Raw genomic sequence first — 71,062 nt, forward strand, 5'->3', positions numbered from 1 at the left:
ACCCTGCCCTAAGCAGGACAGTGAGACAAGATGATGTTCAAACCTGAGTTGCTCTGTGATTCCAGGAATCTTTCCCTTGGAAACGTTTTGGAAGAAGGAAGAGGTGGAGGAACAAGAAAATAAAAATACAGGCAGAGGAGGAGACCTAAAAGGTGTCAAATAAACAGAGCAGTTCTGTGAAGAATGTTTCTCTACTCAAACTGTTAGCAGGAAATCTATAACCAGCTCCCCAAACTCCCTGTTCTGCTCATTGGCCCCTGGGATTTGCAGCACATTTCTTTACATCAGATTCTGCACTGAAGTTTGCACTGATTGTTACAGCTTCTTCGCAGGAATTGCTTCATGTTTCCTTAGAGAACTGGATGTAAACAGGCACCGGGGAATTTTTAATTAGAGGAAACAGAAAAGGAGAAAAAAAAAGAAAACACAATAAAACTTAATGATGTTTCTCAGTTCTATGGTTAAATTAAGTAGTTTCCAGCGAGGTCCATTGCCATAATTGAAGAGTTGCCTGTAGGGAGCAGGAGAGCAACTGCTGAAAGACTTGACCTGCCTGAAGCTCAAAGCAGAGTGAGAGCTGAGAGGCTCTGAATGAGCCAAGAGTGAGAGGTGAAGAACCTCTGGGGAGCGATGGAAAGTGCAAATGTCCAGACTGGCTTCTGAAGAGATGAGTTCAGACACGGGGAGCTGGGTAAGGACAGGTGGAAACTCCTGGATGTGCAGGGGATTAAATACACGTAGTGATAGACAGAGTCCTGGCACTGCAAGCACAGGGAAAGGCCAACGTTTCATCTCCCACAGTCCGTACACAATCTGAAAATTCATATTTTGGCAGGATAGAAATTCCACAGACATTTTATCGGAAAAATTGAATTATTTCATCTGATGTAAAAAAGATTGTGGGATTTTTTGTTCTTTTTGTTGTTTTTGGTTTGGTTTTCAGTTTTGAGGGGAATTCTCAGGTTTTTGGGCTGAGCTCCATGGTCTCTCTATAAGCACCCAGTGCAAACCTCGAGAGGCCCCGTGTACCTGAGGTGTTTGCCTGGGACTGGCGGGTATCAGACCAGACTGATAGAGCGATGGTGCTTTCCTCATTTACAATTTTTATTCAACACTTGTGCATCTAATTAGCTAAGCTTCAGGACTGTAGGTGAAGAGGCAGATATGTGAAGAGCATTTAGAAGATGTGATAGAAGAATATTCCAGTTGATAACACAGAATCATAGAATTATTTCAGTTGGAAGAGACCCTCAGGACCATTGAGTCCAACCACCACCTAAATCTAGCACTAATCCATGTCCCTAAGAACCTCATCTAAATGCCTTTAAAACACCTACAGAGATGGTGACTCCACCACTGCCCTGGGCAGCCTGTTCCACCACATGACAACGCTTTCCAGGAAATCTTTTATTCCTAATATTCAATCTAAACCTCCTCTGGTGCAATTTGGGGCCATTTCCTCTTGTCTTATCACTTGCTACTTGGGAGAGGAAATCAACACCCTCCATGTTCCAACCTCCTTTCAGGTAGTTGTGGACAGAGATAAGGTCTCCCCTCAGCCTCCTCCAGGCTGAACAGCCCCAGCTCCCTCAACTGCCCCTCAACCACACTTGTGCTCCAGCCCCTCAGCAGTTTTGTTGCCTCCTCTGCACTCCCTCTAGTGCCTCAATGTCCTTCTAATGAAGATGGACCCAAAACTGAACACAGGATTCAAGGTGGGACCTCACCAGAGCAGAGTACAGCGGCACAATCACTTCTGTAGCCCTGCTGGCCATACCATTCTTGATATAAGCCAAGATACTGTTGATGGCCTTTTTGGCCACCTGGGCACAGGCTGGCTCATGTTCAGCCGCTTTCATTCAACATCCCCAGATCCCTTTCCACCAGGCAATTTTCCAGCTGCTCGTCCCTGAGCCTGTAGCGCTGCCTGGGGTTATTGTGACCCACGTGTTGCACCCGGCACTTGATCTTGTTAAAGTTCAGACAATTGACCTCAGCCCAACAATGCAGCTGGTCCAGATCCCTCTGTTGGCCTTCCCACCCTTCAGTTGATCAACACTCCCACCCAACCTGCTGTCATTTGCAAAATTACTGAGGGTGCACTCGATCCCCTCATCCAGATAATTGATAGAGATTAAATAGAACTGAGTTCAATACTGAGCTCTGGAGACACCACTCATGACCTGTCACCAATTGGATTTGGCTCCTATCACCACAACTCCTTGGGCCTGGCTCTCCAGCCAGTTCTTTACCCATCGCAGATACACCATCCAGGCTGTGAGCTGCAGCTTCTCCAGGAGATGCTGTGGGATACGGTGTCAAAGGCTTTACTGAAGTCTAAGGACACAACATCCACAGCCTTTCCCTCATCCACTAATTGGGTCACCTTGTCATAGAAGGAGGTCACGTTGGCCAAACAGGACCTGCCTTTCTTAAACCCATGTTGACTGGACCTGATCACATGGTTCTCTGGTATGTGCTGTGTGATGTTACTCAAGATCATCTGCTCCATGACCTTGCCCATCACCTAGGTTAGACTGGCAAGCCTGTAGTTCCCCAGATCGTCTTTCTGGCCCTTCCTCTAGATGGGTGCCATGTTATTCAACTTCCAGTGAACTGGAACTGCCCCAGTTAGCCATGATTGCTGATAGATAACAGAAAGTGGCTCAGTGATCCCCTCCGCCAGCTCCCTCAGCACCCTTGCGTGTATCCCATCTGGCCCCATAGCCTTGTGGGTGTCCCAGTGGAGCAGCAGGCCACCAACCATTTCCCCTTGTATTATTTGGGAGTCACTCTGCTCCCCATCTTTGTCTTCTGGCTCAGGGGGCTGGGTACCTGGAGCACAACTGTTCTGACTATTAAAGACTGAGGCAAAGAAGGCATTTAGCACCTCAGCCTTTCCCTCATCTTTTGTCACTGTGTTTCCCTCTCCATCCATCAGAGGATGGAGATTCCCCTTAGCCCTCCTCTTGTTGATTATACATTTATAGCAACTTTTCTTGTTACCTTTTACAGCAGTACCCAGGTGTAGCTCCAGTTGGGCTTTGGCCCTTCTAGTTCTCTCCCTCCATAACCTCACAGAATTCTTGTATTCCTCCTGAGTAACCTGCCCCTCCTTCCAAAGTTTACTCCCATGCTGTCCCTGGAGATCCCCTGAGCTCTCCTGGGTGCACACAGTTCCTCTCCAGGAGACATCTGTCATCATTCCTATTGCAGGTGGGGCAGCAACAGGCAGATAAGTCCAAGACCTGTTACAGTCTTCTTGGACATGTGCAAACAAGAAGGAAGCTCTTAGTCCAGTCCTTGGCCCCTAACACACCCCCCTGGGACTCTGAGCCTGTCCCCCTGAATCCATCAAGAACCCCAAAAGAGCAGGAGTCCTCCTGAGGGAGCAGCACCTGGGCTGTATTCCTGACACCAGCTTTGGAAGAGGCGTCCAGTCTTCTGCCCTGCCCTGAGGAGCCCCTGGGTTTATGGTGCTGTTTGCACAGACCAGCTCTGATCAAGTGGTTCCTATGGCCTGCTCCTCTCTGCAGCCTCAGGGATGCCACTGTAGGGACAACAGGACAGTCTCAAGTTACGTGAGACTTTAGGGGCCCCACAAATCCAAGGGCACAGCCATTTGTTTTAAAATTGCCTTTCCCATCCCGCCCCATCCCCAGTTCAAAATTAAAAGAGTGTCTAAACTGGATGTGTCGGTGTGTTCTTGGTCACGTTTGCACATGAAGATTAGAAGGAAAAGAGTGATATCCATATATGACCAGTAGGCAGTGTGCGATGTGGCTGCGGACCAGTATCTGCTCTCCACAAGACCTTCCCTGAGCTTGACATCAATCCTGTGCTCCAGCTCCACTGCAGGTTTGACAAAGCTGGTGTCTCTGTGAGGAGACACCAGCACTGAAATGGCCACGTCCTGCTGTTGCCCTTGGCCATGGCTCTAGGGAAGCAGCAGCCCCGATTTGCAGGCAGCAGGGAGGGAACGACTACCTAGGCGCCCATGAGCAGCCCCAAGACTACCAGGGCTGCTCCTCCATGGGGCAGCATTTGCCTCCTGGACCCTCCTGCATCCTGGGGCTGCTCCCCCTGCGCCAGAGGAGAGTGAAGAGATGGGAACTGAGTAAAAATGTTTTCAACTGCTTTATTTATTGAGTTTATAAAAAACAAAGGAGCGCGTATACATATGTACATGAGGTCTTTGGTTCAAGTAAAGACACATAGGAGGTCAAGAATTTTATTATTACAGACAAGAACCAAAAAACAAAGCCCAGCAAAAGCACTATAGAAAAATATAGATACATATGAAGAAAAGTAGCTGAGCCCTGACCCCTGGGACCTGGTAGATCTTTCTCCAATGTTTTTCAAGGCTTTTCCTGTGGTCAGTGTGAGTGTTTTGTGTTTTGAGGGTGGGTTTTATGTCAAGTGCTGTTGCTTTACCTGCAAGTCTCTGGTTTTCTGTGGAGTTGGAAATGCCTGTGAGTTCCTCACAACTCATCCAGCTTCTTTCATACACCTGGCAATGGTCACCAATCACCTCAATATCCCAGTCCCACACTTGCTTGAATCCTCTATTTGGATCCATACCCATCACTCCAGGAAGTTCATGGATCCACCAGGTTCATGGATGATTCCTGAGGACCATCCAAGTGTGGGCAGTGTAAGAGAGGAGCAGAGCAGGGTCAGCTCGTGGGCCATGACTGAGCACAGCCACCCCAGCAGCAGCCGTTCCCCATCTCAGAGATGCAGGGAGAACCATTAACAAAACCTCTACGCTGGACTTCCGGAGGGCAGATTTTTGCCTATTCAGAAGTCTAGTTCAGAGCATACCCTGGGAAACAATGCTTAAAAACAAGGGGGCCCAGGAGGGTTGGACATGCTTCAAGCAGGTGGTTTTGAGTGCACAGGAACAGGCTGTACCAGTGTGCCGAAAGGCTAGCCTGCGGGGAAGACAACCGGCTTGGCTAAACAGGGAGATTCTGAATTAAATCAGAAATAAAAAGAGACTTTACCGACTGTGGAAAAAGGGCTGGCTACTTATGAAGAATTTATGGAAATAGCTAGATCATGCAGAAAAAAAAATCAGGGAAACAAAAGTGCAATTTGAAGTTAATTTGGCCAATTCCGTCAGGGATAATAAAAAGTCCTTCTTGAAATATGTTAATAACAAAAGGAGGGGCAAGGAAAACCTCCATTCTCTGTTGGACTCTGAGGGAAATATAGTTAACAAAGATGAGGAGAAAGCTGAGGTACTTGATGCCTACTTTGCCTCAGTTTTTACCAGTAAGACAGGTGGCCCTCAGGACAACTCATCTCTGGAGGTGGTTGGCAGAGATAGAAAGCCAAATAGGCCCCTTGTATTCCAGGAGGAAATAGTTGGTGATTCACTGAGCCATCTGGATCCTCACAAGTCTATGGGACCAGATGGGATCCATCCTAGGGTGATGAGGGAGCTAGCAGAAGAACTCGCCAAGCCGCTCTCCATCATCTTCCAACAGTCCTGGCTCACTGGGGAGGTCCCATATGATTGGAAATCGGCCAATGTTACCCCAGTCCACAAAAAGGGCTGCAGAGCTGACCCTGGCAGCTCCAGGCCTGTCAGCCTGACCTCGGTGCCTGGCAGGGTTATGGAGCAGATCATCCTGAATGGAATCACACAGCACCTTCAGGATGGACAAGGGATCAGCCCCAGCCAGCATGGGTTTAGGAGGGGCAGGTCCTGTCTGACCAACCTGATCTCCTTTTATGATCAGGTGACTCACCTGGTGGATGAGGGGAAAGCCGTGGATGTGGTCTATCTGGACTTCAGCAAGGCCTTTGACACTGTCTCCCATAATATACTCCTGCAAAAGCTGGTAGCCCATGGCTTGGACAAGTGTACTCTACGCTGGGTTAAGAACTGGCTGGAGGGCCGGGCCCAGAGAGTGCTGGTGAATGGGGCTGCATCCAGCTGGCGGCCAGTCACTAGTGGTGTCCCCCAGGGGTCAGGGTTGGGTCCAGTCCTGTTTAACATCTTTATTGACGATTTAGATGAGGGGATTGAGACCATCATCAGCAAATTTGCTGATGACACCAAGTTGGGAGGGAGTGTGGACCTGCTGGAAGGCAGGAGGGCTCTGCAGAGGGATCTGGATAGACTGGAAAAATGGGCTGATTCCAATGGGATGAAGTTCAATAAGGCCAAGTGCTGGGTCCTGCACTTTGGTCACAACAACCCCCTGCAGCGCTCCAGGCTGGGCGCAGAGTGGCTGGAGAGCAGTCAGGCAGAAAGGGACCTGGGGGACTAATGGACAGGAAGCTCAACAGGAGCCAACAGTGTGTCCAGGTGGCCAAGAAGGCCAACGGTATCCTGTCCTGTATCCAAAATAGCGTGGTCAGCAGGACAAGGGCAGTGACCCTTCCCCTGTGCTCTGCATTGGGGAGGCCACACCTGGAGTGTTGTGGTCAGTTCTGGGCCCCTCAGCTCAGGAAAGAGATTGAAGTGCTGGAGCGGGTCCAGAGAAGAGCAACAAGACTGGGGAAGGGATTGAACACAAGACCCATGGGGAGAGGCTGAGGGAGCTGGGCTTGTATAGCCTGGAGAAGAGGAGGCTTAGAGCTGAGCTCAGCACTCTCTAGAACTACCTGAAGGGAAGTTCTAGCCAGGTGGGGATTGGGCTCTTCTCCCAGGCAGTCAGCAATAGGACAAGGGGGCATGGGCTTCAACTCTGCCAGGGGAAATTTAGGCTAGAGATTAGGAAGCAATTCTTTGCAGAGAGAGTGGTCAGGCATTGGAATGGCTGCCCAGGGAGGTGCTGGACTCACCGGCCATGGAGGGTTTTAAGCTGAGATTGGACATGGCACTTAGTGCCATGATCTAGTCAATGGACTGGAGTTGGACCAAGGGTTGGACTCGATGATCTCTGAGGTCTTTTCCAACCCAGTCCATTCTGTGATTCTGTGAAGGTGTTATGCTTCAAGATTCTATTTTTTGGACACTTTTCCCAACCATTTAACTTATACAGCAGCCAACACTGATTTCAATATTTAACAAGATCTTCCTTCCTCATAATTCCGAGTGCTCTCCTATGTTTTAAAACACCTCCCAATACAGGGGTTTTAGGAACAACTGAAAATAATCATTCCTGACCCCATCTTGCAAGTAAAACCCTTGAGAAGGGGGAGGAAGGCACAGGGCTGCTGGCAGCGCGAGTGGGAAAAGCGGGAAGAAGGTTTTACGGCGCACTTAAACACAACTATTAAAACAATTAACTCACATTCCTGACCTGCTGCTTGATTTTCAGAGAGGGAATACACAGGAGCACATAAGATGTACTGTAAAACTCGCAAGTAACATGTTGATAGCAAACATTAGCATTCTACTGCTAATCTCAACACCAGTGCTTCCTTAGCTTCTAAGTTTTCAACCTGCTTATTGATGGCCTCTCGAAGATGGTCAATAAATTGCATGTAGTTCTCATTGGGACCCTGATTAATAGTTGTAAATGATTTGGCTGCTGTGTTGGTTTCAGACACCTCTCTCATAGCTTGATATGCGAGGTCTGCTGCCTGCCTCAGGATTTCAGAAGCTAATTGCACCTCTAATTGTGATGTGCCAATTAGTGTCTCTTCCAAGAGTTGGGGGATACCCACCCATTTCAATGAATCCCCATCATTCCATCCTAAGTGATCTATAGCTGTTACATTGCATAGGTCTAATTTCGCTTGAGTCTTTCGTGGTTTTTATCTGATCTCGGGGCAACTCGTACACATATTCCTTTAACTTTTCAAGAAAATGCTGCAAACCCTCGTCCTCATCCTCATCAGCAGATAACACGGACTTGAGCGGCGCTGGAGAATCATTAGTAACCGGGGGGTTTGGAACACTGCACATTCTCAGCAATACTTTCTAGCATCATAATTATTCGTATAAACCTGAGTTCCCAGGCGCGTCCCCTTTCCCGACACGATCAGCGTGACCGCATTGCCGACTGCTGGATTCACTCGCTGTTAACTCATCTGTCACACAGTTCTGTTGTCCAGTTCTTATCCAGTGACTCCTTCTGCTCTCTCGTGGAAGTTGGAGGGTTAAAAGGCGGTACAGGCAGATACAAATTGGTACAAGGACTGATAGTACACTTGTTTACGACTTTAGCATCCTCAGCTTTCGCAGGTTCTTTAGGCAAGTTGTCTGACTCCAGTTCTTTGGACTTGCTGTTCTCATCAGGGTTGGGTAATTGAGTAGGAGGACACCGCTCGGCATTTTTCCTCCCCCCGCCCCAGACTGCTGAGCCAACGGGGGCCCGAAGGCACAGCAGCACATGGAATAGGGAGGGTATCAAAGACACGAACCGGGTAAACTCCACAGCGACTTTCAGGATCCTTATCAGGCTGCAGCGCTACAAAATCTCCAGCAGCAGCAGACCGTTCAGCCTTAAACCTTTTATAAGCTTCCATGTAGTTACTAATGGTTTAGCTTCTTTATCTCTATTGCTGAACTTATCCCATCATTTCTGCCCTTTATCGTCCCAAAGTTAACATTTAAAAGCCTTCTCGGTTTCTCCTGGGTAGCCGTTAATTCTACACCAAAATAACACTCTACATATGTTACTTTCTTCATATTGAAGTCCTCTCACAGACAGAATATCAGGAGGAGCTTCACTCTTCCCTCCTCCTGCCCCAGCCGCTCACCTTTTCCGGTGATCCATCGACGAATTTATCCCTGGGGCGTCCGTACGCCTCCGTCCGGTCTTCAGTCCGGCTGAACCGCCTCCGGCTGTGCCGCTCCAGCCTTTCCCCGATTGCACTGAGACGCCATTCAGAGCATCATGCCGGGGTCACCGTTTGATGGAACGATAAAGGACTCGGCATTCCGATTCAATGTGAACCACGCAAAGTCATTTATTACAGAAACAAGCCTCCTTATACGTGCAACTGTTCTCTGATCACGGGTCCACGCTCCAAGCACACATTCACTGATTGGAAATCATCGATGCTCACGAGCTGTCCATGCGCTGGAGTCTCACTGATGACAGGTCCATCAATCCACGTCACGCTGAGGCCTTGTTATTACAGAACTGCCTCTCTCCCACAGAAGGTCCTGTCTTCAGCATTTGAGTTGGCCTTGAAATTCCTGGCTGGTTCAGTAACCAATCTCCATCTAACAGAAATCCCTGCGCAGGTGCCCAGGGCTGAGCTGGCCTGTGCCTCCCCAGGCGCAGGGTCACAGTGGGGCCCTTTGTGACCTCACACTGTGACACCCACTGCCCTGCCGTGCTCAGCGCAGCTGCGGCCCCAGCCCACACTGTCCGACAGGACAGTGACAGGACAGGGTGCGAGCACGGAGCTGGCGAGAGCCCCGAGCGTAGCCCACGTCTGTCAGAGAACCAGAGAGTCTTCTTGGTTGGAAGTGACCCTTACGATCATCGAGTCCAACCACAGCCCAGCTCTAGCTGCCCCCGGCAGACTTGGAGCAAGAGGCTCCTGAGCTCACGTCTTTCCCCGACGAGGAGCACACGGGCGCATCCCACACCCTTCACCGCTGCCTCTGGCAGAGCTGCAATACCGAGGCATTTTGACAAAGCGTCCGCCTTCCCCATCCCTAGTCCTTCCCTTTGTCTGAAAAATGGCAGGAAGACCCCCCATCCGCCGTAGGCTGGCCTGGCAGGAGAGACCCCCCAGCCGCCCCAGGGTGGCCTGGCAGGAGGAGGTTGGGGCTCCCCAGGAGGTCACATCTCCACCGCAGCCCAACCAGCTGGATGTGGCGCAGCCACCGCAGATCGGTGAGTGAGGGGCCCTGGTTGTTGGCCAGGGTGGGGCCCAGCGATCGCTCCCGCTCGACACCAGGGTCACGGTTCCCCACATGCTGGCAGGGGGTTCCATGGGTGGGGATTATGCTGCCTGAAGCCCAGGGCTGCTCGGAGCTGGGAGCCGGCCCCAGCACAGCCTCTGCGGGCAGAGGGGACCCAGCTCCTGCTGCAGGGCACGGGCAGCGAGAGGCAGCTGGGCGGGCAGGAGGCAGCCGTGCTGCGGGACGGGGACCTTTCCTGCCCGTCTGAAGCGAGTTCCTCACCCGCTGCGCTGGGCGCTTTCCCCGTCCTGCCTGGCTCCAGCATCGCAGCCCGTCTGCCGGGCACCCTGCAGCCCTGACACGCACGGGGAGACTGTGCCGGGGCAGCGGGCACTGGGATGGACATGGGGCAGAGCTCCTTCTGCTCTGTCCTGCCTGCAAACCCTCTCTGCAGCCCTCCCTGCTCTCCTCCTTTATTAGATGCCGATGCGTTACCTGTGAACGCATTTCTAAGCGGATACATGGACTCCATCGTGTCCTTTCTCGGCAGCCCAGAAAAGGTAACCGCAGCCGCTTTAAAGGCGGCTGTGCCGGCGTCTGCTGACAGGGGCTCTGCTGCGGGTGCTGGAGGGTGCTGGCTGGGCAGAGCTGCTGCTCCCAGGTCTCTAATGGGCACTGCACCCCCATGCTGCGGTGCCGCTGGCCGCATGTCCCCATCTCACGCTCCCTGTTGGCCTCTCTGCTCCCTGGCTGCCAGGAGGAGAGCCACAAGATCGGGTTTCTCATGGACATCCGTGACCTGTGCGACACCAGCAGGCGCCAGCGCTCCCCAAGGGGCCTAGATGTCTTCTGCCAGAGATACGAGCTGGCAGAGAATATCGAGGTGAGGGGATACCCGGCGGCTCTGGGGAAGGGGTCGAGGACTCCGGCACCGGCACCCTGTGAGGACAGCGCTGGGCAGGGCCGGGGGCTGGTGGCGCTGGGCGCTGGCAGCTGCAGGTCCCATCCTGGCTGTGCTCTGCAGGTGCTGCTGGAAGAGGAGCCCAGGGACCAACTGCGCACGGCGCTGCGGCAGATCGCCATGCGTGCCATTGCCGAACTGAGGTACCTGCCCATCTCTCCCAGGGACGCCTGCACGAGGCCTCGAGGCGCTGCTCCAGGTACCAGCGTGCGGCTGGCTGCTCTCTCTCTTTGCAGCGCAGTGGAGAGGGTGCTGGAGGGCAAGGAGACAAGGCTGCTCCAAGCCTGCTTCTCCAGTGTCTTCTCGCTTCCACCAGAAGTGGAGGACATGGACCGTTACCTCTACTTAGAAGTAAGTGCTGCGTGAGCTACAGGAGCCCCCGGTCCCTCTGTCTGCTCCCCAACCACCCCGTGCCGTGATATAACCAGAGATCCAAGGCAGGGCAGGGTCTCAGCTCTGCTGTCCCACCCTCATCCCTTCGTCCCCTGCCTGTGGGCCCGGCCACGTCCAGTTTCGCAGGTTGCTCTGCCCAGAGCAGGTTATTTGCCCCTGGGTCTCTCCCAGGCACAGCGCAGCAGCGCGGGAGTCGTCCCTCGGTGCTTGGAGTTCACATCAGTCCCCTGGGAGTGAGAGGGGTGGCAGAAAACACGACCACAACCCGTTGTGTTCTTGCAGACCATGCGGTCCATGGACAACATGCTGCAGGCGTTGCTCCTCAACTCTCGTGCCTCCAGAGTCAGCGACCTGCTGCAGAATATCTTCCAGGTCTGGGTGTGCGAAGTTTGGGCTTCGCAAGGGCTGTTCCTCACCCTGGGGATGGGGTGTCCACTCTGGAGGTGACAGTCCCACCCCGTGCCGTGCAGAGAGCGCTGCCGGGAGGGTGCCCACCTCCCCGGGGAATGAGGGGCTGCCCTCCAGGCTCTTCCGCAGCACAGTGGCCGCAGAGGGTGGCATCTGCCTTCCTGCCTGGCCACAGGGCTGGCCTGGGGCATGTGCCCCAAGCCTGCCAGGGACCCCAGGGCAAGAGCCTCGCTACAGGCTTTGGTCGAGTCCTGGGGAACCCTTAATGGAGCGGGCCAGTCCAGCCCAGGAGTTGAGCGGTGCTGCTTCTGCTGGAGCGGTGGCTGCTCCCAGGGCTCACCAGCAGCTTCTCTCTCCCCAGATGCTCTTGACTCTGAGCAGCTCCGAGAGAGAACATGTGCGGCAGAGGGCCGTGGGGAGGATTGAGGGGCTGAGCTTCGTGTTGGCTGAGAATCCCACACTGGGGGTAAGGAGCCAGGCACCCTCCGGCCAGATCGTCTGCCCATCCCTGCACCCCAGAGCAGCCTGCAGCTCTCCCCACGTGGGGCTGTTGCCCACCCAGCTGCTTTGGGAGCTGTGACCGGCACGGCCCTGGACAGTCCTGCCTGCCCATGGAGCCCTGGACACGCACTTGGCTTCAGGGCTCTGGCACCATCTGCCTCTCCTCAACCCTCCTGCTGTTCTGTCTCCCTCGCCCAGGCCTGGTGCCACTCTAGGACAGACATACACGGCCCTGTCAGCTATAGAGACATCCAGATCCCAGAGCTGGGACAGCTGCTGGGGCATCTCCTCCTTTTCCAACATTCCTGGGGAGAGGAAAGAACTCTGGCTCGAGATGCAGTGCAGCACCTCACTGTCTTCTTGGCTGGACAAAACAGTAAGAGAAGTTGTGCTGGGCTCGATCCCTCTACACACAGACATCTCCCGATGGGTCTGCTCCTGTTCCTCACCTCCTTTGTCCTTTCCAGCTGCTTCCCGTAGCATCCCAGCTGCCATTTTGCTGCAGCAGCTGAGCGCTCTCCCAAAGTCTGGGATCTGTTCTCTGCTGCTCTCCTTCCTCCCTCCTTTCGGGATCCTGAAGCCCGCTGTTCTGTGGTTCCCAGACCCAAACATACAGCTGATTGCCATGACCCAAAGCCATGGTTTTCCTGCCAGTGAAGAGCAGGTCTATCTCTGAGTCCTCCTGGCTAGAGCTTCCAGTGCTTGGAGCAAGAAGCTGTTCCTGATGCCCTCCAGAATTCTCCTTGACCACTTATGCCCTGCCATTGTGAGGGCAGATCTCGGGGTGCTTTGGGAAGCTTGCTGACAAAGCTGCTGTGCTTTGCTGAGTTCTCTCTGTTTCCCCGCTGTTTAGACAGGAGGAATCAAGCACAACAGCCCCACTTGGAAGATCCCGACAGCTCCTCTGAGGACTGGCTAAAACCCGACATCATGGTAAAGAGCTCCTGCTGGCACTCTTGTTGGTGGCACCAGCAGGGGACTCGTGTGAGCAAAGGCCTCCACAACCAGGGGCCTGGCATGTCCCTGCTGAGAGGGTTCCTGCTGTCCCCGAGCAGGGACGATGCGAGGGCTGCTCTCCAGTGTCCCAGCAGCAGCCCCAGTCCTGCTGGCCACCAGCAAGCCCTGGTTCACGGCAGGGCCAGCACCCTGTGCCCAGGACCCCAACCCTTCCCCCTCTCCCCGGGCCTCTCTTCTCATCTTCCCATGCAGTCACTGCCCCCCTGCTGCCAGCTTTGCTGCGGGCACTGCCGCAGCACCGCCGGGCGTCTCTGCAGGGCTGCTGGCACTGCCCGCCTACGCAGCAGCACCGGGGCACTCGGTGTGACTTGGCTTCGCTGCCTCCCTTCCTCCCTTAGCTCTTTGAAGAATACCTCCAGCCTCCCGAGAGGACAGACATGGTCCTGGTGTTCATCGAGGTGATGAGCGACTCCAGCACCTTTGACAAGGAGGTGGCCAGAAACATGCTGGGCATGGTCAAGAGAAACTGTGATTTCTGGCTGGTGGATGTAAGTGGCCTTTGGCTGGATTGTCCTGCCCTTCGGCCCTGTCAGGCCTTGTTCCTCCCTCCATCCATCTCTTCCTCTCAAATCCCAGTAAAGTGAAGCCACCTGAAGGCGGCAGAGAGGGATGGGAAGGACAGCTGAGGAAATGGCTGCACTCCAGTGGCAGCACCATCCTCACCTGTGTCCCCTCCAGGTGCCAAAGATCACGAGCAGCATCTATAAAACCCTGGAGCGCATCAACACGGCACCAGCCCGGCAGAGTGTGGAGTCCCTGATTGTCCCCTTGGCTGACAAGTGCCCTGGGGAGGTGGTGTCGACGCTGCTGACAATCGCACCACCAGGAGACAGGTACAGGCCCCAAAAGCCATGAGGGCTTGTTCCCTGTGGGGAGAGGGGCCCAGAGATGCTCTGGCTGCCAGCGCCAAGGGATCCTGCAGGACACCCCCGAGGAGCAGGACCCTCCATCCCACCACGCTTTCCAGCGCTGGGGGTCAGCCAGGCCCGCAGCAGCCACAGCTGAGCAAGCCAGCCCAGAGCCCCCCACTGCGCTCCTGCCAGCCCCACGGGAGCACCAGCTCAGCCTCTGCTGCTGCCCAGGGCATCCCAAGCGTCCTGCAGCGCGGAGCCGGACACGCTGCTGTGGCCCAGGCTGCCCTGCTGACAGAGCGCTCTCTTGAAGCACTGCCCTGGCACTGTGGGAGGTGATGTTCTCCGTGCCCCACACCCTGCAGAACGTGTTGAAGGAGCTGCTCATCCAACTCCAGGACCGGCACTATAGGGTCTTATATACACACTGGGTGGACACCGCCATCCTTCGCTTGGCTGTGAGTTACTGGAAGAAGCTCCTGGTGCCCCAGGAGCTGCACAGTGCCAGGAGCCCCAGCAGCTCTGCCACTCTGAGCAGCTCTGCTCACTGCTGGCTTGCTTTCAGATACTGGCCAGCAGTGACCTGCAAGATGAGGAGTTTGCTCCAGTGTACCTAGTCATGAGGTTTCTGAGGCAACGAAGCCTGGGGGCTGCCTGGAGAGCTCTCCAGGCATCGACCTGGTCCCAAGACGGAAACTCTCTTCTTCATATAGGCCAGAAAAATGAAGGTCATGCTGCCAGACCTGATGTGGGTCCTGCAGTACGGCAATAAGGCCATCAAGATCAAGGCTCTGGTGGTCTTCAGAAACGTGATGGCTCAGCTGGAGAGGAAGAAGGCCAGTCCCACCGCTGTGCAGCTGGCAGAATTTCTCCTGCCCTTCTTTGATGACGTAAGGCTGATGTATAAGGCTGATGTGTAAGGCTGATGTATAAGCCTGAGCCCCGCGGGTGGGCACTGGACAATGACAGCTGCCCTTCAGCCCAGCCACTCAAAGCAGGGGCTTCTCCTCTGCTTTCTCCCCGGGCTCTTGTGGGATGGTTTCTGTGTTCTGCAGCCCAGCCCAGCTTCTCCCTGCCCGCTGCTCCCACAGCTCCTCCCCACCATGGCTGCTGAGGCTGCTGGGGGTGCTGGCTGGCTGGGAGAGCACTTTGAGGCACAGGCACTGCCTGAGCAAGTCTCACGAGTGGCCTTTCATGGACCCAGGGCCGCAGATCTGGCCACAACTGCAGTGTGCACAATGCCGCCCTGGAGCATCTCCCCTCCCATCAGCCATGCAGGAGCTTCTGCTCCCCGTGGGCAGAGAGCTGCTGGTGCTCAGGTCCTACTGTGCTGCTCCCTCCCAGGAGCTGAGCCAGCTGAGAGAGAGCTCCATCAGCCTCTTCAGAGACCTGATGAAGATGGTGGTGCGGAACGACAAGAGGGAGATGAAGAACACGGTGCGACGTGGCCTGCTCCCTCTCTTCTTCCGCATGAGTGACCAAGTGCAGAGCGTGGCCAAGGTACAGATTTCAAAGCCGAGCAGCGATGCAGGGAAGAGACCCCTGGGTGTTTGGGCCAGGGCATGTCCCCGCTCCCTGAGGGCAGAATCGCCCCAGGAACAAAGCCCAGAGCAGGGGGACACCAGGTCTCCTGCCCCAACCGTGGTGCCATCTCCCCGCTTCTGCTGTTCCGTAGGTCGCCAGGGAAGCCCTCCTCGGTGCAGCAGAGCTGCTCAGGTGGAAACAGCTCCAACACCTGGTGCAGACACAGCAGACATGGAGGATTGGAGAGTGCTTGGTGAGGACAACCCCCAAGGCCCAGGGCCCAGGCTGGATGGGGCTGCCCCACATGTCTGTGCTGTGGGCTCTGCAGATGTGCCTCCCCTGTCCTGCTGCAGCCCCGAGCTGCATCCTTGTTCCCTGTGCTCAAGAACAGAGCCCCCAGGGCTCTTCCCTCTGCCCCGCAGCCAGCGGGAGGGAGGGCTCTCAGCACCCCTGGGACCCCTCGGCCGGTGTCTCTCTCTCAGCCCCACGGGGCTCCTGGCTGGAACACGGGAATGGCCGGAGGGGAAGGGGAGCGTGGGTTCATGGGAGGAGAGACTGATCCAGCCAAGTGGGGAGGGACAGTGACGTGCTCACACCCTTGTGCTCTCTCCAGCTGGAGCGGGACAGGAGCAGAGCTCAAGAGCTCTTGAGTCAGAGCCTGCCGTACCTGAGGGACGCTCAGGCCAGCTTGCGAGAGGCGGCCGTGAGGTTCATCGGTGAGTCACAGCCCCCGGGTCCCTCTTTCGGCAGCCTGGCCCCAGTCCCCGCCGCTGCCCTGGCACAAGGAGCAGCCCTGTGGCTGCCAGAGCCCCGGCTGCCCCGGGCAGGGCCTTGGCCTCCCCTCCCAGCCCTGCCCACGCAGGTGGCCTTGGTGGCCGTCTTGCCCGGTGCCACCATCTCGGCTCCTGCTCTCCCCTGGGCTCAGCCCTGGTGAGGGGAGGGAGCAGGGGCTGACCGAACTCTGTGCCCAGGGCTGGCTGCGCGGCCCCTGAGGGACCGAAGGGAGGAGGAGGAGCTGGCTGAGATCTGCAGCGGTGAGTAGGGAGCATGGTCGGGAGGGGATGCCCGGGGGTCTCTGCAGACGTGGGAGCTCATCTGGGTTCTGCTTCTTTCCCTTGCAGCCCTTCAGCCCTTGGAGTGGGACAGCGAACCCTCCATCTGCTCCCTGGCAGCCCAGACCATCCGCATCCTGGGCAACCCAAGGGAGCAGCCACGATCGCGATGGACCCTGCGAGGCCTGTGCTGCTGGCCCCGCTAAGCCCGGCGGAGGTGCAGCTCTTCTCGGGAGGAGGGCTGGATTTAATAAAGCTGGAGGAGAATGCCAAAGCCCTGGTGTCCTTCAGCTGTGCAGCGCCCTGAGCGTGCTGAGCAGACGGTGTCGTTCCTGGGCTCTCCCGCTGCCGCAGGACGTCTGTCCCTCAGCACAGCCCGGTTCCAGGCGCAGTTACGGTGCCGGCGGGCGGGCGCTCGCGGGCCCCAGGCCCTGCCCTGCAGGGGTACGCAGGGGAGGCAGATGGCCGTGCGGCACGGCAGGCACGGGGCAGCAAAGACACGCAGTTTTACAGCAGGGCTGGTCCCAGCGCCCCAGGAGCTGTTTCCCACTGGTTTGCCCTCAGCTCCCGCCATCCCCCGAGGGTTTCCACAGCACCGTCTCAGCGAGACCCTCTGCTCCGGGCTGCCCGGCCTCGTCTCTCACGCTGCCCTCCCCTCCTCGCCAGCAGCTGCCGCCCGGCACTTTCACCCTGTCCTGGAGCCGCTTTCCCAGCGGCACTGCCGGGCTGAGCCGGGGCAGTGCGGGTTCACAGAGTCACAGGACGGTTTGGGTTGGAAGGGACCGTCAAAGCTCATCCAGTGCCCCCCCGCTGTGTGGGAACTGCGGAAGAACCGACGCCCTTACGTTCCTTTAGCTCTAGAGTGGCAGTCTGGGGGGATTTTGAATGCATTAGCTCTGGTGGATACAGGGGCTGAGGTCACAGTTTTACATGGTGACATTAAGAACAAAGATGCTACATCACAGATCTGTGGTTGGGGGGACATCTGAGCCCTGCTCTCCAAGCTGCTGTTCCCCTCACAATCGCAAATCCCAAGCCATTTACTGGAACAGTGTTGGTTGCCCCAGTTCAAGAATACATCCTGGGTATTGATGTCCTAGCAGGGCAGACGGTTGGAACCATCAATGGTCGTTTTGCTTTCGGCTCTCTGCGCACAACCCCCCCGTGACACCGCTGACCGCAGCCCAGGACCTCGGCGCCCCAACCGAGGGTCTCTCCAGCACCCCGGGTGAGGCTTCCACGCGCTGCGGGTGGGAAGGGACTTGCCGGGGGAAGCTGCGCTTGTACCAGTGTCTCCGGAGACTCGGGATGCTCCTGGGGCTGGTTTAGTGCCCCTGTGTGTAAACCTCAGGTGTGAATTGGCCTCCGCGTCCTGCGCAGGGGCTCAGCGGAGCTCTCTGAGCCAGGGCAGTGCCCGCAGGGGGCAGGAGGGGAGAGGCCAGTGGGTTAAAGCCCGTTTGCCCTGGCTTTGCGGTGTCCCCGTCCTGTGCCGCCAGGTCCCCGCTGGGTCTTTCCCCAGGCAGGGACGCCCTTGGAGGCTTCCCCTGCGGGTCCTGCTCAGACTGCGAGGCTCTGGGCTCTGCAGGAGCACGGGGAGGGGTCCCCTTCATGGGGACAGGGCACGGGGGAGGCTTTGGGATGCTTCTCTCGCTGGTGAGCAACACCCTGGACTGTGGCCCTGTTTCTGCGGCACTTTCTGGGATCATTCCCACGCATCCTTCCCCTCTTCTCAGGGGGATGATTACTTAGAAAAGGAGAAGATCTTCTTGGAGTCCCTGAAGAAAGCGCCATACAACACTTCACGTCTGTCAGCATCCCGTCCGTCCTTCTGCCCTTCTCTCTACCACGATTCCTTTGAGGTTACGCGGTTATTTCTGGAGATGCCGAGGAAAGGGCCCTACTGCACTTCACCTGTCCCAGCGTCCCGGCCGTCCTCCCTACCCCGACCAGCATTTCTTAGAGGCTTTCTTAGAGAAATGGGTTTAAAAGCCCAAGTCTCTTTCGCCTTGTGTTCCCTCCCCTGAGAGGCCCCCAGCCTGGGCTGTTTCTTTGCTGTACCTTTTAAGTTGTATTTCATCCTATAATTAAAGTCTATTTTTAAAGCGCAAATGCCTGAGTCTCCGATACAGGGAACCTGGGGTCAAGAACATTTCTGTGACAGTTGTGCCCATGAATCCGCGTGTGGCGCTACTTTGCTGATGGAGCTGGGAGGGAAATACTCGTCCTCTGGAGCCGAAAAGCCACAGGCGGCGGCTGGAGAAACGGCCAGTTTGACCTGGAAGGACGAAGCCAGAACTGAGGGCAGAAATGAGTTGCCCCAGGTCCTTGGGTCTGGAGGCTGTTCCGGGATGTTCTTCTGGTTCTCAAAGGCCATGTCCAGCACACAACGGTCCCCAGGGCGGTGTCCAGGCTGGTTCCTCCCCGTGCGTGCCCTGGGTGATCTGCTCTGTGACCCTGCGGGAGCAGGGGTTGCACTGGGGCTCTGCAGAGGTCCCTTCAGCCCCACCAGGCTGGGATTGGGTGACTCTGTGACCCTGCACTGCGGGTCCCAGCACCCCCAGGATGTTCCACAGCCCACAGGAACTGCAGCTTGTCCTTTTCGGGCCGGTTTCTGAAAACCCCTGGCTCTTGTGCTGGGCTGCACCTCCCGTCCGGGCACCCCGGGCTGACAGCGGGGCCGCTCCGGTCCCTCCCGCGGGCTCTGCCCGCTCGGAGCAGCAAGGCCGGCGGTGGGGAGGGGTTCCCGGAGGGCAGAGCCCGTCCCGCGGGGCTGCGGGGACGTTTCTAGGCAGGCTCCGCGCTCAACAGCCCCGTTGCTACGGCTGCGGGGCCTTCCAGGCCGGACCCCGCGCGGCGCGGCCCCTGTCGCCATGGGAACGGGCCCTTCCGGAGCGGGCGGCGATCGGCACGGCCGGTGAGTCCCGGGCCGGGAGCCCCGGTTCCCCCGGGCGGGCAGCGGGAGCCGCTTGGGGCGTGCGGGGAGAGCGCTCGGGCGGCGGAATTGCTGGCGTGGCCGGCTCGGGGGGGCGGGGGCGGCTCCGGCTCTTCGCGGGCTCTCTCGGCCCCGTCTCTTGCGCTCTGGAGAAAGCGGGAACTCTCTGGAAACGAGGAGACCGACTGAACAGCAGAGGCAGTGCTGCTGTTGGGCGGCATTCTTTATTTCATCAGCGCTGGGCAGCACTGGTAGAGACTTACATCTGGGCAGGAACAAGCCCAGGTTCCAGTCTGAGCTGGGGAAGGACCTGTTGGAGAGCAGTGTAGGGAAAGGGACCTGGGGGTGCTGGGGACAGCAGGGTGACCATGAGCCAGCACTGGCCCTTGTGGCCAGGAAGCCAATGGGACCTCGGGGGTTTGAAGGGGGTGGTCAGTAGGCCAGAGAGGTTCTCCTGCCCCTCTGCTCTGCCCTGGGGAGACCACACCTGGAATATTGTGTCCAGCTGTGGCCCCTCAGCTCCAGCAGGACAGGGAACTGCTGGAGAGAGTCCAGCGCAGCCACCAAGATGCTGGAGGGAGTGGAGCATCTCCCGTGTGAGGAAAGGCTGAGGGAGCTGGGGCTCTGGAGCTGGACAAGAGGACACTGAGGGGGGACTCATTCCTGGGGATCAATATGGAAAGGGGCAGTATCAGGAGGATGCAGCCAGGCTCTTCTGGTGACAACCAGGGACAGGACAAGGGGCAATGGGTGCAAACTGGAACACAGGAGGTTCCACTGAAAGATGAGAAGAAACTTGTTCCTGGTGAGGGTGGCAGAGCCTGGCCCAGGCTGCCCAGGGGGTTGTGGAGTCTCCTTCTGTGCAGACATTCCAACCCCCTGGACACCTTCCTGTGTAACCTCATCTGGGTGTTCCTGCTCCATGGGGGGATTGCACTGGGTGAGCTTTCCAGGGCCCTCAGGATCGCTGGCATTCTGTGATTCTGTGAATCATCCTCCCCTCGTTTTGCAGGTGCTCAGAAAGCATTTACCATGTCCTTGGTTAACGATGGGTGCGTCTGTTGTAAGTGAATCACAGTGTACATGAACTGAGCCGCTTCTCTCCACTCTCCATCCCCAGCTGTGCTCTCAGGCGGGCAGCCCCGCTGGGGCCGATGCCCAGTGAGGATCCTGATGTCGGCAACTTAGGAGCGCTGGAAAAATCCCGCAGTGTCAGTGGGTCCCTGAGGCTGGCGGAGAAGGAGCAGGGAGCCGCGCTGGGGGCAGACGGCCCGGCAGCACAGCAGCCCCAGCCGGGTCCTCGCCCAAGGGGCTGCACCGTGCGGGGTTTGGAGGTCAAGACAGCTGTTGCTGGGGCTGCGTTTTGCCCCAAACTGTGCTCTGGAGAGAGCTGATGAGGGGCTTTGGCACAAGGTTGGCCCTTTTCTGATGGAGAAGTTTGCAGAGTGCAAATGTTTCAGGGAACCGGATGGCAGTTCTGGGAGGAGGGAGGCTGGCCAGGACCTGCCAAGAGACCTGGAGCAGAGTAGAGGAGTGATTCCGTGGAACCATAGGATCATTTGGTTGGAAAAGACCCTCAAGACCATTGAGTCCAACCATAACCCACCCCCAGCACTGCCCCGTGTCCTGAGAACCTCATGTCCGTCTGTCCAGCCCTCCAGGGCTGGTGACTCCAGCACTGCCCTGGGCAGCCTGTTCAATGCCCCACAGCCCTTTGGGGCAGAAATTGTTCCCACATCCAACCTCAACCTCCCCTGGGCAACTTGAGGCCGTTTCATCTTGTCCTAAACCCAGTAGTGTCAGAGGAACCAGAGCAGGAACCAGAGCTGTAGAGCACCTGCAGCAAATAACCCAGTTTGGCTGCAGAGAGCAGAGCTGCTCCTGGGCTGGGAAACCGCTGGGCCTGGGGTGCGATGAGCTGGGGGAGGAGGCGGCAGACGCGTGCAGGTGCCGAGGAAGGCAGAGGTGGTAGATTCGAGTCTCTGCTGGCTTGGAGTTTGCGTTTCTTTCACAGCCACTCTAACGCTCTGCAGGCGTTTTGTGTTTGGGTATTTTGGGTATTGGAATTTATCAGGTATGTGGTTTTTTCTCCCCTGTCTGAAGAGCCAAAGAACAACATCAGCCTGCTGCGTGAGGAGCTGCTGCGGGCAAAGGAAATCAAGGCAAGAAAGAAGACCCCGAGGGAGAACCGCCAGAACCTCCTGTATCCAAACGAGCGTGGTCGGCAGGACAAGGGCAGTGACCCTTCCCCTGTGCTCTGCATTGGGGAGGCCACACCTGGAGTGTTGTGTTCAGTTCTGGGCCCCTCAGCTCAGGAAAGAGATTGAAGTGCTGGAGCGGGTCCAGAGAAGAGCAACAAGACTGGGGAAGGGATTGAACACAAGACCCATGGGGAGAGGCTGAGGGAGCTGGGCTTGTTTAGTCTGGAGAAGAGGAGGCTTAGAGCTGAGCTCAGCACTCTCTAGAACTACCTGAAGGGCAGTTCTAGCCAGGTGGGGATTGGGCTCTTCTCCCAGGCATCAGCAATAGGACAAGGGGCCATGGGCTTCAACTCTGCCAGGGGAAATTTAGGCTGGAGATTAGAAAGCAATTCTTTGCAGAGAGAGTGCTCAGGCATTGGAATGGCTGCCCAGGGAGGTGCTGGACTCACCGGCCATGGAGGGTTTTAAACCTGAGATTGGATCTAGTAAACGGACTGGAGTTGGACCAAGGGCTGGACTGGATGATCTCTGAGGGCTTTTCCAACCCAGTCCATTCTGTGATTCTGTAATGCCGAGCTGGAAAGAGCAGCGTGGCTCCGGACAGGTGTGTGCCCCGCCACCCCCTCCCTGCCCCGCGCTGGGTCCCCCGGTGTCACCTCCAGCGTTTCCCTCTCCTCGCAGCGCTGATCCCCCTCGACGAGCTCAGAGCTGAGCGGGAGCAGAGCAGCGGCCCGTTCCACAAGCAGCGCGTGGCCGAGCACTGCGCGGTGTTTCGTGACTTGTTCCGAGGGGCCACGTTCCCCCCGGGTCACCTTGAGGGTGGCGTACAGCCAGGCAGACGAGCATGCCGTGCCGGTCTGCTATGGGAACATGGTGACTCCGTCAGAGGAGTGGGGGGTGCGGGGCACAGCCTTGGCCCCATGGGAAGCCTCGGTGGTTTCCTCAGACGCTCCCGATGGGCATTGTCTGCCCTGGGGGGTTTTGTTTAGAAGGGTATTTGCTCTGTGATGATCCAAACTTGTTTCTTGGACGTGATAAAGACAGAGCGTTGCAGCAGGATGGCTGTCTGTCAGCAGGCTGATGCTTCTGGAGGCTCTGGGGGCTCTCCGGTGGAGCTGGATGACTTGGTGTCGCGGCCATGCCTGGTCTGTGCTGGGTCCTGGCCGTGCCCGTGCCCGGTTCGTGTTCTTTGCCTTGGAAATCATGACCTGATCTTAATGGAACGTGTTGTTGCAGTGACAGACATTCTGTTTTGTGGCTCATTTAGGCTTCCAGTCCTCCCGCAGTGTCATCCCAGGCAGATAAAGGCTCCCTGCGGACTGTGCTGCTCACAAACCCAGGTGAGTAGCGGGTTCTTTACAAAGAACATGTTTCAACAGGATGGTTTCCCTCTGCTCTTGTTTGCTGCTGTTTCTGTTGGCTGCACGTGCAGAGACGATGCCGTATCATCTGAGTAGGGATGTGTTACATACGCAGGAAAGATTGTAGCCTCCCCAAAGCTCTAGCAGTTGAGAGATGAGACAGGACCGGTGTCGCAGTGTAGTGGAAGCAATTCCCTGACTCCCGTCTTCTGTTTCCCCCCAGACTCCTCTCCCTCAGCAGTCTGCCTGGCAGGTGCGTTAGCTGCCACTGCTCGCTCTGGGAAACTGAGGCACAGTGAAGCAGCTGACCGAGAAGTCCCTTTAATCTTGGAATGACCTCTGTCGAGCTCTCATTTGAAGCTCAGTCCTATAAGAACGAGTTACTCTTCTGCTAGGAAAGGATTGCTGGGTTGTCTTGGGCTGCCCCGTTGGTTCAAAGCGGGTCTGGGGGTTCTCACTTTGGGGTTGGTGCAAACACCGGCCTCAGTTGTGCCAGGGGAGGTTCAGATTGGATAGCAGGAAACATTTCTTCCTGGAAAGGGCTGTAGAGTACTGGAACAGGCTGCCCAGGGCAGTGGTGGAGTCACCATCCCGGGAGGAGTTTAACAGACGTGTAGATGAGGTTCTTGTGGACAGGGGTAGTGCCAGAGCTGCGTTATGGTTGGGCTCGATGATCTTGAGGGTCTCTTCCAACCCAAACGACTCTGTGATCCTGTCAGAAGTCGCCTTTCTCTGTTGCAGAAGGACGTTGAAGGGACGCGCACTCGGAGCACCCGCGCTGGCTGGAGTGAGTACCGCACGGCAGAGCCGCGCTGCTGGGCTCGGGGAAAGCCCCGGCGGAGCGGGCAGAAACTCCTTCAACAGCGCTCGGGAATACGGATTTGCTGAGATTTTCTGTGGTTCTCTGGTGCTCCTGCCAGTGCTGCTTCACGCCCATGTTCTGGGTCCTGCTAAAGACGCAGGAGATCAGGTGTTGCTGCTGTTTGGCTTTCAAAACGCTGAGTGTGAGGTTTTTTCCCAGTGAAAGCAGCCTCTGCTGTCTGTTTGCTTGTCAAACAGGGCGTAGGTTACGTCCCAACGGAGCCCAGAGTGATGTGTGATCCTGGGGGAATCTGCTGGCCCTGGGGGAGGGAAATGAACGGATATATAGTGCAGTAAACTTGTGTGTGTTCAGGACGAACATCCCAGGCAACGACATGCAGTGGGGTAGGGAGATCTGCCGCCACCTGCCCCCCTTCCCCGCCATGGGCACTGGCTGCCATCGCTTCATCTTCTGCCCTTCAAGCCAGAACCGCCCATCGACTCCAGCGAGGATGTTGGCGCAGGCCCTGGTCACTGGGGCTGTTGCTGGGCGGTTCACGCTCTCTTGGCCAGGCTGTTCTTGCGTGTTCTGATGACAAGGTCGTGACTGCTGGAGGAGAGCAAGTTCCTTGGAGTCTGCAGGGTTGCTCAGGGCTGCTCCGAGTTTGTGTGTTGCCTGAAGCCGCAATCCCAGCCCTGCAAGCACTGTGCTGTCCTGTTGCTTTCAACCAGGCCGGTAAGAAAGTGGGTTTTTTCCTGCCTGGAGCAGGAATGTGCAGAGGGCTGGGGAAGCTGGGAGGAGTTTCAATGTGCCTTCCTTTTCCACCTCTGTTTTACAGACTCGGGGGTGCTGTGGGGAAGTAGTTGCCAGCCAGAGTGCTGCAAGAAACGGGAATCACCTCAGCTCTTGTGCTTGTGTCTTGTTTCCAGCCACAGGCTCGAGATGTGAACCTTGCGCACGTGTGACTTGTACAGAAAGCACGAGGATGCCGTGACCCCGGCAGGGCTGCCGTTCCAACAGTGTTTCGATGTTACATTCTATGGAAACGCCGTAGAACAAATTGTGGCTGCTGTTGTTTATCTGCTACAATTTCTGTAGCATTTTTAGACAATTTTCGAAGTCGACTCTCGTCAGGAATCCAGGATCTTGTGCTGACCTGCATGTTGCTCCTTCTGGACGTTGTCCTCGATTAATGCTGACCTGAGGGATTTATCTGCAGCACAACACGGTGTAGATACTAAATCAGGTCTGGAAGCCATCTCAGGAGATGGATTAGCTCATCATTGCACCAAAAATAGAAGGAATGCTACTTCCTTGTTTCCTGTGCTTATGTAATAAGGCACATACGTGGTAGTAACAGAGCCCGTGGCCCCTGTACTTCATGTGCTTATAACAGAGTAAAAATAAATTGTTAAAATGAAGCTGGTTTCAGGTGTTCTGTTCTAATTACTTTTCCCTTTTGACTCTCTGTGTTTTCCGTTGTCACTGGAGCCCAACCCCACTCACTGTCCCGCGACTGGGGACTCCAGACAAGGGGGCACAGCCGCGGGGGCGGCTGCACAGCGGAACTCAGCGGACTTGGGAACCACGCAGCTGGGTGAGGATCAGACGCGCACAAAGCAACTTTGCTTCTTAAATGACGAGGACGATGTGCTTTGGTTTGGAAGACATCAGATTTGGAACGTTAAGGAAGCTGTAGCTCCCTTGGTGTTTCCTTCTCCCCGCAGTCGCATTTCTGGTTCTGTCTGTCCAGTTGTGCTCCTCTCCCGAACCAGGTGCTGATCGTGGGCTCAGGGTGGGGGGGGCAGGGAGGGCGGGGGGGCCGTGGGCTTCAATAAGTTTTGTTTGGGGTTTTTCAATCGCCTCTGTTGACACGTCGTGTAACAACTGATTGCTGCAGTGCTAATGAATGAACAGGATACAGCATCCCAGATACAGCATCCCAGATACAGCATCATAGATACAGCATCCTAGATACAGCATCATAGATACAGCATCCTAGATACAGCATCCTAGATACAGCATCCTAGATACAGCATCCTAGACACAGCATCCCAGATACAGCATCCCAGACACAGCATCCTAGATACAGCATCATAGATACAGCATCCCAGATACAGCATCCCAGATACAGCATCCTAGATACAGCATCCTAGATACAGCATCCCAGATACAGCATCCCAGATACAGCATCCCAGATACATCATCCCAGATACAGCATCATAGATACAGCATCCCAGATACAGCATCCCAGATACAGAATCCTAGATACAGCATCCTAGATACAGCATCCTAGATACAGTATCCCAGATACAGCATCCTAGATACACCACTAGATACAGTAAGTTTTGTTTGGGGTTTTTCAATCGCCTCTGTTGACACGTCGTATAACAACTGATTGCTGCAGTGCTAATGAATGAACAGGAGGATGAGCAACACACTGCAGAAATTGTTTGGGTTTTGGTTTATTGAAAAATTATGATTTAACTCAAAAAGCAATAAGATCTTGCAGTGGTCTTCTAATACCTATTGACAGCTTTTTAATGTACCGGTTTGGAACTTTGAGATGATTTTTGATATGGAGCGGCTGTTCCATTGTGGAATAGTGCAGGAGTAAACTCTTGCATTTCAGCATTCCTGGCAGATCTGCAGCTTGATAAAGACCTCAGGCTGCTTGGTTTAATCAGACCTTGGTAGATCCCACCTTCACTGGTCAAAGCACCGGCTGCCAATGTGTTTTCTGGTGTTGTCACTGCTTTCTGAGCAAAGACGGCAGAGGCAGCAGCTCTGCTGGTGGTGTCTGTTTGATTGAAACATGGGTATCTGCAGAACTTTAACCTGAAAGCTCAGGAAGCTGTGGTCGGTGGTATATCTGTGTAATGTTTGTAGATCCTTCTGCAGATGTTCTTATGCCAGCGAGCACGGAACGTTTGTGAGTGTGACCTGCTGTGCGGTTAGAAGGAAGAAAGATGTGTGAGCTGCAGCAGCAGGAAGGCTGCAGCCGTGTAACCGGGGTGCAAACGGCACGAAACGGGCTGCAGCGGCGGAGCCCTCGGTCCCGGGCCGTCCCGGGCGGGCGCAGCCCGAGCGCTCCCGGCCCCGCTGCCGCTGACCCGCCGGGGCCGGGGCCGCGCTGCGGGCGGACAGCGCCGCTCTGCGGCCGCCGGCGGCTCCGGGCCGGGAGGGGGGGCGGGGCCCGGTGGCGGGCGCGGACGGGATTGGCTCCTGCGCGGGATGGGCGGGGCCACGCTGCAGAAGCGCGCGGGCCGAGGAGCGCGTGCCGGCGGTGCGGCGGCGGGAGCAGCGCGCGAGGAGCGGCGGGGCCGGCGGTGAGCGAGGGGCGGGCGGACAGCGGGGAGACTGGACGGGGCCGCCCCGGTCCCGGCTGAGGGGGGAGGCTGGAGGGGGAGGGACGGGCTGGGTTCGGCAGGAGGAAGGCGAGGGGCAGCCAGCCGCAAGAGCGCGGCCCCGGGCCGGGCCGGGCAAGGGGCGAGGGGGAAACACGCGGGCGGCTGTGAGGGAAGGGAGCCCCGGGCTGAGCGCTGCGCGGGGCTCGGGCGGGGCCGTGGGGCGGAGGGGGGAGCCCGCGGTGCCGCAGGGCAGAGGGAGGAAAGCGAGCGGGAGGGGGCAGCGCCGGGTCGGGAGCGGCGCAGGCGGGGCCGGGGCCGCCGTGGGGGCGCCAGGGGGCGCGAGGGGCGGGGGCGGCGCTGCCGCGGGGAGGGGCCGGGAACGGGGGGAGCGGCGGGAGCGGCGGAGGAGCCTGAGGGCGGGACGGCGCGGAAGGAGCTTGGGCGGGAAAGGCTGAGGGAGCTCAGGGAGGGGGGACATCGGGGAGGCTTTGGCGGGAAAGGCTGAGGGAGCTCAGGGAGGGGTGACATCGGGGAGGCTTTGGCGGGAAAGGCTGAGGGAGCTCAGGGAGGGGGGACATCGGGGAGGCTTTGGCGGGAAAGGCTGAGGGAGCTCAGGGAGGGGTGACATCGGGGAGGCTTTGGCGGGAAAGGCTGAGGGAGCTCAGGGAGGAGATGGCGTCGGGGAGGCTTTGGCGGGAAAGGCTGAGGGAGCTCAGGGAGGAGATGGCGTCGGGGAGGCTGCAGTGGGCAATGCTGAGGTAGCTCAGGACGGGATGGCACTCAGGTGTGGTTTCAAAGGGAAATGCTGAGGTACCTTGAGGAATGGACGCTGGGCTTGTAATAAGTGATGGTCAAAATTGTTAATGTTGAACAAATCGAGTAGGATTCAATTATATTATGCATATTGCTGTAAGCAGTAACTGTGCTTGTGCGAGTTTGATTATGTTTTGTAGAACCTTGTAGTAGTAAAGACAATGCCATAAATAACAGGACTACCGGATGGTGTCATAAATAACAGGACTCCTGGATGGTGCCACAGATAACAGGACTCCCGATGGTGTTACAGATAACAGGACTCCTGGATGGTGCCACAGATAACAGGACTCCCGATGGTGTTACAGATAACAAAGCACTCGGATGTTGCAACAGATAACAAAAGTTCCAGAGACGGAAATTCCCAGCACGTAAACGAACGTATAACGTATATAAGCACATAGGAAAGGTTGATTTGGTGTGCCTGTTGGCGGAACTGAGCTTCCCCCGGTCACCCAGCGCTGTTTTGCCTAATTACCGCTTGCTAAATAAAATCGATTGATTGGCTCAAAATCGATTTATTGGCTCTTATTTATAACAAATTTTGGTGCCGTGACTCGGATTAAGGATCTCTGGGAGGGACTCCTAAACTTCAGGGAGGCGCCCCGTCCCGTTTTCAGACGGCCCTGGAGTGGACGGAGGATCGCCCTGAAACCTTAACCTCCGAACCCTAAATTTAGGTAATTAGGCAAAAGAATTGAACCCCGTAAACCTTTGTGCACGAAGAACCGGACGAAGACCCCGGGGAGGGTAAGTATAGAAAGCAATTCCGTTCGGTTGGGGTGGGTATCCTGGAGTGTGCATGAACGAGACGCCCCCCCCCGGCTTGGGGAGGAAGCGAAGTGAGTGTGGACCCTGTAAGGCAGGGCGGGACTCTCCAGTAGTGCGGTTCTCATTGCCCGCGAGGGCGTGAGCCACGAACGAGGGTGCGTGTGTGTGTGTGAAAGAAGACACTCCGGAAGATGGGACAGAAGAAGGGCAAGCCTTCTGATCCCATGGGGAAGGGACCCACAGAGAGGTTGCCAGATATTCCCCAAGATTCCCCATTGGGCCTTATGCTCAAGAATTGGGAAGGTGCAGCTTGCACGCGAAACAAAGAGAGGGAAAAAATGGTTTATTATTGCATGCATGTCTGGGGAAACCAGCAGATTAGACCAGATCATTTATTTTGGCCAATTTTTGGTTCATTTGAAGATTGGATTTGTCAGGCCCTAAATTTTTATGTAAATGATAAGGAGCCCTTTGATCCTGAGGAGAGCGAATATGCGCGTTGTTGGCTACCTCCTGCGACTCGCGCTGGGATTTTTACCATAAGCGAAAAGAAATCTGGCCGCAAAAAGAGGGCTCCCGAGGAACCTCCACCCCCTCCCCCTCCCTATGATCCCCCGCCAGCAGCGAATCCAAGGCCCTCCTCTCCCCTTATGCCTTCGGCTTCTGAGGAGGATTCCGATTCTTCGGGGTCACTTAGGGGAACCCGAAGACTCACGAGGAGTCAAGCTAGGCAGCAAACGACATCAGGGGCAGGACAGCAAGCATCATCAGAAACAGGGCTATACCCATTACGAGAAATAGCGATGGGAGGTCCACAACCCGGAGTGGGGTTTGTGTCAGTGCCTCTAAATTCGGGGGATGTAAGAGAATTTAAGAAGGAAATGGGGAATTTGTTAGAAGATCCCTTAGGAGTTTCGGAAAGGGTAGATCAGTTTTTAGGACCTAATTTATATACCTGGGATGAACTGCAAGCTATTTTAGGGATACTATTTACCGCAGAAGAGCGGGAAATGATTCGGAGGGCTGGGATGAGAGTTTGGGACCAGCAACACCAACAAGGGCCGGGCGCTGACATTAAGTGGCCCCAGCAGCGTCCTAACTGGGATAATCAAAACCCGGAACACAGGGGCCATATGGGAGATCTCCGCACTATAATCGTCCAAGGGATTAAGGAATCTGTCCCTCGAGGGCAGAACATAAATAAAGCCTTTAAAGAACAACAAAAGAAAGGTGAGACTCCCACAGAATGGTTAGAAAGACTAAGAAAGAGCTTGCAGCTTTATTCTGGGATAGACCCTATGACACCGGTCGGGCAAGCTCTTTTAAAAACACAGTTTGTGGCGAAGTCATGGCCGGATATTAGAAAGAAGTGAGAAAAGTTGGAAGATTGGCAAGAGAAAGGGTTGGACGAGTTGCTAAGGGAAGCACAGAAGGTTTATGTGAGAAGGGAGGAAGAGACCCAGAGGAGACAAGCTAAAATGTTGGTAGCGGCAGTTGGAGAGGGACAGAGGACGGCTCCACAGAAGGGAGGGCCACCACGCATAGGTGGGAACGGGCCACCCCAGGGAAGTCAAGTCGGACCGAAGGATTTGAAGGAAATCGAATGTTTTTACTGTCAGAGGAAGGGACATATGCGAAGGAGCTGTAGGAAATGTATAGAGGATGAGAAAATGTATTATGCTGAGTAGGGGTGTCAGGGGCTCTATCTGCTGGGGACTTCTAAAACAACAGAGCCCTTGATAAAATTGAAATCAGGTCCCCAGCACCAGGAGATGGAATTCCTGGTAGATTCAGGGGCAGAAAGATCTACTGTCCAAACTGTGCCCTGGGGATGCACTCCATCCTTGGAGAAAGTACAAGTAATAGGAGCAAAAGGAGAACCCCTTTCTGTACCCATAATTAAAGGAGTAGAAGTAGAATCCCCATCCCGGATAGGGGTAGGGTCCTTTTTATTAGTATCTGAAGCTGAATATAACCTATTAGGAAGGGATTTAATGGTCGAATTGGGAATTAGTTTGGAGGTAAAAGATCGAGAATTGAAAGTAAAACTGTACGCTTTACCAACCGCAGACGAAGCTAAGATCAATCCTGAAGTATGGTACACTCCCGAGTCGGTTGGAAAATTAGATATTCCACCGATTACAGTGACAATAACGGATCCGGAAGTACCGATACGTGTTAAACAATACCCTATATCACAGGATGGGAGACGCGGGCTGCAACCAGTAATTGATCCATTGTTACAACAAGGGTTACTAGAACCATGCATGTCGCCCCACAATACCCCCACATTACCTGTAAAGAAATCAGATGGGTCCTATCGTCTAGTACAAGACCTCCGTGAAGTAAATAAAAGAACGGTAACTAGATTTCCGGTAGTGACCAACCCTTATAACCTATTAAGCCAAGTGTCCCCAGAATTGACCTGGTATAGTGTAACAGACCTAAAGGATGCCTTCTGGGCCTGTCCTTTGAGAAAACAATGTCGTGACTATTTTGCCTTTGAGTGGGAGAACCCTGATACCCATCGGAAGCAACAACTTAGATGGACGGTTCTTCCACAGGGATTTGCTGAATCTCCAAACCTCTTTGGGCCCTGGAACAAGTCTTGGAGAATTGTGAACTGGAACCTGGAGTAGTTTTAGTACAATATGTAGATGACCTATTAATAGCTGGAAAAAGCCAAGATAGTGTGCGAAGCACCAGCATTAAGTTATTAAATTTCCTGAGTCTAAAGGGTTTAAAGGTATCAAGATCTAAACTGCAATTTACCGAGGAAGAGGTAAAATATTTAGGGCACTGGTTGAGCGAAGGGACTAAGAGACTAGATCCAGATCGAGTAAATGCTATTTTATCCCTCCAGCCTCCCAAGAATAAAAGGCAGGTGCGACAACTTTTAGGTCTTTTCGGCTACTGTAGACAATGGATTGAAAATGACAGAAACAAGGTTAAGTTCTTATATCAGAAGTTAGTGGGGGAAGGGCTGATGAAATGGAGTACAGAAGATGATCAACAATTAGACAACTTAAAAGCTGATTTAGTAAATGCCCCAGTACTGAGTCTGGTGGATGCCCGAAGACCTTTTTACTTATTTGTTAACACGGAGGGTGGAACGGCCTTTGGGGTCCTAACGCAAGAATGGGCAGGTAAAAAGAAACCCGTAGGATATTATTCCAAGTTATTAGATCCAGTTAGTCGCGGTTGGCCTACCTGTTTACAGGCCATAGTTGCTACTGCTCTCCTCGTTGAAGAAGCTGGAAAAATAACTATGGGAGGGGAATTAAAGGTATACACACCTCATAATATACGAGGGGTATTGCAGCAGGAAGCTGACAAATGGATTACGGATGCTAGGTTATCGAAATATGAAGGGATCCTATTGCACTCTCCTAAGTTAGAGCTTGAAACCACTGACTTGCAGAATCCAGCCCAATTTTTGTATGGGGAACCGAGCGAATCTCTTTCCCATGATTGTATCAGGGTAATAGAATATCAAGTCAAAATAAGAGAGGATTTAGAAGAAGAGGAGTTGCTATGTGGAGAGAAACTGTTTGTAGATGGATCATCGCGGGTAGTGGACGGAAAGAGGAAATCAGGATACGCCATAACAGATGGAAATAGCTGGACAACTAAGGAGTCGGGTCCCCTTAACTCAGGATGGTCGGCGCAGCCTTGTGAGCTGTTCGCAGTATTGAGGGCGTTACAGTTGTTAAAAGATAAGAGAGGAACAATATTTACAGATTCTAAATATGCATTTGGGGTGGTTCACACATTTGGAAAAATTTGGGAAGAGAGGGGACTAATGAATTCTCAGGGTAAAGGATTAATACATGAGACCTTAATACAGCAAACTTTGGAGGCATTAAGAGGGCCCAAACAAATTGCGGTAGTTTATGTAAAGGGCCATCGGAAGGGAACCTCCACGCAAATAAGAGGGAATAATTTAGCAGATGAGGAAGCTAAGAAAGCTGCGTTACTGGTAATAAAAGCAGTTGAACAGGACTCTGTACAAACTAGGTATGCTATGAGATTTACAAATCAGGAAAAGGAGAAATTGGGGCAAATGGGAATAGTCGAACGAGAGGGGAAGTGGTGGCTACCGGATGAGAGAGAAATGCTCCCAAAAGGAGTGGCTTGGCGAGTCCTGAGAGAGTTTCATAGACAAACCCATTGGGGAGTGCAGGCTCTGGTAGATCAATTCGCTAACAAATATATGGTTATGGGGGTGTATGATCTAGCAAAAGGAATTGTTGGAGAATGTTTAACATGTCAAAGGATAAATAAACAGCACCTTAGGGAGAGAATCCCTGGGGGAAGACAACTAGCCAAAAAGCCATTCGAAAGGATTCAGGTAGACTTTACGGAGTTACCAAAGGTAGGCAGATATAAATACCTTCTAGTTATGGTAGACCACCTAACTCACTTTGTCGAAGCCTTTCCGGTAGCTCGGGCCACTGCAAGGACAGTAGTAAAAATATTATTAGAGCATATCATACCTAGATATGGGATCATGTCAGTTATCGATTCGGACAGAGGACCCCATTTTACTTCCAAAATAATCAAAGAAATGTTAGAAGCTCTGGGAACCAAGTGGGAGTATCACACTCCTTGGCACCCCCAGAGTTCAGGAAAAGTTGAAAGGATGAACGGAGAAATTAAAAAGCACCTGACCAAATTAATGATAGAAACCAGAATGAACTGGGTGAAGTGCCTCCCCTTAGCCCTCTTGAACATAAGGACACAACCGAGGGCCGATACAGGACTTTCCTCCTTTGAAATGTTATATGGAATGCCCTATGATTTGGAGAAGCCAATCGAACACCCTAAAGTGGAAGAAAAGATGTTACAAGAATATCTTATAGAACTCATGAGAAGGAGGCAAGAACTGTTAAAGCGAGGCCTGGTGGTTCAAAGACCACCTTTAGATGTAGCAATACATAGTATTAAGCCGGGAGATCAAGTACTCGTAAAAACATGGAAGGAATCATCGTTCACCCCTCGCTGGGAGGGACCTTTCCTTGTTTTACTCACCACAGATACCGCAGTCCGCGCCGCAGAAAGAGGATGGACACACGCTAGTCGAGTAAAAGGTCCTATCCTACATACAGACTGGGAAGTCACCGGGGAACCGGATGAGTTGAAGCTGACCTTCAGGAGGAAACAGACACGTGACGTATAGCCGTAGATACTAAGCTTCTTATGGACAACTGTAAGGAATTGCGGAAGTTACATATTGCATGTCCTGTATGCAAACAATGTAATCCTTGGGTATGTCGTGTGTGTAGCGGGTGCGGGATACAGCAGTGGGAAAAGTTTCCTTATGTTGAACGATGGTGTGATGAGTGTTTGGGAAAAACCATAAATACTGTGGAAATACTGTGGAAATTACTGGACGGGAAAATTGGCCTAGATACGGACATTATAGAAGAGACTGGTACAGAACTGTTGCACAGTTAGGAGAGAAAATTATAGTTAAGAACATAGCGTGTAGTAAAAATATTCAGTACTTTCTGTATGACTTTCTGTATGCAATAAAGCAGGGGAGTTCTCACCAACCTTTTAAATGGACCCTCTATCGATGGGAGGACCAAACGATCATACAACAACAGAGCACATCAGGGTCACCTTCTTTTACTGCAACCTTCTGCCAATTAGTTCAGATTGAGCCATGCCTTAACAAAATGGGGTTTTATATGTGCCCCAGCACAGGGCCCTCGTATTGTAATACCCCAGGACACTATTACTGCGCTCACTGGGGTGTGAAACGATTGCCTCAAGCTGGCCAATTCCTCCGGCAAATACTGATAAGTTCTTAAAGGTTGGATGGGGACCTGTAGGATGCATTCCTCCTTCGGGAGTCGTGAACCAAGGCCGCCGACTAAAACTCGGTTATCCTCACAACCGAAACGAGCGGGACAGTGATGGCGAGTATGAATATATATTCCTTAACATAACAAACCCTGAACATAGTGGATGGCTTGTTGGGAAAACCTGGGGAATGCGGTATTATGAACCGGGTGATGATAGGGGAGGCATGTTCTTCATAAAGAAGGAAGAAGTTAAACCGACCCCTCGAGCGATAGGTCCCAATCCAGTAGTAAAATCCCCTCCCCCTCTGGGTAAGGAGACAAGGACAGTAGACAAGGAGAATATAATAGTAAAAGAGGAAACTGTCACTGAAGCCTTGAAATCTCTGAATACTGAAGCCTCGCAATCTTTGAATCCTCTATGGGAAATTATCCGGGCTACTTATCAAACCCTAAACTATACTCAACCCAACTTAACCACTGGTTGCTGGTTGTGTTATAACATTAATCCACCCTTTTATGAAGCTATAGGGGATAATCGTCGGTATACCATAAACAAGGAGTCTGTGCCTATTCAATGTCCTTGGGAAGAGCAGAAAAGAGGGATAACTATGCAACATGGAACTGGGATAGGGACTTGTATAGGTAAAGTACCAAACTCCAAGAGACCACTTTGTGGGAATATCGTACCGAGCCTTAACGAAACCACAGGATATATTATTCCCCCGAATGGAACAAAATGGATATGTTCTAGGACGGGACTTACTCCATGTGTGTCTTTAAAGGTGTTCAACAGTTCCCGAGAGTATTGCATGTTAGTTACCATCATCCCAAGGATATTGGATCATCAAGAAAATGTAATGTATGATATTTGGGATACAGGGCTCCATCGTACCAAACGGGAACCCATGACAGCCATTACTATAGCCACGTTGCTAGGGTTAGGGGCAGCCGGAGCAGGAACAGGGAGAGCTTCACTTGTTCAACAAAATCAAGGATTCAATTCCTTGAAGACTGCGATAGATGAGGACCTAGAGAGAATTGAAAACTCCATAACCGCCTTAGAGAGATCTCTAACCTCGCTATCTGAAGTGGTGTGGCAAAACAGGAGAGGGATGGATCTCCTTTTCTTACAGCAAGGTGGACTATGCGCAGCCTTGAAGGAAGAGTGTTGTTTCTATGCAGATCACACAGGGGTAGTCCGAGACTCGATGGTGAAATTAAGGGAGAGACTGGAACAGAGAAAAAGGGAAAGAGAAGCTGCAAAAGGGTGGTACGAGTCTTGGTTTATTCAGTCCCCGTGGCTAACTACATTGCTATCCACAGTAGCTGGACCCTTGATGATATTATTACTCACTCCAACCTTTGGACCCTGTGTCCTAAATCGACTTATTGGACTAGTTAAAAACCGTGTAGAGCGGGTACACCTTATGCTGCTACAGAAACATGGAACTGATGAAGAAGCTGAAATGACCTTACCAGCCCGAAAAGCGGTAATTCGATTTGATCAACAAATAAATGGGTAAAAAAATAAAAGGGGGGGGAATTGTAATAAGTGATGGTCAAAATTGTTAATGTTGAACAAATCGAGTAGGATTCAATTATATTATGCATATTGTTGTAAGCAGTAACTGCGCTTGTGCAAGTTTGATTATGTTTTGTAGAACCTTGTAGTAGTAGTTAAGCCAATGCCTGGATTGCCTGGATGGTGCCACAGGTAACAGGACTCCCGGATGGTGCCACAGGTAACAGGACTGGATGGTGCCACAGATAACAGGACTCCCGGATGGTGCCACAGATAACAGGACTGGATGGTGCCACAGGTAACAGGACTCCCGGATGGTGCCACAGGTAACAGGACTCCCGGATGGTGCCACAGGTAACAGGACTCCCGGATGGGGCCACAGGTAACAGGACTCCCGGATGGGGCCACAGGTAACAGGACTCCCGGGTGGTGCCACAGGTAACAGGACTGGATGGTGCCACAGGTAACAGGACTCCCGGATGGTGCCATAAATAACAGGACTCCCGGATGGTGCCACAGGTAACAGGACTCCCGGATGGTGCCACAGGTAACAGGACTCCCGGATGGTGCCACAGGTAACAGGACTCCCGGATGGTGCCACAGATAACAGGACTCCCGGATGGTGCCACAGGTAACAGGACTCCCGGATGGTGCCACAGGTAACAGGACTCCCGGATGGTGCCACAGATAACAGGACTCCCGGATGGTGCCACAGGTAACAGGACTCCCGGATGGTGCCACAGGTAACAGGACTCCCGGATGGTGCCACAGGTAACAGGACTCCCGGATGGTGCCACAGGTAACAGGACTCCCGGATGGTGCCACAGGTAACAGGACTCCCGGATGGTGCCACAGATAACAGGACTCCCGGATGGTGCCACAGGTAACAGGACTCCCGGATGGGGCCACAGGTAACAGGACTCCCGGATGGTGCCACAGGTAACAAAGTTCCAGAGACGGAAATTCCCAGCGTGTGAACGAGCGTATAACATATATAAGCACACACGAAAAGTTGAGTGGTGTGCCTGTTGGCGGAACTGAGCTTCCCCCGGTCACCCAGCGCTGCTTTGCCTAATTACCGCTTGCTAAATAAAATCGATTGATTGGCTCAGAATCGATTTATTGGCTCTTATTTATAACAAATGTGATCTGTGTGTGGCGCAGGAGCTTCCCGTCCACTTGCTCCTCCATTCAGTCAGGTGCTGCAAGAGAGGGACAGAGAAAGAAACAGTTAGGACCGGATTAACAACCTCGTCATCCCTGTCCCCAAACCTGCAGGCGGCCTAGGAGGCCTGATCTAAGTTTGGCTCTTCTCCCTCTCTTTGCTGGAATCCTTCACTGCACAAATTTCTGTCATGAACACTCTCTGAACCAACCTGATGTGTTCATAGTTCCCAGCCCAGCGTCCATTCCTCAAGGTACCTCAGCATTCCCCTTTGAAACCACACCTGAGTGCCATCCCGTCCTGAGCTACCTCAGCATTGCCCACTGCAGCCTCCCCGACGCCATCTCCTCCCTGAGCTCCCTCAGCCTTTCCCGCCAAAGCCTCCCCGATGTCCCCCCCTCCCTGAGGTCCCTCAGCCTTTCCCGCCAAAGCCTCCCCGATGTCACCCCCTCCCTGAGCTCCCTCAGCCTTTCCCGCCAAAGCCTCCCCGATGTCACCCCTCCCTGAGCTCCCTCAGCCTTTCCCGCCCAAGCTCCTTCCGCGCCGTCCCGCCCTCAGGCTCCTCCGCCGCTCCCGCCGCTCCCCCCGTTCCCGGCCCCTCCCCGCGGCAGCGCCGCCCCCGCCCCTCGCGCCCCCTGGCGCCCCCACGGCGGCCCCGGCCCCGCCTGCGCCGCTCCCGACCCGGCGCTGCCCCCTCCCGCTCGCTTTCCTCCCTCTGCCCTGCGGCACCGCGGGCTCCCCCCTCCGCCCCACGGCCCCGCCGGAGCCCCGCGCAGCGCTCAGCCCGGGGCTCCCTTCCCTCACAGCCGCCCGCGTGTTTCCCCCTCGCCCCTTGCCCGGCCCGGGGCCGCGCTCTTGCGGCTGGCTGCCCCTCGCCTTCCTCCTGCCCAACCCAGCCCGTCCCTCCCCCTCCAGCCTCCCCCCTCAGCCGGGACCGGGGCGGCCCCGTCCAGTCTCCCCGCTGTCCGCCCGCCCCTCGCTCACCGCCGGCCCCGCCGCTCCTCGCGCGCTGCTCCCGCCGCCGCACCGCCGGCACGCGCTCCTCGGCCCGCGCGCTCCTGCAGCGTGGCCCCGCCCATCCCGCGCAGGAGCCAATCCCGTCCGCGCCCGCCACCGGGCCCCGCCCCCCCTCCCGGCCCGGAGCCGCCGGCGGCCGCAGAGCGGCGCTGTCCGCCCGCAGCGCGGCCCCGGCCCCGGCGGGTCAGCGGCAGCGGGGCCGGGAGCGCTCGGGCTGCGCCCGCCCGGGACGGCCCGGGACCGAGGGCTCCGCCGCTGCAGCCCGTTTCGTGCCGTTTGCACCCCGGCGTACACGGCTGCAGCCTTCCTGCTGCTGCAGCTCACACATCTTTCTTCCTTCTAACCGCACAGCAGGTCACACTCACAAACGTTCCGTGCTCGCTGGCATAAGAACATCTGCAGAAGGATCTACGAACATTACACAGATATACCACCGACCACAGCTTTCTGAGCTTTCAGGTTAAAGTTCCTGCAGATACCCATGTTTCAATCAAACAGACACCACCAGCAGAGCTGCTGCCTCTGCCGTCTTTGCTCAGAAAGCAGTGACAACACCAGAAAACACATTGGCAGCCGGTGCTTTGACCAGTGAAGGTGGGATCTACAAAAGTCTGATTAAACCAAACAGCCTGAGGTCTTTATCAAGCTGCAGATCTGCCAGGAATGCTGAAATGCAAGAGTTTACTCCTGCACTATTCCACAATGGAACAGCCGCTTCATATCAAAAATCATCTCAAAGTTCCAAACCAGTACATTAAAAAGCTGTCACTAGGTATTAGAAGACCACTGCAAGATCTTATTGCTTTTGAGTTAAATCATAATTTTTCAATAAACCAAAACCCAAACAGTTTCTGCAGTGTGTTGCTCATCCTCCTGTTCATTCATTAGCACTGCAGCAATCAGTTGTTATACGACGTGTCAACAGAGGCGATTGAAAAACCCCAAACAAAACTTACTGTATCTAGTGGTGTATCTAGGATGCTGTATCTGGGATGCTGTATCTGGGATGCTGTATCTAGGATGCTGTATCTAGGATGCTGTATCTGGGATGCTGTATCTGGGATGCTGTATCTAGGATGCTGTATCTAGGATGCTGTATCTATGATGCTGTATCTAGGATGCTGTATCTATGATGCTGTATCTGGGATGCTGTATCTAGGTTGCTGTATCTGGGATGCTGTATCTGGGATGCTGTATCTAGGTTGCTGTATCTGGGATGCTGTATCTGGGATGCTGTATCTATGATGCTGTATCTATGATGCTGTATCTATGATGCTGTATCTAGGATGCTGTGTCTGGGATGCTGTATCTAGGATGCTGTATCTAGGATGCTGTATCTAGGATGCTGTATCTATGATGCTGTATCTGGGATGCTGTATCTAGGATGCTGTATCTAGGATGCTGTATCTGGGATGCTGTGTCTAGGATGCTGTATCTATGATGCTGTATCTGGGATGCTGTATCTATGATGCTGTATCTATGATGCTGTATCTGGGATGCTGTATCTAGGATGCTGTGTCTGGGATGCTGTATCTAGGATGCTGTATCTAGGATGCTGTATCTGGGATGCTGTATCTAGGATGCTGTGTCTGGGATGCTGTATCTAGGATGCTGTATCTAGGATGCTGTATCTGGCATGCTGTATCTAGGATGCTGTATCTAGGATGCTGTATCTAGGATGCTGTATCTATGATGCTGTATCTAGGATGCTGTATCTAGGATGCTGTATCTATGATGCTGTATCTAGGATGCTGTATCTGGGATGCTGTATCCTGTTCATTCATTAGCACTGCAGCAATCAGTTGTTACACGACGTGTCAACAGAGGCGATTGAAAAACCCCAAACAAAACTTATTGAAGCCCACGGACCCCCCGCCCTCCCTGCCCCCCCACCCTGAGCCCACGATCAGCACCTGGTGCGGGAGAGGAGCACAACTCAACATGTTGTATCTGTGATGCTGTATCTATTATGCTGTACCTAGGATGGTAGGTACATCACAGCATCACGGTGTGTTTGGGATTGCAAAGGACCTGGAAAGCTCATCCAGTGCAATCCCCCCATGGAGCAGGAACACCCAGATGAGGTTACACAGGAAGGTGTCCAGGCGGGTTGGAATGTCTGCACAGAAGGAGACTCCACAACCCCCTGGGCAGCCTGGGCCAGGCTCTGCCACCCTCACCACGAACAAGTTTCTTCTCCTCTTTCAGTGGAACCTCCTGTGTTCCAGTTTGCACCCATTGCCCCTTGTCCTGTCACTGGTTGTCACCAGAAGAGCCTGGCTCCATCCTCCTGACACTGCCCCTTTCCATCTTGATCCCCAGCAATGAGTCCCCCCTCAGTGTCCTCTTGTCCAGCTCCAGAGCCCCAGCTCCCTCAGCCTTTCCTCACACGGGAGATGCTCCACTCCCTCCAGCATCTTGGTGGCTGCGCTGGACTCTCTCCAGCAGTTCCCTGTCCTGCTGGAACTGAGGGGCCACAGCTGGACACAATATTCCAGGTGTGGTCTCCCCAGGGCAGAGCAGAGGGGCAGGAGAACCTCTCTGACCCACTGACCACCCCCTTCTAACCCCCCCAGGTCCCATTGGCTTCCTGGCCACAAGGGCCAGTGCTGGCTCAGCCCACAGCACCCGCTATTCCCAGCTGGTCTCCCATCCAAGCGCTGACCAGGCCCGACCCTGCTTAGCTTCCCAGATCAGACGGGATGGGGCGTTCTCAGGGTGCTATGGCTCTATATATTATGTATATGTGTATATATATGTTCCCCAAGTATATCCTGATAGTATCTGAACTAAAGGGCAGAGCAGAGGGGCAGGAGAACCTCTCTGACCTACTGACCACCCCCTTCTAACCCCCCCAGGTCCCATTGGCTTCCTGGCCACAAGGGCCAGTGATACATAGATAGATACATAGATACATTGGCCATTAAGAGAGTTAACAGTCCCAAAACACACAGTCCTCCAACAGCATTAGAAGGAATTCCTGGCCAGGCTCTGTCTCCACAGATCAAGAACACACCATGCAGGAGGTTTTGGGGTCGCTCTCCCACATTCTCAATGACACCCCTTGGATTCTTCTGCAAGATGTTAGACCATTGAGTTTCATTTCTATAGTCACCAAGGGCAGCATTAACATTGTGCAGTTGATCCATTCATGTTCTCTTACATTGTTCTAACACCGTTCACAAACCAGGTTGATACAGGCGTCCATGGGCACAGACGCCAGCAGTTCCAGTTGTGGTTCAATATCTGCTTCCAGGAGCCAATTAACCCAAAGCGTCGTGTTGGTGTTATTACAGTTCGTTGCAATGCCTCTACACCAACCGCTGTTGGGAAACAGTCGTCTGTAGGGCTGTAGTTATCAAGGGGGATGCCAACCCAGCACATGTAGAACGGGTTTTTGGAGACGCCATAGCCAAGCATATGGAGTCTTGGTCAGTTGTGTTGGATGAATGAATCCACATGTTGGTCTTTGTGCACCATCCAAACCACAACAGCTGCAACAATCGTTGTCGGGAGGATCACACCGGTTTCACGTCTCGTGCCACCAACCATTGCGACCCTTGGGCTGTGAAGACACAAGCAGAGCCCCTCCCCCAGCTTATCAATGGGTGTGGCCTTTTCCATAGACCGTTGACTAGTGGTTTGGCCATAACTCATGGAGGTTCTTTCGGATTTAGAGTGGTTTTGGGTCACACTTGCAAAGTGTTTCAGCACAGGGGACTATGGGCTGCACCACTTAGATATATATCATCCATTCATTTGACCTAGGAGGGACCCAGGCGACCGGGCCCCATAGATTGCAACGAGGAGGGACCCAGGCGTCCGGGCCCCATAGATTGCACTGAGGAGGGACCCAGGCGTTCGGACCCAATAGATTGCACTGAGGAGGGACCCAGGCGTCCGGGCCCCAGAGATTGCACTGAGGAGGGACCCAGGCGTCCGGGCCGCATAGATTGCAACGAGGAGAGACCCAGGCGTCCGGGCCCCATAGATTGCACTGAGGAGGGACCCAGGCGTCCGGGCCCCATAGATTGCATGGAGGAGGGACCCAGGCGTCCGGGCCCCATAGATTGCACGGAGGAGGGACCCAGGCGTCAGGGCCCCATAGATTTGACTGAGGAGGGACCCAGGCGTCCGGGCCCCATACATTGCACTGAGGAGGGACCCAGGCGTCCGGGCCCCATAGACTGCAACGAGGAGGGACCCAGGCGTCCGGGCCTATAGATTTGAGCCAACTAGGGACCAGGCGTCCGGGCCCCATAGATTTGACCGAGGAGGGACCCAGGTGTCCGGGCCCCATAGATTTGACCGTGTAGGGACCCGGGCGTCCGGGCCCCATAGATTGCACTGAGGAGGGACCCAGGCGTCCGGGCCCCATAGATTTGACCGCAGAGGGACCCAGGAGTCCGGGCCCCATAGATTTGACCGATTAGGGACCCAGGCGTCCGGGCCCCATAGATTGCAGTGATTAGGGACCCAGGCGTCCGGGCCCCATAGATTGCAGTGAGGAGGGACCCAGGTGTCTGGGCCCCATAGATTTGACCGAGGAGGGACCCAGGCGTCTGGGCCCCATAGATTTGACCATGTAGGGACCCGGGCGTCCGGGCCCCATAGATTGCACTGAGGAGGGACCCAGGTGTCCGGGCCCCATAGATTGCACTGACGAGGGACCCAGGCGTCCGGGCCCCATAGATTTGACCGAGTAGGGACCCAGGTGTCCGGGCCCCATAGATTTGACCGAGTAGGGACCCAGGCTTCTGGGCCCCATAGATTTGACTTAAGATGGACCCAGGCGTCCGGGCCCCATATATTGCACTGAGGAGGGACCCAGGTGTCCGGGCCCCATAGATTACACAGAGGGGGGACCCAGAAGTCCGGGCCCCATATATTGCTCTGAGGAGGGACCCAGGCGTCCGGGCCCCATATATTGCTCTGAGGAGGGACCCAGGTGTCCGGGCCCCATAGATTTGACCGATAAGGGACCCAGGCGTCCGGGCCCCATAGATTGCAGTGATTACGGACCCAGGCGTCCGGGCCCCATAGATTGCAGTGAGGAGGGACCCAGGCGTCCGGGCCCCATAGATTTGACCGAGGAGGGACCCAGGCGTCCGGGCCCCATAGATTTGACTTAAGATGGACCCAGGTGTCCGGGCCCCATAGATTGCACTGACAAGGGACCCAGGCGTCCGGGCCCCATAGATTGCACTGAGGAGGGACCCAGGCGTCCGGGCCCCATAGATTGCACTGAGGAGGGACCCAGGAGTCCGGGCCCCATAGATTTGACCGAGTAGGGACCCAGGCGTCCGGGCCCCATAGATTGCACTGAGGAGGGACCCAGGCGTCCGGGCCCCATAGATTGCACTGAGGAGGGACCCCGGCGTACAGACCCAATAGATTGCATTGAGGAGGGACCCAGGCGTCCGGGCCCCATAGATTGCAGTGAGGAGGGACCCAGGTGTTCGGGCCCCATTGATTGTACTGAGGATGGACCCAGGCGTCCGGGGGCCATTGATTGTACTGAGGATGGACCCAGGCGTCCGGGCCCCATAGATTTTACCGCGGAGGGACCCAGGCGTCCGGGCCCCATAGATTTGACAACGGAGGGACCCAGGCGTCCGGGCCTCATAGATTTGACCACGGAGGGACCCAGGCGTCCTGGCCCCATAGATTTGACTTAAGATGGACCCAGGCGTCCGGGCCCCATAAATTGCACTGAGGAGGGACCCAGGCGTCCGGGCCCCATAGATTGCACCAAGGAGGGACCCAGGCGTCCGGGCCCCATAGATTTGACCGAGTAGGGACCCAGGCGTCCGGGCCCATAGATTGCACTGAGGAGGGACCCAGGCGTCCGGGCCCCATATATTTGACCGCGGAGGGACCCAGGCATCCGGGCCCCATAGATTCGACCGTGGAGGGACCCAGGCGTTCGGGCCCCATAGATTTGACCGAGGAGGGACCCAGGCGTCCGGGCCCCATAGATTTGACCGATTAGGGACCCAGGCGTCCGGGCCCCATAGATTTGACTTAAGATGGACCCAGGCGTCCGGGCCCCATAGATTGCACTGAGGAGGGACCCAGGCGTTCGGGCCCCATAGATTTGACCGCAGAGGGACCCAGGCGTCTGGGCCCCATAGATTGCACTGAGGAGGGACCCAGGTGTTCGGGCCCCATGGATTGTAACGAGGAGGGACCCAGGCGTCCGGGCCCCATAGATTGTACTGAGGATGGACCCAGGCGTCCGGGCCCCATAGATTGCAGTGATTAGGGACCCAGGCGTCCGGGCCCCATAGATTTGACTGAGGAGGGACCCAGGCGTCCGGGCCCCATAGATTGCAATGAGGAGGGACCCAGGCGTCCGGGCCCCATAGATTTGACCGCAGAGGGACCCAGGAGTCCGGGCCCCATAGATATGACCGATTAGGGACCCAGGCGTCCGGGCCCCATAGATTTGACTGAGGATGGACCCAGGCGTCCGGGCCCCATAGATTTGACCGAGGAGGGACCCAGGCGTCCGGGCCCCATAGATTTGACCGATTAGGGACCCAGGCGTCCGGGCCCCATAGATTGCAGTGATTAGGGACCCAGGTGTCCGGGCCCCATAGATTGCAGTGAGGAGGGACCCAGGCGTCCGGGCCCCATAGATTTGACCGAGGAGGGACCCAGGCGTCCGGGCCCCATAGATTTGACTTAAGATGGACCCAGGTGTCCGGGCCCCATAGATTGCACTGACAAGGGACCCAGGCGTCCGGGCCCCATAGATTGCACTGAGGATGGACCCAGGCGTCCGGGCCCCATAGATTGCAGTGAGGAGGGACCCAGGTGTTCGGGCCCCATTGATTGTACTGAGGATGGACCCAGGCGTCCGGGGGCCATTGATTGTACTGAGGATGGACCCAGGCGTCCGGGCCCCATAGATTTTACCGAGGAGGGACCCAGGCGTCCGGGTCCCATAGATTTGACCACGGAGGGACCCAGGCGTCCGGGCCCCATAGATTGTACTGAGGAGGGACCCAGGCGTCCGGGCCCCATAGATTGCACTGAGGAGGGACCCAGGCGTCCGGGCCCCATAGATTTGACTTAAGATGGACCCAGGCGTCCGGGCCCCATAGATTTGACTGAGGAGGGACCCCGGAGTCCGGGCCCCATAGATTTGACGGCGGAGGGACCCAGGCGTCCGGGCCCCATAGATTGTACTGAGGATGGACCCAGGCGTCCGGGCCCCATAGATTGCAGTGATTAGTGACCCAGGCGTCCGGGCCCCATAGATTTGACTGAGGAGGGACCCAGGCGTCCGGGCCCCATAGATTGCAATGAGGAGGGACCCAGGTGTCCGGGCCCCATAGATTTGACCGCAGAGGGACCCAGGATTCCGGGCCCCATAGATATGACCGATTAGGGACCCAGGCGTCCGGGCCCCATAGATTGTACTGAGGATGGACCCAGGCGTCCGGGCCCCATAGATTGCAGTGATTAGTGACCCAGGCGTCCGGGCCCCATAGATTTGACTGAGGAGGGACCCAGGCGTCCGGGCCCCATAGATTGCAATGAGGAGGGACCCAGGTGTCCGGGCCCCATAGATTTGACCGCAGAGGGACCCAGGATTCCGGGCCCCATAGATATGACCGATTAGGGACCCAGGCGTCCGGGCCCCATAGATTTGACTGAGGAGGGACCCAGGCGTCCGGGCCCCATAGATTTGACCGAGGAGGGACCCAGGCGTCCGGGCCCCATAGATTTGACCGAGTAGGGACCCAGGCGTCCGGGCCCCATAGATTGCAGTGATTAGGGACCCAGGCGTCCGGGCACCATAGATTGCAGTGAGGAGGGACCCAGGCGTCCGGGCCCCATAGATTGCAGGGATTAGGGACCCAGGCGTCCGGGCCCCATAGATTTGACCGATTAGGGACCCGGGCATCCGGGCCCCATAGATTGCCCTGACGAGGGACCCAGGCGTCCGGGCCCCACAGATTTGACCGCAGAGGGACCCAGGAGTCCGGGCCCCATAGATTTGACCGATTAGGGACCCAGGCGTCCGGGCCCCATAGACTGCAGTGATTAGGGACCCAGGCGTCCGGGCCCCATAGATTGCACTGAGGAGGGACCCAGGCGTCCAGGCCCCATAGATTGCAACGAAGAGGGACCCAGGCGTTCGGGCCCCATAGATTTGGCCAAGGAGGGACCCAGGCGTCCGGGCCCCATAGATTTGACTTAAGATGGACCGTGGCGTCCGGTCCGCATAGATTGGACTGAGGAGGGACCCAGGCGTCCGGGCCCCATAGATTGGACTGAGGAGGGACCCAGGCGTCCGGGCCCCATAGATTTGAGCCAACTAGGGACCAGGCGTCCGGGCCCCATAGATTGCAACGAGGAGGGACCCAGGTGTCCGGGCCCCATAGATTTGACCGAGTAGGGACCCAGGCGTCCGGGCCCCATAGATTGCACTGAGGGGGGACCCAGGCGTCCGGGCCCCATAGGTTTGACCGAGTAGGGACCCAGGCGTCCGGGCCCCATAGATTGCACTGAGGAGGGACCCAGGTGTTCGGGCCCCATAGATTGTAACGAGGAGGGACCCAGGCGTCCGGGCCCCATAGATTGTACTGAGGATGGACCCAGGCGTCCGGGCCCCATAGATTTGACTGAGGGGGGACCCAGGCGTCCGGGCCCCATAAATTGCACTGAGGAGGGACCCAGGCGTCCGGGCCCCATAGATTGCACTGAGGAGGGACCCAGGCGTCCGGGCCCCATAGATTTGACCGAGTAGGGACCCAGGAGTCCGGGCCCCATAGATTTGACCGATTAGGGACCCAGGCGTCCGGGCCCCATAGATTTGACTGAAGACGGACCCAGGCGTCCGGGCCCCATAGATTTGACCGCGGAGGGACCCAGGCGTCCGGGCCCCATAGATTTGACCGCGGAGGGACCCAGGCGTCCGGGCCCCATAGATTGCACTGAGGAGGGACCCAGGCGACCGGGCCCCATAGATTTGACCGCGGAGGGACCCAGGACTCCGGGCCCCATAGATTTGACCGATTAGGGACCCAGGCGTCCGGGCCCCATAGATTTGACTGAGGAGGGACCCAGGCGTCCGGGCCCCATAGATTGCAGTGATTAGGGACCCAGGCGTCCGGGCCCCATAGATTTGACTGAGGAGGGACCCAGGCGTCCGGGCCCCATAGATTGCAATGAGGAGGGACCCAGGTGTCCGGGCCCCATAGATTTGACCGCAGAGGGACCCAGGACTCCGGGCCCCATAGATTTGACCGATTAGGGACCCAGGCGTCCGGGCCCCATAGATTTGACTGAGGAGGGACCCAGGCGTCCGGGCCCCATAGATTTGACCGAGGAGGGACCCAGGCGTCCGGGCCCCATAGATTTGACCGAGTAGGGACCCAGGCGTCCGGGCCCCATAGATTGCAGTGAGGAGGACCCAGGCGTCCGGGCCCCATAGATTGCAGTGATTAGGGACACAGGCGTCCGGGCCCCATAGATTTGACCGAAGAGGGACCCAGGCGTCCGGGTCCCATAGATTGGACTGAGGAGGGACCCAGGCGTCCGGGCCTCATAGATTGCATTGAGGAGGGACCCAGGCGTCCGGGCCCCATAGATTGCACTGAGGAGGGACCCAGGCGTCCGGGCCCCATAGATTGCACTGAGGAGGGACCCAGGCGTCCGGGCCCCATAGATTTGACTTAAGATGGACCCAGGCGTCCGGGCCCCATAAATTGCACTGAGGAGGGACCCCGGAGTCCGGGCCCCATAGATTTGACGGCGGAGGGACCCAGGCGTCCGGGCCCCATAGATTGTACTGAGGATGGACCCAGGCATCCGGGCCCCATAGATTGCAGTGATTAGTGACCCAGGCGTCCGGGCCCCATAGATTTGACTGAGGAGGGACCCAGGCGTCCGGGCCCCATAGATTGCAATGAGGAGGGACCCAGGTGTCCGGGCCCCATAGATTTGACCGCAGAGGGACCCAGGATTCCGGGCCCCATAGATATGACCGATTAGGGACCCAGGCGTCCGGGCCCCATAGATTTGACTGAGGAGGGACCCAGGCGTCCGGGCCCCATAGATTTGACCGAGTAGGGACCCAGGCGTCCGGGCCCCATAGATTGCAGTGATTAGGGACCCAGGCGTCCGGGCACCATAGATTGCAGTGAGGAGGGACCCAGGTGTCCGGGCCCCATAGATTGCAGGGATTAGGGACCCAGGCGTCCGGGCCCCATAGATTTGACCGATTAGGGACCCGGGCATCCGGGCCCCATAGATTGCCCTGACGAGGGACCCAGGCGTCCGGGCCCCACAGATTTGACCGCAGAGGGACCCAGGAGTCCGGGCCCCATAGATTTGACCGATTAGGGACCCAGGCGTCCGGGCCCCATAGACTGCAGTGATTAGGGACCCAGGCGTCCGGGCCCCATAGATTGCACTGAGGAGGGACCCAGGCGTCCAGGCCCCATAGATTGCAACGAAGAGGGACCCAGGCGTTCGGGCCCCATAGATTTGGCCAAGGAGGGACCCAGGCGTCCGGGCCCCATAGATTTGACTTAAGATGGACCGTGGCGTCCGGTCCGCATAGATTGGACTGAGGAGGGACCCAGGCGTCCGGGCCCCATAGATTGGACTGAGGAGGGACCCAGGCGTCCGGGCCCCATAGATTTGAGCCAACTAGGGACCAGGCGTCCGGGCCCCATAGATTGCAACGAGGAGGGACCCAGGTGTCCGGGCCCCATAGATTTGACCGAGTAGGGACCCAGGCGTCCGGGCCCCATAGATTGCACTGAGGGGGGACCCAGGCGTCCGGGCCCCATAGGTTTGACCGAGTAGGGACCCAGGCGTCCGGGCCCCATAGATTGCACTGAGGAGGGACCCAGGTGTTCGGGCCCCATAGATTTGACCGAGTAGGGACCCAGGAGTCCGGGCCCCATAGATTTGACCGATTAGGGACCCAGGCGTCCGGGCCCCATAGATTTGACTGAAGACGGACCCAGGCGTCCGGGCCCCATAGATTTGACCGCGGAGGGACCCAGGCGTCCGGGCCCCATAGATTTGACCGCGGAGGGACCCAGGCGTCCGGGCCCCATAGATTGCACTGAGGAGGGACCCAGGCGACCGGGCCCCATAGATTTGACCGCGGAGGGACCCAGGACTCCGGGCCCCATAGATTTGACCGATTAGGGACCCAGGCGTCCGGGCCCCATAGATTTGACTGAGGAGGGACCCAGGCGTCCGGGCCCCATAGATTGCAGTGATTAGGGACCCAGGCGTCCGGGCCCCATAGATTTGACTGAGGAGGGACCCAGGCGTCCGGGCCCCATAGATTGCAATGAGGAGGGACCCAGGTGTCCGGGCCCCATAGATTTGACCGCAGAGGGACCCAGGACTCCGGGCCCCATAGATTTGACCGATTAGGGACCCAGGCGTCCGGGCCCCATAGATTTGACTGAGGAGGGACCCAGGCGTCCGGGCCCCATAGATTTGACCGAGGAGGGACCCAGGCGTCCGGGCCCCATAGATTTGACCGAGTAGGGACCCAGGCGTCCGGGCCCCATAGATTGCAGTGAGGAGGACCCAGGCGTCCGGGCCCCATAGATTGCAGTGATTAGGGACACAGGCGTCCGGGCCCCATAGATTTGACCGAAGAGGGACCCAGGCGTCCGGGTCCCATAGATTGGACTGAGGAGGGACCCAGGCGTCCGGGCCTCATAGATTGCATTGAGGAGGGACCCAGGCGTCCGGGCCCCATAGATTGCACTGAGGAGGGACCCAGGCGTCCGGGCCCCATAGATTGCACTGAGGAGGGACCCAGGCGTCCGGGCCCCATAGATTTGACTTAAGATGGACCCAGGCGTCCGGGCCCCATAAATTGCACTGAGGAGGGACCCCGGAGTCCGGGCCCCATAGATTTGACGGCGGAGGGACCCAGGCGTCCGGGCCCCATAGATTGTACTGAGGATGGACCCAGGCATCCGGGCCCCATAGATTGCAGTGATTAGTGACCCAGGCGTCCGGGCCCCATAGATTTGACTGAGGAGGGACCCAGGCGTCCGGGCCCCATAGATTGCAATGAGGAGGGACCCAGGTGTCCGGGCCCCATAGATTTGACCGCAGAGGGACCCAGGATTCCGGGCCCCATAGATATGACCGATTAGGGACCCAGGCGTCCGGGCCCCATAGATTTGACTGAGGAGGGACCCAGGCGTCCGGGCCCCATAGATTTGACCGAGTAGGGACCCAGGCGTCCGGGCCCCATAGATTGCAGTGATTAGGGACCCAGGCGTCCGGGCACCATAGATTGCAGTGAGGAGGGACCCAGGTGTCCGGGCCCCATAGATTGCAGGGATTAGGGACCCAGGCGTCCGGGCCCCATAGATTTGACCGATTAGGGACCCGGGCATCCGGGCCCCATAGATTGCCCTGACGAGGGACCCAGGCGTCCGGGCCCCACAGATTTGACCGCAGAGGGACCCAGGAGTCCAAGCCCCATAGATTTGACCGATTAGGGACCCAGGCGTCCGGGCCCCATAGACTGCAGTGATTAGGGACCCAGGCGTCCGGGCCCCATAGATTGCACTGAGGAGGGACCCAGGCGTCCAGGCCCCATAGATTGCAACGAAGAGGGACCCAGGCGTTCGGGCCCCATAGATTTGGCCAAGGAGGGACCCAGGCGTCCGGGCCCCATAGATTTGACTGAGGAGGGACCCAGGCGTCCGGGCCCCATAGATTGGACTGAGGAGGGACCCAGGCGTCCGGGCCCCATAGATTTGAGCCAACTAGGGACCAGGCGTCCGGGCCCCATAGATTGCAACGAGGAGGGACCCAGGTGTCCGGGCCCCATAGATTTGACCGAGTAGGGACCCAGGCGTCCGGGCCCCATAGATTGCACTGAGGGGGGACCCAGGCGTCCGGGCCCCATAGGTTTGACCGAGTAGGGACCCAGGCGTCCGGGCCCCATAGATTGCACTGAGGAGGGACCCAGGTGTTCGGGCCCCATAGATTGTAACGAGGAGGGACCCAGGCGTCCGGGCCCCATAGATTGTACTGAGGATGGACCCAGGCGTCCGGGCCCCATAGATTTGACTGAGGGGGGACCCAGGCGTCCGGGCCCCATAAATTGCACTGAGGAGGGACCCAGGCGTCCGGGCCCCATAGATTGCACTGAGGAGAGACCCAGGCGTCCGGGCCCCATAGATTGCACTGAGGAGGGACCCAGGTGTCCGGGCCCCATAGATTTGACCGCAGAGGGACCCAGGACTACGGGCCCCATAGATTTGACCGATTAGGGACCCAGGCGTCCGGGCCCCATAGATTTGACTGAGGAGGGACCCAGGCGTCCGGGCCCCATAGATTTGACCGAGGAGGGACCCAGGCGTCCGGGCCCCATAGATTTGACCGAGTAGGGACCCAGGCGTCCGGGCCCCATAGATTGCAGTGAGGAGGACCCAGGCGTCCGGGCCCCATAGATTGCAGTGATTAGGGACACAGGCGTCCGGGCCCCATAGATTTGACCGAAGAGGGACCCAGGCGTCCGGGTCCCATAGATTGGACTGAGGAGGGACCCAGGCGTCCGGGCCTCATAGATTGCATTGAGGAGGGACCCAGGCGTCCGGGCCCCATAGATTGCACTGAGGAGGGACCCAGGCGTCCGGGCCCCATAGATTTGACCGAGTAGGGACCCAGGCGTTCGGGCCCCATAGATTGCACTGACGAGGGACCCAGGCGTCCGGGCCCCATAGATTTGACCGAGGAGGGACCCAGGCGTCCGGGCCCCATAGATTTGACCGAGTAGGGACCCGGGCGTCCGGGCCCCATAGATTGCAACGAGGAGGGACCCAGGCGTCCGGGCCCCATAGATTTGACCGATTAGGGACCCAGGCGTCCGGGCCCCATAGATTTGACCGATTAGGGACCCAGGCGTCCGGGCCCCATAGATTTGACTGAGGAGGGACCCAGGCGTCCGGGCCCCATAGATTTGACCGAGGAGGGACCCAGGCGTCCGGGCCCCATAGATTTGACCAAGGAGGGACCCAGGCGTCCGGGCCCCATAGATTTGACCGATTAGGGGCCCAGGCGTCCGGGCCCCATAGACTGCAGTGATTAGGGACCCAGGCGTCCGGGCCCCATAGATTGCACTGAGGAGGGACCCAGGCGTCCGGGCCCCATAGATTGCAACGAAGAGGGACCCAGGCGTCCGGGCCCCATAGATTTGACCAGGAGGGACCCAGGCGTCCGGGCCCCATAGATTGCACTGAGGAGGGACCCAGGCGTCCGGGCCCCATAGATTGCACTGAGGAGGGACCCAGGCGTCCAGGCCCCATAGATTTGACCGCGGAGGGACCCAGGCGTCCGGGCCCCATAGATTTGACCGCGGAGGGACCCATGAGTCCGGGCCCCATAGATTTGACCGCGGAGGGACCCAGGCGTCCGGGCCCCATAGATTTGACCGAGTAGGGACCCAGGCGTCCGGGCCCCATAGACTGCAGTGATTAGGGACCCAGGCGTCCGGGCCCCATAGATTGCACTGAGGAGGGACCCAGGCGTCCGGGCCCCATAGATCGCAACGAAGAGGGACCCAGGCGTTCGGGCCCCATAGATTTGGCCAAGGAGGGACCCAGGCATCCGGGCCCCATAGATTGCAACGAATATGGACCCAGGAGTCCGGGCCCCATAGATTTGACCGCGGAGGGACCCAGGCGTCCGGGCCCCATAGATTGCACTGAGGAGGGATCCAGACGTCCGGGCCCCATAGATTGCACTGAGGACGGACCCAGGTGTTCGGGCCCCATAGATTGCACTGAGGAGGGACCCAGGCGTCCGGGCCCCATAGATTGCACTGAGGAGGGACCCAGGTGTTCGGGCCCCATAGACTGCACTGAGGAGGGACCCAGGCGTCCGGGCCCCATAGATTTGACCGCGGAGGGACCCATGAGTCCGGGCCCCATAGATTTGACCGCGGAGGGACCCAGGCGTCCGGGCCCCATAGATTTGACTTAAGATGGACCCAGGCGTCTGGGCCCCATAGATTGCACTGAGGAGGGACCCAGGTGTTCGGGCCCCATAGATTGTAACGAGGAGGGACCCAGGCGTCCGGGCCCCATAGATTGTACTGAGGAGCGACCCAGGCGTCCGGGCCCCATAGATTACACTGAGGGGGGACCCAGGCGTCCGGGCCCCATAGATTGCACTGAGGAGGGACCCAGGCGTCCGGGCCCCATAGATTTGACCGAGGAGGGACCCAGGTGTCCGGGCCCCATAGATTTGACCGTGTAGGGACCCGGGCGTCCGGGCCCCATAGATTGCAAAGAGGAGGGACCCAGGCGTCCGGGACCCATAGATTTGACCGCAGAGGGACCCAGGAGTCCGGGCCCCATAGATTGCAAAGAGGAGGGACCCAGGCGTCCAGGCCCCATAGATTTGACCGAGGAGGGACCCAGGTGTCCGGGCCCCATAGATTTGACCGATTAGGGACCCAGGCGTCCGGGCCCCATAGATTTGACCGAGGAGGGACCCAGGCGTCCGGGCCCCATAGATTGCACTGAGGAGGGACCCAGGCGTCCGGGCCCCATAGATTTGACCGAGTAGGGACCCAGGCGTCCGGGCCCCGTAGATTGCACTGACGAGGGACCCAGGCGTCCGGGCCCCATAGATTTGACCGAGTAGGGACCCAGGCGTTCGGGCCCCATAGATTGCACTGACGAGGGACCCAGGCGTCCGGGCCCCACAGATTTGACCGCAGAGGGACCCAGGAGTCCGGGCCCCACAGATTTGACCGATTAGGGACCCAGGCGTCCGGGCCCCATAGATTACAGTGATTAGGGACCCAGGCGTCCGGGCCCCATAGATTGCAACGAAGAGGGACCCAGGCGTTCGGGCCCCAGAGATTTGGCCAAGGAGGGACCCAGGCGTCCGGGCCCCATAGATTGCACTGAGGAGGGACCCAGGTGTTCGGGCCCCATAGATTGCACTGAGGAGGGACCCAGGCGTCCGGGCCCCATATATTGCACTGAGGAGGGCCCCAGGTGTTCGGGCCCCATAGATTGCACTGAGGAGGGACCCAGGCGTCCGGGCCCCATAGATTTGACCGCGGAGGGACCCAGGCGTCCGGGCCCCATAGATTTGACTTAAGATGGACCCAGGCGTCCGGGCCCCATAGATTGCACTGAGGAGGGACCCAGGTGTTCGGGCCCCATAGATTGTAACGAGGAGGGACCCAGGCGTCTGGGCCCCATAGATTTGACCGCGGAGGGACCCAGGCATCCGGGACCCATAGATTGTACTGAGGGGGGACCCAGGCGTCCGGGCCCCATAGATTGCACTGAGGAGGGACCCAGGCGTCCGGGCCCCATAGATTGCACTGAGGAGGGACCCAGGCGTCCGGGCCCCATAGATTTGACCGCGGAGGGACCCAGGCATCCGGGCCCCATAGATTTGACCGTGGAGGGACCCAGGAGTCCGGGCCCCATAGATTTGACCGATTAGGGACCCAGGCGTCCGGGCCCCATAGATTTGACTGAACACGGACCCAGGCGTCCGGGCCCCATAGATTGCACTGAGGAGGGACCCAGGCGTCCGGGCCCCATAGATTTGACCTCGGAGGGACCCAGGCGTCATGGCCCCATAGATTGTACTGAGGATGGACCCAGGCGTCCGGGCCCCATAGATTGCACTGAGGAGGGACCCAGGCGTCCGGGCCCCATAGATTGGACTGAGGAGGGACCCAGGCGTCCGGGCCCCATAGATTGCAACGAGGAGGGACCCAGGTGTCCGGGACCTATAGATTTGACCGAGTGGGGACCCAGGCGTCCGGGCCCCATAGATTGCACTGAGGAGTCACCCAGGTGTTCGGGCCCCATAGATTGCAGTGAGGAGGGACCCAGGCGTCCGGGCCCCATAGATTGTACTGAGGATGGACCCAGGCGTCCGGGCCCCATAGATTTGACTGAGGGGGGACCCAGGAGTCCGGGCCCCATAGATTGCACTGAGGAGGGACCCAGGCGTCCGGGCCCCATAGATTTGACTGAGGAGGGACCCAGGCGTCCGGGCCCCATAGATTTCAACGAGGAGGGACCCAGGAGTCCGGGCCCCATAGATTTGACCGCGGAGGGACCCAGGCGTCCGGTCCCCATAGATTGCAGTGATTAGGGACCCAGGCGTCCGGGCCCCATAGATTTGACTGAGGAGGGACCCAGGCGTCCGGGCCCCATAGATTTGACTGAGGAGGGACCCAGCCGTCCGGGCCCCATAGATTGCACTGAGGAGGGACCCAGGCGTCCGGGCCCCATAGATTTGACCGAGTAGGTACCCAGGCTTCTGGGCCCCATAGATTTGACTTAAGATGGACCCAGGCGTCCGGGCCCCATATATTGCACTGAGGATGGACCCAGGCGTCCGGGCCCCATAGACTGCAACGAGGAGGGACCCAGGCGTCCGGGCCCCATAGATTTGACCGAGGAGGGACCCAGGTGTCCGGGCCCCATAGTTTTGACCGTGTAGGGACCCGGGCGTTCGGGCCCCATAGATTGCAACGAGGAGGGACCCAGGCGTCCGGGCCCCATAGATTTGACCGCAGAGGGACCCAGGAGTCCGGGCCCCATAGATTGCAGTGATTAGGGACCCAGGCGTCCGGACCCCATAGATTTGACTGAGGAGGGACCCAGGCGTCCGGGCCCTATAGATTGCAATGAGGAGGGACCCAGGTGTCCGGGCCCCATAGATTTGACCGAGGAGGGACCCAGGCGTCCGGGCCCCATAGATTGCACTGAGGAGGGACCCAGGTGTCCGGGCCCCATAGATTTGACTGAGGAGGGACCCAGGCGTCCGGGCCCCATAGATTGCACTGAGGAGGGACCCAGGTGTCCGGGCCCCATAGATTGCACTGAGGAGGGACCCAGGCGTCCGGGCCCCATAGATTGCACAGAGGACGGACCCAGGCGTCCGGGCCCCATAGATTTGACCGAGGAGGGACCCAGGTGTCCGGGCCCCATAGATTTGACCGAGTAGGGACCCAGGCGTTCGGGCCCCATACATTGCACTGAGGAGGGACCCAGGCGTCCGGGCCCCATAGATTGCAGTGATTAGGGACCCAGGCGTCTGGGCCCCATAGATTTGACTGAGGAGGGACCCAGGAGTCCGGGCCCCATAGATTTGACTGAAGACGGACCCAGGCGTCCGGGCCCCATAGATTGCAATGAGGAGGGACCCAGGTGTCCGGGCCCCATAGATTTGACCGCAGAGGGACCCAGGAGTCCGGGCCCCATAGATTTGACCGATTAGGGACCCAGGCGTCCGGGCCCCATAGATTTCACTGAGGAGGGACCCAGGCGTCCGGGCCCCATAGATTTGACCGAGAAGGGACCCAGGTGTCCGGGCCCCATAGATTTGACCGCAGAGGGACCCAGGAGTCCGGGCCCCATAGATTTCACCGATTAGGGACCCAGGCGTCCGGGCCCCATAGATTTGACCGAGGAGGGACTCAGGCGTCCGGGCCCCATAGATTTGACCGAGTAGGGACCCAGGCGTTCGGGCCCCATACATTGCACTGACGAGGGACCCAGGCGTCCGGGCCCCATAGATTGCACTGAGGAGGGACCCAGGCGTCCGGGCCCCATAGATTTGACCGAAGAGGGACCCAGGCGTCCGGGCCCCATAGATTGCACTGAGGAGGGACCCAGGTGTCCGGGCCCCATATATTGCATTGAGGAGGGACCCAGGCATCCGGGCCCCATAGATTTGACTGAGGAGGGACCCAGGAGTCCGGGCCCCATAGATTTGACTGAAGACGGACCCAGGCGTCCGGGCCCCATAGATTGCAATGAGGAGGGACCCAGGTGTCCGGGCCCCATAGATTTGACCGCAGAGGGACCCAGGAGTCCGGGCCCCATAGATTTGATCGATTATGGTCCCAGGCGTCCGGGCCCCATAGATTTCACTGAGGAGGGACCCAGGCGTCCGGGCCCCATAGATTTGACCGCAGAGGGACCCAGGAGTCCGGGCCCCATAGATTTGACCGAGTAGGGACCCAGGCGTCCGGGCCCCATAGACTGCAGTGATTAGGGACCCAGGCGTCCGGGCCCCATAGATTGCACTGAGGAGGGACCCAGGCGTCCGGGCCCCATAGATCGCAACGAAGAGGGACCCAGGCGTTCGGGCCCCATAGATTTGGCCAAGGAGGGACCCAGGCATCCGGGCCCCATAGATTGCAACGAATATGGACCCAGGAGTCCGGGCCCCATAGATTTGACCGCGGAGGGACCCAGGCGTCCGGGCCCCATAGATTGCACTGAGGAGGGATCCAGACGTCCGGGCCCCATAGATTGCACTGAGGACGGACCCAGGTGTTCGGGCCCCATAGATTGCACTGAGGAGGGACCCAGGCGTCCGGGCCCCATAGATTTGACCGCGGAGGGACCCATGAGTCCGGGCCCCATAGATTTGACCGCGGAGGGACCCAGGCGTCCGGGCCCCATAGATTTGACTTAAGATGGACCCAGGCGTCTGGGCCCCATAGATTGCACTGAGGAGGGACCCAGGTGTTCGGGCCCCATAGATTGTAACGAGGAGGGACCCAGGCGTCCGGGCCCCATAGATTGTACTGAGGAGCGACCCAGGCGTCCGGGCCCCATAGATTACACTGAGGGGGGACCCAGGCGTCCGGGCCCCATAGATTGCACTGAGGAGGGACCCAGGCGTCCGGGCCCCATAGATTTGACCGAGGAGGGACCCAGGTGTCCGGGCCCCATAGATTTGACCGTGTAGGGACCCGGGCGTCCGGGCCCCATAGATTGCAAAGAGGAGGGACCCAGGCGTCCGGGACCCATAGATTTGACCGCAGAGGGACCCAGGAGTCCGGGCCCCATAGATTGCAAAGAGGAGGGACCCAGGCGTCCAGGCCCCATAGATTTGACCGATTAGGGACCCAGGCGTCCGGGCCCCATAGATTTGACCGAGGAGGGACCCAGGCGTCCGGGCCCCATAGATTGCACTGAGGAGGGACCCAGGCGTCCGGGCCCCATAGATTTGACCGAGTAGGGACCCAGGCGTCCGGGCCCCATAGATTGCAACGAAGAGGGACCCAGGCGTTCGGGCCCCAGAGATTTGGCCAAGGAGGGACCCAGGCGTCCGGGCCCCATAGATTGCACTGAGGAGGGACCCAGGTGTTCGGGCCCCATAGATTGCACTGAGGAGGGACCCAGGCGTCCGGGCCCCATAGATTTGACCGCGGAGGGACCCAGGCGTCCGGGCCCCATAGATTTGACTTAAGATGGACCCAGGCGTCCGGGCCCCATAGATTGCACTGAGGAGGGACCCAGGTGTTCGGGCCCCATAGATTGTAACGAGGAGGGACCCAGGCGTCCGGGCCCCATAGATTTGACCGCGGAGGGACCCAGGCATCCGGGACCCATAGATTGTACTGAGGGGGGACCCAGGCGTCCGGGCCCCATAGATTGCACTGAGGAGGGACCCAGGCGTCCGGGCCCCATAGATTGCACTGAGGAGGGACCCAGGCGTCCGGGCCCCATAGATTTGACCGCGGAGGGACCCAGGCATCCGGGCCCCATAGATTTGACCGTGGAGGGACCCAGGAGTCCGGGCCCCATAGATTTGACCGATTAGGGACCCAGGCGTCCGGGCCCCATAGATTTGACTGAACACGGACCCAGGCGTCCGGGCCCCATAGATTGCACTGAGGAGGGACCCAGGCGTCCGGGCCCCATAGATTTGACCTCGGAGGGACCCAGGCGTCATGGCCCCATAGATTGTACTGAGGATGGACCCAGGCGTCCGGGCCCCATAGATTGCACTGAGGAGGGACCCAGGCGTCCGGGCCCCATAGATTGGACTGAGGAGGGACCCAGGCGTCCGGGCCCCATAGATTGCAACGAGGAGGGACCCAGGTGTCCGGGACCTATAGATTTGACCGAGTGGGGACCCAGGCGTCCGGGCCCCATAGATTGCACTGAGGAGTCACCCAGGTGTTCGGGCCCCATAGATTGCAGTGAGGAGGGACCCAGGCGTCCGGGCCCCATAGATTGTACTGAGGATGGACCCAGGCGTCCGGGCCCCATAGATTTGACTGAGGGTGGACCCAGGAGTCCGGGCCCCATAGATTGCACTGAGGAGGGACCCAGGCGTCCGGGCCCCATAGATTTGACTGAGGAGGGACCCAGGCGTCCGGGCCCCATAGATTTCAACGAGGAGGGACCCAGGAGTCCGGGCCCCATAGATTTGACCGCGGAGGGACCCAGGCGTCCGGTCCCCATAGATTGCAGTGATTAGGGACCCAGGCGTCCGGGCCCCATAGATTTGACTGAGGAGGGACCCAGGCGTCCGGGCCCCATAGATTTGACCGAGTAGGTACCCAGGCTTCTGGGCCCCATAGATTTGACTTAAGATGGACCCAGGCGTCCGGGCCCCATATATTGCACTGAGGATGGACCCAGGCGTCCGGGCCCCATAGACTGCAACGAGGAGGGACCCAGGCGTCCGGGCCCCATAGATTTGACCGAGGAGGGACCCAGGTGTCCGGGCCCCATAGTTTTGACCGTGTAGGGACCCGGGCGTTCGGGCCCCATAGATTGCAACGAGGAGGGACCCAGGCGTCCGGGCCCCATAGATTTGACCGCAGAGGGACCCAGGAGTCCGGGCCCCATAGATTGCAGTGATTAGGGACCCAGGCGTCCGGACCCCATAGATTTGACTGAGGAGGGACCCAGGCGTCCGGGCCCTATAGATTGCAATGAGGAGGGACCCAGGTGTCCGGGCCCCATAGATTTGACCGAGGAGGGACCCAGGCGTCCGGGCCCCATAGATTGCACTGAGGAGGGACCCAGGTGTCCGGGCCCCATAGATTTGACTGAGGAGGGACCCAGGCGTCCGGGCCCCATAGATTGCACTGAGGAGGGACCCAGGTGTCCGGGCCCCATAGATTGCACTGAGGAGGGACCCAGGCGTCCGGGCCCCATAGATTGCACAGAGGACGGACCCAGGCGTCCGGGCCCCATAGATTTGACCGAGGAGGGACCCAGGTGTCCGGGCCCCATAGATTTGACCGAGTAGGGACCCAGGCGTTCGGGCCCCATACATTGCACTGAGGAGGGACCCAGGCGTCCGGGCCCCATAGATTGCAGTGATTAGGGACCCAGGCGTCTGGGCCCCATAGATTTGACTGAGGAGGGACCCAGGAGTCCGGGCCCCATAGATTTGACTGAAGACGGACCCAGGCGTCCGGGCCCCATAGATTGCAATGAGGAGGGACCCAGGTGTCCGGGCCCCATAGATTTGACCGCAGAGGGACCCAGGAGTCCGGGCCCCATAGATTTGATCGATTATGGTCCCAGGCGTCCGGGCCCCATAGATTTCACTGAGGAGGGACCCAGGCGTCCGGGCCCCATAGATTTGACCGAGGAGGGACCCAGGCGTCCGGGCCCCATAGATTTGACCGAGTAGGGACCCAGGCGTCCGGGCCCCATAGATTTCAGTGAGGACGGACCCACGCGTCCGGGCCCCATAGATTGCAGTGATTAGGGACCCAGGCGTCCGGGCCCCATAGATTTCACTGAGGACGGACACAGGCGTCCGGGCCCCATAGATTTGACCGAGTAGGGACCCAGGCGTTCGGGCCCCATACATTGCACTGACGAGGGACCCAGGCGTCCGGGCCCCATAGATTGCACTGAGGAGGGACCCAGGCGTCCGGGCCCCATAGATTTGACCGAAGAGGGACCCAGGCGTCCGGGCCCCATAGATTACACTGAGGAGGGACCCAGGCGTCCGGGCCCCATAGATTACACTGAGGGGGGACCCAGCCGTCCGGGCCCCATAGATTGCACTGAGGAGGGACCCAGGCGTCCGGGCCCCATAGACTGCAACGAGGAGGGACCCAGGCGTCCGGGCCCTATAGATTTGACCGAGGAGGGACCCAGGCGTCCGGGCCCCATAGATTTGACCGCAGAGGGACCCAGGCGTCCGGACCCCATAGATTTGACTGAGGAGGGACCCAGGCGTCCGGGCCCTATAGATTGCAATGAGGAGGGACCCAGGTGTCCGGGCCCCATAGATTTGACCGAGGAGGGACCCAGGCGTCCGGGCCCCATAGATTGCAATGAGGAGGGACCCAGGTGTCCGGGCCCCATAGATTTGACTGAGGAGGGACCCAGGCGTTCGGGCCCAATAGATTGCACTGAGGGGGGACCCAGGCGTCCGGGCCCCATAGATTGCACTGAGGAGGGACCCAGGTGTTCGGGCCCCATAGATTGCACTGAGGAGGGACCCAGGCGTCCGGGCCCCATAGATTTGACCGCGGAGGGACCCATGAGTCCGGGCCCCATAGATTTGACCGCGGAGGGACCCAGGCGTCCGGGCCCCATAGATTGCACTGACGAGGGACCCAGGCGTCCGGGCCCCATAGATTTGAGCCAACTAGGGACCAGGCGTCCGGGCCCCATAGATTTGACCGCGGAGGGACCCAGGCGTCCGGGCCCCATAGATGGCACTGAGTAGGGACCCAGGCGTTCGGGCCCCATAGATGGCACTGAGGATGGACCCAGGCGTTCGGGACCCATAGATTGCACTGAGGAGGGACCCAAGCGTCCGGGCCCCATAGATTGCACTGAGGGGGGACCCAGGCGTCCGGGCCCCATAGATTTGACCAGGAGGGACCCAGGCGTCCGGGCTCTATAGATTGCACTGAGGAGGGACCCAGGCGTCCGGGCCCCATAGATTTGACCGCGGAGGGACCCAGGCGTCCGGGCCCCATAGATTTGACTGAAGACGGACCCAGGCGTCCGGGCCCCATAGATTTCACTGAGGAGGGACCCAGGCGTCCGGGCCCCATAGATTTGACCGCAGAGGGACCCAGGAGTCCGGGCCCCATAGATTTGACCGATTAGGGACCCAGGCGTCCGGGCCCCATAGATTTGACGGAGGGGGGACCCAGGCATCCGGGCCCCATAGATTGCCTTGAGGAGGGACCCAGGCGTCCGGGCCCCATAGATTTGACTGATGAGGGACCCAGGCGTCCGGGCCCCATAGATTTGACCAGGAGGGACCCAGGCGTCCAGGCCCCATAGATTGCACTGAGGAGGGACCCAGGCGTCCGGGCCCCATAGATTTGACCAGGAGGGACCCAGGCGTCCGGGCTCTATAGATTGCACTGAGGAGGGACCCAGGCGTCCGGGCCCCATAGATTGCAACGAATAGGGACCCAGGCGTCCGGGCCTCATAGATTGCACTGAGGAGGGACCCAGGCGTCCGGGCCCCATAGATTTGACCGCGGAGGGACCCAGGCGTCCGGGCCCCATAGATTTGACTGAAGACGGACCCAGGCGTCCGGGCCCCATAGATTGCACTGAGGAGGGACCCAGGCGTCCGGGCCCCATAGATTTGACCGCAGAGGGACCCAGGAGTCCGGGCCCCATAGATTTGACCGATTAGGGACCCAGGCGTCCGGGCCCCATAGATTTGACGGAGGGGGGACCCAGGCGTCCGGGCCCCATAGATTGCATTGAGGAGGGACCCAGGCGTCCGGGCCCCATAGATTTGACTGATGAGGGACCCAGGCGTCCGGGCCCCATAGATTTGACCGCGGAGGGACCCAGGCGTCCGGGCCCCATAGATTTGACCGAATAGGAACCCAGGCGTCCGGGCCCCATAGATTGCACTGAGGAGGGACCCAGGCGTCCGGGCCCCATTGATTGTACTGAGGATGGACCCAGGCGTCCGGGCCCCATAGATTTGACTGAGGGGGGACCCAGGCGTCCGAGCCCCATAGATTGCACTGAGGAGGGACCCAGGCGATCGGGCCCCATAGATTTGACCGATTAGGGACCCAGGCGTCCGGGCCCCATAGATTTGACGGAGGGGGGACCCAGGCGTCCGGGCCCCATAGATTGCACTGAGGATGGACCCAGGCGTCCGGGCCCCATAGATTGCACTGAGGAGGGACCCAGGCGTCCGGGCCCCATAGATTGCAACGAGGAGGGACCCAGGCGTCCGGGCCCCATAGATTGCACGGAGGACGGACCCAGGCGTCCGGGCCCCATAGATTTGACCGAGGAGGGACCCAGGCGTCCGGGCCCCATAGATTGCACTGAGGAGGGACCCAGGCGTCCGGGCCCCATAGATTGCACTGAGGGGGGACCCAGGCGTCCGGGCCCCATAGATTGCACTGAGGAGGGACCCAGGCTTCTGGGCCCCATAGATTTGACTTAAGATGGACCCAGGCGTCCGGGCCCCATATATTGCACTGAGGAGGCACCCAGGCGTCCGGGCCCCATAGATTTGACCGAGGAGGGACCCAGGCGTCCGGGCCCCATAGATTGCACTGAGGAGGGACCCAGGCGTCCGGGCCCCATAGATTGCACTGAGGAGGGACCCAGGTGTCCGGGCCCCATTGATTGCACTGAGGAGGGACCCAGGCGTCCGGGCCCCATAGATTGCACTGAGGAGGGACCCAGGCGTCCGGGCCCTATAGATTTGAGCTAACTAGGGACCAGGCGTCCGGGCCCCATAGATTGCACTGAGGAGGGACCCAGGCGTCCGGGCCCCATAGATTTATAACGAGGAGGGACCCAGGCGTCCGGGCCCCATAGATTGCAACGAAGAGGGACTCAGGCGTTCGGGCCCCATAGATTTGGCCAAGGAGGGACCCAGGCGTCCGGGCCCCATAGATTGCAACGAATAGGGACCCAGGAGTCCGGGCCCCATAGATTTGACCGCGGAGGGACCCAGGCGTCCGGGCCCCATAGATTGCACTGAGGAGGGACCCAGGCGTCCGGGCCCCATAGATTGCACTGAGGAGGGACCCAGGTGTCCGGGCCCCATAGATTTGACCGAGGAGGGACCCAGGCGTCCGGGCCCCATAGATTGCACTGAGGAGGGACCCAGGCGTCCGGGCCCCATAGATTTGACCGCGGAGGGACCCAGGCGTCCGGTCCCCATAGATTGCACTGACGAGGGACCCAGGCGTCCGGGCCCCATAGATTGCACTGAGGGGGGACCCAGGCGTCCGGGCCCCATAGGTTTGACCGAGCAGGGACCCAGGCGTCCGGGCCCCATAGATTGCAATGAGGAGGGACCCAGGCGTCCGGGCCCCATAGATTTGACCGCGGAGGGACCCAGGCGTCCGGGCCCCATAGATTTGACTGAAGACGGACCCAGGCGTCCGGGCCCCATAGATTGCACTGAGGAGGGACCCAGGCGTCCGGGCCCCATAGATTTGACCGCGGAGGGACCCAGGCGTCCGGGCCCCATAGATTGCAGTGATTAGGGACCCAGGCGTCCGGGCCCCATAGATTTGACCGCGGAGGGACCCAGGCGTCCGGTCCCCATAGATTGCAGTGATTAGGGACCCAGGCGTCCGGGCCCCATAGATTTGACTGAGGAGGGACCCAGGCGTCCGGGCCCCATAGATTGCAATGAGGAGGGACCCAGGAGTCCGGGCCCCATAGATTTGACCGATTAGGGACCCAGGCGTCCGGGCCCCATAGATTTGACGGAGGGGGGACCCAGGCATCCGGGCCCCATAGATTGCATTGAGGAGGGACCCAGGCGTCCGGGCCCCATAGATTTGACTGAGGAGGGACCCAGGCGTCCGGGCCCCATAGATTGCAATGAGGAGGGACCCAGGAGTCCGGGCCCCATAGATTTGACCGATTAGGGACCCAGGCGTCCGGGCCCCATAGATTTGACGGAGGGGGGACCCAGGCATCCGGGCCCCATAAATTGCAACGAGGATGGACCCAGGCGTCCGGGCCCCATAGATTGCACTGAGGAGGGACCCAGGCGTCCGGGCCCCATTGATTGTACTGAGGATGGACCCAGGCGTCCGGGCCCCATAGATTGCACTGAGGAGGGACCCAGGCGTCCGGGCCCCATAGATTTATAACGAGGAGGGACCCAGGCGTCCGGGCCCCATAGATTTGGCCAAGGAGGGACCCAGGCGTCCGGGCCCCATAGATTTCACTGAGTAGGGACCCAGGCGTCTGGGCCCCATAGATTGCAACGAGGAGGGACCCAGGCGTCCGGGCCCCATAGATTGAACTGAGGAGGGACCCAGGCGTCCGGGCCCCATAGATTGCACTGAGGATGGACCCAGGCGTCCGGGCCCCATAGATTGCACTGAGGAGGGACCCAGGCGTCCGGGCCCCATAGATTTATAACGAGGAGGGACCCAGGCGTCCGGTACCCGTAGATTTGACTTAAGATGGACCCAGGCGTCCGGGCCCCATAGATTTGGCCAAGGAGGGACCCAGGCGTCCGGGCCCCATAGATTTCACTGAGTAGGGACCCAGGCGTCCGGGCCCCATAGATTGCAACGAGGAGGGACCCAGGCGTCCGGGCCCCATAGATTGCACTGAGGAGGGACCCAGGCGTCCGGGCCCCATAGATTGCACGGAGGACGGACCCAGGCGTCCGGGCCCTATAGATTTGACCGAAGAGGGACCCAGGCGTCCGGGCCCCATAGATTACACTGAGGAGGCACCCAGGCGTCCGGGTCCCATAGATTTGACCGAAGAGGGACCCAGGCGTCCGGGCCCCATAGATTGCACTGACAAGGGACCCAGGCGTCCGGGCCCCATAGATTGCACTGAGGAGGGACCCAGGCATCCGGGCCCCATAGATTACACTGAGGGGGGACCCAGGCGTCCGGGCCCCATAGATTTGACCGAGTAGGTACCCAGGCTTCTGGGCCCCATAGATTTGACTTAAGATGGACCCAGGCGTCCGGGCCCCATATATTGCACTGAGGATGGACCCAGGCGTCCGGGCCCCATAGATTTGACCGCAGAGGGACCCAGGCGTCCGGGCCCCATTGATTGCAGTGATTATGGACCCAGGCGTCCGGGCCCCATAGATTTGACTGAGGAGGGACCCAGGCGTCCGGGCCCCATAGATTGCACTGAGGAGGGACCCAGGCGTCCGGGCCCCATAGATTTATAACGAGGAGGGACCCAGGCGTCCGGTACCCGTAGATTTGACTTAAGATGGACCCAGGCGTCCGGGCCCCATAGATTTGGCCAAGGAGGGACCCAGGCGTCCGGGCCCCATAGATTTCACTGAGTAGGGACCCAGGCGTCCGGGCCCCATAGATTGCAACGAGGAGGGACCCAGGCGTCCGGGCCCCATAGATTGCACTGAGGAGGGACCCAGGCGTCCGGGCCCCATAGATTGCACGGAGGACGGACCCAGGCGTCCGGGCCCTATAGATTTGACCGAAGAGGGACCCAGGCGTCCGGGCCCCATAGATTACACTGAGGAGGCACCCAGGCGTCCGGGTCCCATAGATTTGACCGAAGAGGGACCCAGGCGTCCGGGCCCCATAGATTGCACTGACAAGGGACCCAGGCGTCCGGGCCCCATAGATTGCACTGAGGAGGGACCCAGGCATCCGGGCCCCATAGATTACACTGAGGGGGGACCCAGGCGTCCGGGCCCCATAGATTTGACCGAGTAGGTACCCAGGCTTCTGGGCCCCATAGATTTGACTTAAGATGGACCCAGGCGTCCGGGCCCCATATATTGCACTGAGGATGGACCCAGGCGTCCGGGCCCCATAGATTTGACCGCAGAGGGACCCAGGCGTCCGGGCCCCATTGATTGCAGTGATTATGGACCCAGGCGTCCGGGCCCCATAGATTTGACTGAGGAGGGACCCAGGCGTCCGGGCCCCATAGATTGCACTGAGGAGGGACCCAGACGTTCGGGCCCCATAGATTTGACCGAGGAGGGACCCAGGCGTCCGGGCCCCATAGATTTGACTTAAGATGGACCCAGGTGTCCGGGCCCCATAGATTGCACTGAGGATGGACCCAGGCGTCCGGGCCCCATAGATTGCACTGAGGAGGGACCCAGGCGTCCCCGCCCCATAGATTTGACTGAGGAGGGACCCAGGCGTCCGGGCCCCATAGATTGCACTGAGGAGGGACCCAGGCGTCCGGGCCCCATAGATTGCAGTGATTAGGGACCCAGGCGTCCGGGCCCCATAGATTTGACTGAGGAGGGACCCAGGCGTCCGGGCCCCATAGATTGCACTGACAAGGGACCCAGGCGTCCGGGCCCCATAGATTTGGCCAAGGAGGGACCCAGGCGTACTGGCCCCATGGATTTGACCGAGGAGGGACCCAGGCGTCCGGGCCCCATGGATTTGACCGAGGTGGGACCCAGGCGTCCGGGCCCCATAGATTGCACTGAGGAGGGACCCAGGCGTCCGGGCCCCATAGATTTCACTGAGGAGGGACCCAGGCGTTCGGGCCCCTTAGATTTGATTTAAGATGGACCCAGGAGTCCGGGCCCCATAGATTAAACTGAGTAGGGACCCAGGCGTCCGGGCCCCATAGATTGCACTGAGGATGAACCAAGGCGTCCGGGCCCCATAGATTTGACCGAGTAGGGACCCAGGCGTCCGGGCCCCATAGGTTTGACCGAGCAGGGACCCAGGCGTCCGGGCCCCATAGATTGCACTGAGGATGGACCCAGGCGTCCGGGCCCCATAGATTGCACTGAGGAGGGACCCAGGCGTCCGGGCCCCATAGATTGCACTGAGGAGGGACCCAGGCGTCCGGGCACCATAGATTTGACCGCGGAGGGACCCAGGAGTCCGGGCCCCATAGATTTGACCGCGGAGGGACCCAGGCGTCCGGGCCCCATAGATTTGACTGAAGACGGACCCAGGCGTCCGGGCCCCATAGATTGCACTGAGGAGGGACCCAGGCGTCCGGGCCCCATAGATTTGACCGCGGAGGGACCCAGGCGTCCGGGCCCCATAGATTGCAGTGATTAGGGACCCAGGCGTCCGGGCCCCATAGATTTGACCGCGGAGGGACCCAGGCGTCCGGTCCCCATAGATTGCAGTGATTAGGGACCCAGGCGTCCGGGCCCCATAGATTTGACTGAGGAGGGACCCAGGCGTCCGGGCCCCATAGATTGCAATGAGGAGGGACCCAGGAGTCCGGGCCCCATAGATTTGACCGATTAGGGACCCAGGCGTCCGGGCCCCATAGATTTGACGGAGGGGGGACCCAGGCATCCGGGCCCCATAGATTGCATTGAGGAGGGACCCAGGCGTCCGGGCCCCATAGATTTGACTGAGGAGGGACCCAGGCGTCCGGGCCCCATAGATTGCACTGAGGAGGGACCCAGGCGTCCGGGCCCCATTGATTGTATTGAGGAGGGACCCAGGCGTCCGGGCCCCATAGATTGCACTGAGGAGGGACCCAGGCGTCCGGGCCCCATAGATTTGACCGAGAAGGGACCCAGGCGTCCGAGCCCCATAGATTGCATGGAGGAGGGACCCAGTCGTCCGGGCCCCATAGATTGCACTGAGGAGGGACCCAGGCGTCCGGGCCCCATAGATTGCAAAAAGGAGGGACCCAGGTGTCCGGGCCCCATAGATTTGACTGAGGAGGGACCCAGGCGTCTGGGCCCCACAGATTTCAACGAGGAGGGACCCAGGCGTTCGGGCCCCATAGATTTGATGGAGGTGGGACCCAGGCGTCCGGGCCCCATAGATTTGACTGAAGACGGACCCAGGCGTCCGGGCCCCATAGATTGCACTGAGGAGGGACCCAGGCGTCCGGGCCCCGTAGATTTGACCGCGGAGGGACCCGGCGTCCGGGCCCCATAGATTTGACTTAAGATGGACCCAGGCGTCCGGGCCCCATAGATTTGACCGCGGAGGCACCCAGGCGTCCGGGCCCCATAGATTTGACCGATTAGGGACCCAGGCGTCCGGGCCCCATAGATTTGACCGATTAGGGACCCAGGCGTCCTGGCCCGGTAGATTTCACTGAAGATGGACCCAGGCGTCCGGGCCCCATAGATTTGACTGATTAGGGACCCAGGCGTCCGGGCCCCATAGATTTGACCGCGGAGGGACCCAGGAGTCCGGGCCCCATAGATTTGACCGAGGAGGGACCCAGGCGTCCGGGCCCCATAGATTGCACTGAGGAGGGACCCAGGCGTCCGGGCGCCACAGATTGCAACGAGGAGGGACCCAGGCGTCCGGGCCCTATAGATTTATAACGAGGAGGGACCCAGGCGTCCGGGCCCCATAGATTTGGCCAAGGAGGGACCCAGGCGTCCGGGCCCCATAGTTTCCACTGAGGAGGAACCCAGGCGTCCGGGCCCCATAGATTGCACTGAGGAGGGACCCAGGCGTCCGGGCCCCATAGATTTGAATTAAGATGGACCCAGGCGTCCGAGCCCCATAGATTGAACTGAGGAGGGACCCAGGCGTCCGGGCCCCATAGATTTGACCGAGTAGGGACCCAGGCGTCCGGGCCCCATAGATTGCAACGAGCAGGGACCCAGGTGTCCGGGACCTATAGATTTGACCGAGGGGGGACCCAGGCGTCCGGCCCCATAGATTGCACTGAGGAGGGACCCAGGCATCCGGGCCCCATAGATTTGACCGAGTAGGGACCCAGGCGTCCGGGCCCCATAGATTGCACTGAGGAGGGACCCAGGCGTCCGGCCCCCATAGATTTGACCGCGGAGGGACCCAGGCATCCGGGCCCCATAGATTTCACCGCGGAGGGACCCAGGCGTCCGGGCCCCATAGTTTTGACCGAGGAGGGACCCAGGTGTCCGGGCCCCATAGATTGCACTGAGGAGGGACCCAGGCGTCCGGGCCCCATAGATTTGACTGATTAGGGACCCAGGCGTCCGGGCCCCATAGATTTGACCGAGTAGGGACCCAGGCGTCCGGGCGCCACAGATTGCAACGAGGAGGGACCCAGGCGTCCGGGCCCTATAGATTTATAACGAGGAGGGACCCAGGCGTCCGGGCCCCATAGATTGCAACGAGGAGGGACCCAGGCGTCCGGGCCCCATAGATTTGACTTAAGATGGACCCAGGCGTCCGGGCCCCATAGATTGCACTGAGGAGGGACCCAGGCGTCCGGGCCCCACAGATTGCTTTGAGGAGGGACCCAGGCGTCCGGGCCCCATAGATTTGACTTAAGATGGACCCAGGCGTCCGGGCCCCATAGATTGCACTGAGGAGGGACCCAGGCGTCCGGGCCCCATAGATTGCAACGAGCAGGGACCCAGGTGTCCGGGACCTATAGATTTCACCGAGGGGCGACCCAGGCGTTCGGGCCCCATAGATTTGACGGAGGGGGGACCCAGGCGTCCGGACCCCATTGAGTGCACTGAGGAGGGACCCAGGCGTCCGGACCCCATTGAGTGCACTGAGGAGGGACCCAGGCGTCCGGGCCCCATAGATTGCATTGAGGAGGGACCCAGGCGTCCGGGCCCCATAGATTGCACTGAGGAGGGACCCAGGTGTTCGGGCCCCATAGATTGCACTGAGGAGGGACCCAGGCGTCCGGGCCCCATAGATTGCAACGAGGAGGGACCCAGGCGTTCGGGCCCCATTGATTGCACTGAGGAGGGACCCAGGTGTTCGGGCCCCATAGATTTGACCGATTAGGAACCCAGGGATCCGGGCCCCATAGATTGCAACTGTAAGGGACCCAGGCGTCCGGGCCCCATAGATTGCACTGACGAGGGACCCAGGCGTCCGGGCCCCATAGATTTGACCGCGGAGGGACCCAGGCGTCCGGGCCCCATAGATTTGACTGAAGACGGACCCAGGCATCCGGGCCCCATAGATTGCACTGAGGAGGGACCCAGGCGTCCGGGCCCCATAGATTTGACCGCGGAGGGACCCAGGCGTCCGGGCCCCATAGATTTGACCGCGGAGGGACCCAGGCGTCCGGGCCCCATAGATTGCACTGAGGAGGGACCCAGGCGTCCGGGCCCCATAGATTTGACCGTGGAGGGACCCAGGTGTCCGGGCCCCATAGATTGCACTGAGGAGGGACCCAGGCGTTCGGGCCCCATTGAT

The 71,062-nt window shown here is 58.2% G+C and overlaps 2 long non-coding RNA genes and 1 pseudogene across 7 annotated transcripts; 2 read left to right on the forward strand and 1 right to left on the reverse strand.

Annotated features, from left to right (window-relative positions):
- Window positions 1-15,882: 15,882 nt before the first annotated feature.
- Window positions 15,883-16,965, forward strand: LOC135577966 (uncharacterized). The gene is made up of 3 exons (XR_010469411.1): window positions 15,883-16,134; window positions 16,390-16,452; window positions 16,540-16,965. It is a non-coding gene; the product is annotated as an uncharacterized LOC135577966 (long non-coding RNA).
- Window positions 16,966-18,910: 1,945 nt separating this feature from the next.
- LOC135577962 (uncharacterized) lies at window positions 18,911-25,187 on the forward strand. Of its 6 annotated transcripts, none has more exons than XR_010469406.1 (3): window positions 18,911-19,384; window positions 21,506-22,943; window positions 23,706-25,187. It is a non-coding gene; the product is annotated as an uncharacterized LOC135577962 (long non-coding RNA). The 6 variants fall into 6 exon arrangements; XR_010469410.1 differs by having other exon boundaries at window positions 22,871-22,943; XR_010469407.1 differs by lacking the exon at window positions 18,911-19,384 and having other exon boundaries at window positions 19,391-22,943; window positions 23,706-24,501; window positions 24,696-25,187.
- A 15,643-nt stretch (window positions 25,188-40,830) lies between these two features.
- LOC135577972 (5S ribosomal RNA) lies at window positions 40,831-40,949 on the reverse strand (annotated as a pseudogene).
- Window positions 40,950-71,062: the final 30,113 nt, after the last annotated feature.

Source organism: Columba livia, unplaced genomic scaffold (genome assembly GCF_036013475.1).
Source record: "Columba livia isolate bColLiv1 breed racing homer unplaced genomic scaffold, bColLiv1.pat.W.v2 Scaffold_203, whole genome shotgun sequence".
Lineage (NCBI taxonomy): Eukaryota > Metazoa > Chordata > Aves > Columbiformes > Columbidae > Columba > Columba livia.